Source organism: Bos mutus, chromosome 3, assembly GCF_027580195.1.
Source record: "Bos mutus isolate GX-2022 chromosome 3, NWIPB_WYAK_1.1, whole genome shotgun sequence".
NCBI lineage: Eukaryota > Metazoa > Chordata > Mammalia > Artiodactyla > Bovidae > Bos > Bos mutus.
In genome coordinates, this window is record NC_091619.1 from 52,356,707 (window position 1) to 52,417,654 (window position 60,948).

Consider the following 60,948-nt stretch of genomic DNA (forward strand, 5'->3'; position numbering starts at 1 on the left):
ACTAGTGAGAACCTACTGTAGAGCATAGGGAACTCTGCTCCATGCTCTGTGGTGACCTAAATGGCAAGGAAACCCCAAAAAAGGGAGATATATGTGTATGTATAGCTGATTTATATTGTTGTACTAGTAGAAACTAACACAACATTGTAAAGCAATACACTCCAACAAAAAATTTTTTAAAATGTACTGTTATCAGATTATCTGTAGTAAATATGAAACTCCAAGTACTGGCTGTTCTGTCCTTCCAGCCCCAAAGGGCTGGATTTGCAGTGAGCCTCTCAGCGAAGGGTGTGAAGGTTGTCACTGGTCTCCACTCTCTTCTTCTCTGGGCTCCTGCAAGAGAGTGAGGGGGCATCTGAGCATGGAGGAGGGTTCCAGGAAGCCTACATGACCCACCCAAACACAGTTTGGGCTCATTGGCTCAAAGCCTATCTAAGACATGGACTCCAAGGGTCATGTCCTTGAATTTGTCCTGGACAATTACATTTGTCTACAAAAATAATTCATATGGAAGGTATTCAGCTTTTTCAAAGGAAAATATCATTTTAGCCTTCCTGAGAAGTCATCAGTCACAGAAGAGCCTCCTTCCAGCTAAGTCAGTAAATTCAGAAGAAATATCACTTTACTATAGCAGTTCATCTGTAAGGAATATGACAGTTATTTTGGTTGAACTTTACTCAAAAGGATCCAGCTTAACCTTTGAAAAAGGCTTAGGTCGACAATTAGTCAGCACCTAGGTTCTGCCAAAAGTAGACTGAATTTTCCAAAGCTGGGTTGGGGTTACAAGGAGCCAATGGGAAAAAAGGAAGCAAGGGTCAGGCTGAGTTCAACTCGGGGTTTGGGGTGTGCTTTCTGAAACTCTGCCCTGCCAGGCTGCCCACGGATTAAGTGGGGCAAAATGGTTAACAAAACTGTGTACTGGGGACACAGTCAACCATTTCAAACATGCCCTGACTGACAAGAATGCATATCTCAGCCATGGGTCAAAGGAGAATAACCACACTTCACAGTGGATTCTTGACATGTTTTGCTTGTTTTCAGTGAAAGTCTCAGAAAGTTAATCATGGGGCTGAATAATTTATCTTAGTCCCTTCCTAGTTACCTGGAAATCCTTAGAGATAGAGACAATGGCTTACTTGTTTTAACTCCCTAACATGCAGCACAGTGCACAGCACATAGTAAAGGCTTAATTAATATTTGCTAAGTGATGGGATAATATCAGTAGACTGATTCAGGGGAGAAGCTTCATAATTTGGCTATGCTTGGGAGGCTCTCTCAGTGTGAAAGGATGTGCAGATGTAAATTCATTGTAAGGGTGGGGGTAAGCCTTCTCTAACTTATAGCCAGCCAGTCACCTTAGAAACCAAAGAATGTGGTGCTAGTGGTAAAGAACCTGCCTGCCAGTGCAGGAGACATAAGCGACACGGGTTCGATCCCTGGGTCAGGAAGATCCCCTGGAGGAGGGCATGGCAACCCACCCCAGTATTCTTGCCTGGAGAATTCCATGGACAGAGGAGCCTGGTGGGCTACAATCCATAGGGTCGCACAGAGTTGGACACAACTGAAGTGACTGAGCACATATGTTAGTTTATCAGACAAGGTTTCTATCACCTAGCATGGGATCCAAAGAAATGTCATTATTAGGAAGGAATGGAAATAGGCAGGAGAAGGGATGTCTGGGGCTTAAGGGTAGAGAAAAAAGAAAGAGGTACTTTAAAGGAAAATGGATTAGAAGAAGTCAGAAAGACAGTTCTACCCAAGCTGATGTTCAAACTTCTGGGCCTGCTAGACTATGAGAACAAGCATATTTGCTGGATTTATGGCAATCTAGGAAGCAGTAATTAGTTTTTAATCAAACATTTAGTAAGATGTGGGCAGCTTGCTGGTACCTCACTGGCATTAAGCAATAGGGACAGTGCGGGGGCAGGGAATGGGGGAATGAAACTCATAGACGGCACCCACATCTACTTAGTAGAACATCACTCCCCACACTCTTTCCCATTAGACTCTGATGAGGAAGCTCTCACCCTGAGTGATCCCACCCTTCTTTTCTAGCATTTCTGCTCTGTGGTCAGAGAAATGGGTTGAGATTGGAGTGGAGAGCAAAGAGGCGATGTATATCATACCTGGATGAGACACAAACAGACACAATTGGGGAAGGATGGGATTCTGTCTCATTCACCCTTTTGTTCTTCCCACCCCCTAGCTGGTGTAGGTCTTTGAGCATGACCCCACTCTGTAATTACGCAGTGTGAGGTGGTCACCACTGGGGGAACTGGGTGGTGGATCAGCTTCATTTAAACCCTCAAAAGAGCACATCTTTGCTTTCTGACAGGATTGGCTGTCCAGACCTCCCCTGGGCCCGTGTGGTCTTTTCAGGCTCTGTCCCAAGGCCTGTTGCAGCAACTCCTGCCTTGCTCTCCTTTGTCGAAAATGGGACAGTTCTTGCTCTCTGGGATCTTGCTTCCTCCCTGGCCCCCAGTCTTCAGGGACCCACTTGTCTTCTGGTTCATTTCCCCCCTCCCAGAGGAAGTCTTTTATCTGGGCTGAGGACAGTCCCTCTATTCTGCTACTTCTTGGAAGACTCTCAGCATGTAAATTCCTTTTTTGTTTTCATCTCCCCCACACTTTCTAAATCCTTCCGTGTTAGAATTTGTTAAATAAAACCTGGAAATTTTTGCTTTTGGCTTTGCTACAGACCTCTCTGAAGGCAATGAAGAGCCAGCACAGAGCCAGCTGCTTGTTTGAAAGAGGAAGAGGAAGGGAGAAAACATAGGGAAAGGGGCGGGGGGAGGAAGGGGGGGCAGAGAATTTCTCAAGGCTTAAAATATATATTTTCAACTATATTTCAAGTATATTCAAGTATTTGTAGGTGCTCTGATTCAAAATTCTCGCCATATTAATAACATAAAAAAAACAAACATGTCCAGTGATTTCCCTGGTGGTCCAGGGGTTAGATTCCATGCTTCCACTGCAAGAGACTGCAAGGGTTCGATCCCTGGTGGGGGAACTAAGATCCCGTAAGCCGGGTGGTGTGGCCAAAAGAAAGAAATACAGAAATAAACCTTGAAGGGGAGATATTTATAGACAAATAGGACTTCCGGGGCCTCTCAAATGCCACTATATATGCAGCTTTCCCCAAGTGAATATAAAACCTCCTGGAACACAATATCCTGGAATATTTGGTTTGCTGACTAATATTTCCTGCCATATCTCCAAAGCTGAAAGTTGATCTCTTTTTATTTTTGACTTCCTCTCTTTTTTGTTTTATTATTGTGTGTTAGTTGCTCAGCTGTGTCCAACGCTTTGCGACCCCATGGACTGTATGTGACCCACCAGGCTCCTCTGGCCATGGAATTCTCCAGACAAGAATACTGGAGTGAGTTGCCATTCCCTTCTCCAAGGGATCTTCCCAACCCAGGGATCGAACCTGGGTCTCTCTCATTGCAGGAAGATTCTTTACTGTCTGAGCCACCAGGGAAGTCCTACTAATAGTAAAATCTGATTTTCTTAAACTTTTCTTCTACCAAATTTGGCTTATTTGCCCTAAATCACTTCTAAGAAACTTATACAAACTTTACTAAAAGTTTGTAAATTTCTTATAAACTTGATTCTTTATAAAATTTATTTAAAATCTCCCCACCTCTCTTCCTGGCCTTCTCTCTCTGTCCTGTCAAGTCTTAGTGTTTCAGCACTTTCAGAAAAACTCCTCTGCTGCCCTCTTGTGGGCATCTGCAGATATCAGGCATGCTCCCCAAAGCTACTGAAACTGGCTGGATCACTGGTGTGGAAATGGGTGGGATAATCATCTAGCTCCAGCAACGAGCTCCTTGTAGGTTGCTTTCCTCTCTGGCAGAAGCCAGGACACTTACCCACAGTCACAGCTACACTCGTTTTTTGTGTTTTAATTTAATTGGATAGAGTCAGCAAATTTTCTATTATTGGCAGCTTATGAATAGTTTCCCCTATTTTTCTGTCTCAGTCCCAAGGTTTGGAGTCAGGGAAGAAAGCAAAGCATTTCAGCCTCCTTTGAACGAGCAGCCTGCCTCTCCCTGGACTGTTACAAACAGTGATCAGAATGGTCTTCTCAGGTGTCCAGATTGACCTTCATTCTGGGCACCAGGGGGTTACTGTGGCTACCTGTGCTGCTGCTTTTCTTTACCTCCAAGGTGGGACACATTTTTTTTTTTTTAAATAAAAGTAACATGTTCATTTGCACATTAGAAGAATCAGATAGTGAAAGAAGGACAGTAAAGGTCATCTGTAATGTCAACACACTGACAAGCTGTTGGCAGTTTGCATTGTCATCCCACATGTGTATATATCTCTCTGAAGAGCTGTGTCCCAGTATAGGAGTGGTTCTGTATCCCTCTTCTCACACACCGCATGCAATCCTTTTGCTGTGCTGTGCTGAGTAGTTTACATCATTCTTTTCATGCTGCATAGCCTCGGTGCCTTTGCACTCAGCTTTCCTTTAAGAGGATGGGAAGATTTAGGAGCTGCCAGCTCCTTGTTGCCTCAGCTCAAATACTGCCAACCCCATGTGGTCTTCCCTACCCTTCAACACAGGGAGCTTTCTCTGTCATTTGTCATTTCCTTCATGCAGCATGCCTTGTCTGTCCTATGAATTTTTTCATTTCTTTGTTTGCTTGTTTTAGGCTTTTCCTGAGAACCAAGGGTTTCTTTATCTTCCTCAGGGCTTAGGATAGTATGTGTTGCAAAGAATTTCCTTGGTCAATAATTGTTGACTGACAGAATTAGTTCTAAGGCTGTACCAAATGCGATCAAGTCATTTCTTTTTGCAGAGACTGTAGGTGGTACCCCGTGTTTTAATATTTTCAACAGCACTACAAGAATGTATAGATCAGTCTTATGGACTCTGTGGGAGAGGGAGAGGGTGGGGAGATTTGGGAGAATGGCATGGAAACATGTATAATATCATGTATGAAACGAGTCGCCAGTCCAGGTTCGATGCACGATACTGGATGCTTGGGGCTGGTGCACTCGGACGACCCAGAGGGAGGGTATGGGAAGGGAGGAGGGAGGAGGGTTCAGGATGGGGAACACAGGTATACCTGTGGTGGATTCATTTCGATATTTGGCAAAACTAATACAACATTGTAAAGTTTAAAAATAAAATAAAATAAAAAAAAGAATGACTTTGTGCACTTGAACCCTACTTTTTTCCCCTCCCAACATTAAATTGAAACATTTAAAATGTACAGAAAAGTAGAAAGGATAATGCAACAAACACCCATATATTTGTCATCAAGATTAAAAATTTGTTAATGCAACATTTTGCCACATTTACTTTCTCTCTCTCTCTGCATACCTTTATTGATGAATCTTTTAAAAGTTACAGACTTCACAATACTTTATCCCTGAACACTTGAGCATGCATCTCCCAAGAATAAGTATCTTCTCCCAAATAAACACATGATATTAGCACACCTAAAAAAGTTAATAATAATGAATTATTCTCCAGTAAAACCTGATAGTCATCCTATATTCAAATATCCTCAACTGTATCTAAAAATGCTTTAATAACTGTTTTATTTATTTATATTTTTGCATCAGAATAAACCAAGTTTAATGCCTTATAGTGGAGCAGGAAATAGCAACTCACTCCAGTATTCTTGCCTGGAGAATCCCAGGGATGGAGGAGCCTGGTGGGCTGCCGTCTATGGGGTTGCACATAGTTGGACATGACTGAAGTGATTTAGCAGGAGCAGCATGCCCTATAGTTATTTGTATGTTGTATCTGTCTAGGTCAATCTATTAGAAGTGTCATCTTATGATTTTTTATTATTCATTTTTTTGAAAATGACATTAGATTTTTTTTTTTTTTTTGATTTTTTTAATTTTGTTTTTAACTTTACAATATTGTATTGGTTTTGCAATATATCAACATGAATCTGCCACAGGTATACACCTGTTCCCCATCCTGAACCCTCTTCCCTCCTCCCTCCCCATACCATCCCTCTGGGTCATCCCAGTGTACCAGCCCCAAGCATCCAGTATTGTGCATCGAACCTGGACTGGTGACTGATTTCATATATTATATTATACATGTTTCAATGCCATTCTCCCGAATCATCCCACCCTCTCCCTCTCCCACAGAGTCCAAAAGACTGTTCTATACATCAGTGTTTCTTTTGCTGTCTCGTATGCAGGGTTATTGTTACCATCTTTCTAAATTCCATATATATGCGTTAGTATACTGTATTGGAGTTTTTCTTTTTTTTTTTTAATTTTATTTTATTTTTAAACTTTACAATATTGTATTGGTTTTGCCATATATCGAAATGAATCCTCCACAGGCATACATGTGTTCCCCATCCTGAACCCTCCTCCCTCCTCCCTCCCCATACCATCCCTCTGGGTCGTCCCAGTGCACCAGCCCCAAGCATCCAGTATCGTGCATCGAACCCGGACTGGCTACTCGTTTCATATATGATATTATACATATTTCAATGCCATTCTCCCAAATCATCTCACCCTCTCCCTCTCCCACAGAGTCCAAAAGACTGTTCTATACATCAGTGTCTCTTTAGCTGTCTCGTATACAGGGTTATTGTTACCATCTTTCTAAATTCCATATATATGCATTAGTATACTGTATTGGTGTTTTTCCTTCTGGCTTACTTCACTCTGTATAATAGGCTCCAGTTTCATCCACCTCATTAGAACTGATTCAAATGTATTCTTTTTAATGGCTGAGTAATAAATACTCCATTGTGTATATGTACCACAGCTTTCTTATCCATTCATCTGCTGATGGACATCTAGGTTGCTTCCATGTCCTGGCTATTATAAACAGTGCTGCGATGAACATTGGGGTACACATGTCTCTTTTAATTCTGGTTTCCTCAGTGTGTATGCCCAGCAGTGGGATTGCTGGGTCATGAGGCAGTTCTGTTTCCAGTTTTTAAAGGAATCTCCACACTGTTCTCTATAGTGGCTGTACTAGTTTACATTCCCACCAACAGTGTGAGAGGGTTCCCTTTTCTCCACACCCTCTCCAGCATTTATTGCTTGTAGACTTTTGGATTGCAGCCATTCTGACTGGCGTGAAATGGTACCTCATTGTGGTTTTGATTTGCATTTCTCTGATAATGAGTGATGTTGAGCATCTTTTCATGTGTTTGTTAGCCATCTGTATGTCATCTTTGGAGAAATGTCTATTTAGTTCTTTGGCCCATTTTTTGATTGGGTCATTTATTTTTCTGGAGTTGAGCTGCAGGAGTTGCTTGTATATTTTTGAGATTAGTTGTTTGTCAGTTGCTTCATTTGCTGTTATTTTCTCCCATTCTGAAGGCTGTCTTTTCACCTTGCTTATATTTTCCTTTGTTGTGCAGAAGCTTTTAAGTTTAATTAGGTCCCATTTGTTTATTTTTACTTTCATTTCCAATATTCTGGGAGGTGGGTCATAGAGGATCGTGCTGTGATGTATGTCGGAGAGTGTTTTGCCTATGTTCTCCTCTAGGAGTTTCATAGTTTCTGGTCTTACATTTAGATCTTTAATCCATTTTGAGTTTATTTTTATGTATGGTGTTAGAAAGTGTTCTAGTTTCATTCTTTTACAAGTGGTTGACCAGTTTTCCCAGCACCACTTGTTAAAGAGATTGTCTTTAATCCATTGTATATTCTTGCCTCCTTTGTCAAAGATAAGGTGTGCATAGGTGCGTGGATTTATCTCTGGGCTTTCTATTTTATTCCATTTATTTATATTTCTGTCTTCGTGCCAGTACCATACAGTCTTGATGACTGTGGCTTTGTAGTATAGTCTGAAGTCAGGCAGGTTGATTCCTCCAGTTCCATTCTTCTTTCTCAAGTTTGCTTTGGCTATTCGAGGTTTTTTGTATTTCCATACAAATTGTGAAATTATTTGTTCTAGCTCTGTGAAGAATACCATTGGTAGCTTGATAGGGATTGCATTGAATCTATAAATTGCTTTGGGTAGTATACTCATTTTCACTATATTGATTCTTCCAATCCATGAACATGGTATATTTCTCCATATATTAGTGTCCTCTTTGATTTCTTTCACCAGTGTTTTATAGTTTTCTATATATAGGTCTTTAGTTTCTTTAGGTAAATATATTCCTAAGTTACTAGAACTAATCAATGAATATAGTAAAGTTGCAGGATATAAAATCAACACACAGAAATCCCTTGCATTCCTATACACTAATAATGAGAAAATAGAGAAATTAAGGAAACAATTCCCTTTACCATTGCAACGAAAATAATAAAACACTTAGGAATATATCTACCTAAAGAGACATTAGATTTTTTAAAACAGTTTTTATTATTATTTATTTATGTATGTGTTTATTTGGCTGCTCTGGGTCTTCGTGGCTGCCCCAGTTTTTCTCTAGTTGTGGGAGCAGGGGCTGCTCTCTAGATATGGTGTGTGGGCTTCTTACTGTGGTGGCCTCCCTTATTGTGGAGCATGAGCTCTAGGGCACCTAGACGTCAGTATTTGTGGCTCCCAGGCTCTAGGCACAGGCTCAACAGTTGCGGTGCCTGGGCTCAGTTGTTCCTCGGCATGTAGGATCTTCCTGGACCAGGGATGGAACCTGTGTCTTCTGCGTTGGCAGGTGGACTCTTCACCACTGAGCCACCAGGGAAGCCCCTGACATTTAATTTTTAAAGAACTAGATTAGTTTTCTTATAGAAGACTCCAGATAATCTGCCTGTCCATTTTCTTGCAGTTTCATTTACTTTGTTTTTCTTCCCTCCATGTTTCCTATCACTGAAGTTAGATCAGGATACTGCCTTGGATTATATGATTATAATCACTCATAGTCATGATTCTTTTTGATAGTAAAATTGTCCCAAACTTGTCCATGAGGTGTCCCTTTGGCCAGCCTCCTTGTCCTTGATATAAACTCATTAATCTTTGAGTGTGCTTCTGCTGTTTGGCACAGAACTACGTCACAGCCACACCTTATGTTTTCTGCCTATGCCTGAAACCTCTGATTTCTCCAAGGAGTGCTATTTGCTGTTATTTTTTTAAAAAATGAACAAAAATTGTTTAAAAACAAAAATTTGGGTGCTGCATTTACTCAATATTATTAGAGTTCTATAGTTTCCAGGACCTTTCAGTGGGTCAAACTGTTATATACATACATAAAATTTTTTCAATTCAAATTTATATTATACAGATTTTTCTTAACTCCTTTTATTTTATATCTTTATTTTAAACACTCACTGATCAAAACTCACCAGGGAAAAAACTTTATTTTGCTGGTTGCAGTCAGGGAAAATGTACACAATAGGTAACTAGATGGCATCTCAAAATTGGGAAATTAGGAAGGGTTCAGGGGATGGGAGTTAAACACACGACAGTCTCTGCAGGAATTGTTTAGAATTTGTGAAGTCTGGGAGTTTTAGCTATTGTTTGCAGTTTTATCTTTAGAACACAGATGTCCCTATGAGTTATTGTTAAGAATGTGGACTCTTCTATAAAAGGACTGTGGGCTGAATTAACTGGCATTTGAGCTTAGATAATTTGTCTTGCATGTTGTGGTTTGGTATATTTTATATACTCTGTGAGCCATGGTACCATTATGTAAATTGCGGTGTTTGTTTCAATTACCAGTTCCCCCCTCTTGACCTAGCTGTCCTCAGGGTAATTTTTTTTAAAGACAGTTTTATTGAGGTAGAGTTGATATACAAAAACTGTACATATGTAATGTCTACAGATGGTAAATTTGGACATATGCATACAGTCATGCAACCATCACCACAGGCAAGGTAATGCTTCATTGTCTCTAAAAGTTTTGTGCCTCTTTTTTGGGGGGAGTTCTGAATCCTTAACCAGAGATTTCCCCTCTCAACAAAATTTTAAGTGCATGATGCCATATTATTGACTATAGGTTCTATGTTGTCCAGTAGTCTCTGGAACTTACTTATCTTTCATAACTGAAATTTTAAACCCATTGAACAACCAGTCTCCATTGCCTCCTCCCCATTCCCCCTCCCCCACAACCACTTGATTCACTGATTCTGTGAGTTTGACTATTATAGGTTTTGTGTATAAGTGGAATCAGGCATTATTTGTCCTTCTATGACTGGCTTACTTCACTTACACAACATCTTCCAAGTTTATCCATGTTGTCACAAATAGCAGGATTTCTGTCCTTTTTAAAGCTTAGTCATATTCCACTGTATGAATACACCACGTTAACCTATTCAGCCAGTTGGATGTTACTGTTGTTGACTTTGTCTGCCTTGCAGTTCTTTCGTTCCTCTCTTCCTGTCTTCTTTTGTGCTTTGCTGATTTCTGTTGTGGTGGTGGTACTGTTGCTGAAACTTTGCCTCTGTTCATTGGTGCTGAATAGAAATGAGGAGACAGTTTTGGATAAGTAGAAAAGTGTAGCTTTCATTGCTTTGCAAGGGAAAGGGGGCCACAGCAGGCTAATTCCCTCAAGACTGTGTGACCCACCCCAGAGGAGGGCAGTGAGGATGTTTATAGTGCTCAGGAAGCAGAGCGTGATCAGCTTGGGGACCATGCTTGGATTGATTGGCATCAAAGTCAAGTTTCAAGCATCATCAACTTTCTGGTTTCAACCAGTCTAAGGTCTATGTTCTTTCAGTTGGCAGTTTTTATCTGGTCAGGGGTCTGCTTCCTATAGAACACAGATGTCCCTATGAGTTATTGTTAAGAATGTGGACTCTTCTATAAAAGGACTATGGGCTGAATTAACTGGCGTTTGAGCTTAGATAATCTGTCTTGCAAGTTATGGTTTGGTATATTTCCTGTAGAAACTGTGTCAGGCCTCTATCTATATTTTTAAGGGAACTGGGAATCTGGTGATTCTGCTATGTGGCAGAATTATATTCTAAATTGTTACCAGCTCCCCAGCCCAACAGTTACCCTTTGTTTCTACAGCTTCACAATCCCCAGTCACTAACTCTTGAGTCAGCATTTTACTTCAAAAGACAAGAACTCAGGATCTTGTACAGTTTCAATATTCTTTGTTTTCTCTTTCTCTTTTTAAAAAAAGTTTGTTGTTGTTCTCTAGAAGCTCACTGAGCTTCTTTAAGATGATTATTTTGAAATCTCAAATTCATTAGGATAAGTTACTGGAGATTTACTTTGTGTCATATTTTGCTGATACTTATGTTCCCTGTATCTTTGCATTGGCTTCTGTGATTTGAAAAAGTAACTCCCCTTGTAGCTTTAATGAACTGGCTATGGCAGGAGAAGCTTTCAGCAATTGGCCTGGCTAGAAGTTCTGGGAGCTCTCAAACATTTTCTATGGATGTGCACATTCCATGACTCATCTTCCTCCTGGGAGAGAAGTTTCAGGGCTGTGTGTCTTCCCCCAGACTTGCAGAGCTGTGCTACCACCCACCATGAGCTGCTGTCCCCCACCCCCCCACCCCCACCCGTTACCTAGGGCAGATGTTAGATTCATGCCCTATTCCTCTCTCCCCCATCTGAGGGAGAAGTCTCAAGGTTATGCTCCTTCTCTCAAACTCACAGAGCTGTGTGACTTCTATAGGCCACCTGTCCCTTTTCCTAGGGCAGTGCTTTGAAAAGCCTGGCCACTGAGTGTGCACGTCTCTTCTCTCCCTCCCTCCTGAAGAGGAAGTCCCAGAATTGTGTGTCATGTCCTAATCTTGCAGAGCTATGCCAATGGCTAAGAGAGACTCACTTTTTGCTGCCCTCATGCTTATTTATCATTTGAAATAAGGGAGCCTTTAAAATTTTCTTTATGCTAGTTAGTCATCGATAGAGGTGTTACAGCTATCAGCTTTGTTCTTGCCACATTTGTACATTTTGACATATTGTGTTGAATTCACATTTTTATTTATTTCAAAGTATTTCTAATTTCTCTTGTGACGTTTTCTTTGACACAGTCATTATTTAGGAACGTGTTATTTAATTTCCACATATTTGTAAATCCCCAAATTTCCCTCTGTTATTGATTTCTAATTTAAATTCCATTGTGTTCAGGGAATATACTTTACATGATTTCAATCCTTTAAAACTTGTTGAGGTGTGTTTTGTGGCCTTGTGTATGGTCTGTCTTAAAAGAATGTTTCAGGTGTGTTTTAGAAGAGCATGTGCTGTGTTGCTGTTGGGAAAACTACTCTACAGTTGTCTGGTAGGTCTAGTGGTTTGATAGTGATGCTGAGTCCTTTATATCCTTGGTGATTTTATATTTAGTTGTTCTACCACCTAGTTTAAAGCTTTTGTGGTTATGCAGTTTTACCATGTTGCGTCTATATAGATATTTTTGGAAGTTACTTTCTTTGATTAATTGGTCTTGAATTTGTGGTTTGGTTTTCTTTCAATATTTCTAGAGAATAATTATCCACCAATATTTCTTCTTTAAAATATTAAAACCTGATGTATAGTTGAAGTAAAATATTATATTAGCTTCAGGTGTACAACATAGTGACTCAACATTTACATATATTACAGGTTAATCACTTTGTTAAGTCTGTTAATCATTCATCACTATGTAAAGTGATTACAATATTGTTGTCTATATTCACTGTGCTGTATCTTACATTTCCATGACATATTTATTATATAAATGTAAGTTTATACCTGTTAATCCCCTTCACCTATTTGGCCCAACCCATCCTCCCCTTCCCTCTAGTGACCATCAGTTTGTCCTCTGTATCTATAAGTCATTTCAGTTTTGTTTTGTGTGCTTTTTGTTTTTTTAAATTTTAAATTCTACATATACGTGAAATCACACAGTATTTGTCTTTCTTCATCTGTTTTGTTTCAGGAGTGTAATAGGCTCTAGGTCCATCCATATTGTCTCAAATGACAAGTTTTTATCCCTTGTTAATGGCTGGGAAATATTCCATTGTATGTGTATACCACATCTTCTTTGTACATTCATCTATTGGCAGACACTTACGTTGCTTCCATATCTTGGCCACTGTAAATAATGTTGCAGTGAACCTAGGGGTGCATGTATCTTTTCAAATTAGTGTTTTTGTCTTATTTGGATAGATACCCTGAAGTAGATTTTCTGAATTGTATGGTAGTTCTATTCTTAATTTTTTTGCAGATAGCTCCATTTTGTTTTCCATAGTGGCTGCACCAATTTACATTCCCACCAACAGTACATGAATGTTTCCTTTTCTCCACATCCTCACCAACACTTGTTATTTGTGTGTCTTCTTGACAGTGACTATGAATAGCCACTCTGACAGTTGTGAGATAATATTGTTTTGATTTGCATCTCCCTGATGGTTAGTGATGTTGAGCATCTTCTCATGTGTCTGTATGTCATCTCTGTGTCTTCCTATGAAACATGTATTTAGTCCTCTGCTCGTTTTTCAACTGGACTGTTTATTTTTTTTGTTATTGAGTTGTAATGAATTCTCTATATGTTTTTATATTAGCCAATTATTGAGTATATGGTTTGCAAATATCTTCTCTCATTCAGAAGATTGCTTTTTCCTTTCTTGATGGTTTCGTTTGCTGTACAAAGCTTTTCAGTTTGATGTAGTTCTACTTTTTTGCTTTTGCTTCCCTCACCTGAGAAGATAGACTCCCAAAATATCTCTAAGACCAGTGTCAAAGAGCATACTCCTGATGTTTTCTTCTAAGAGTTTTATGCTTTCAGGTTTACATTTAAGTGTCTAATCCACTTTGAGTTTATTTTTATATATTGTAAAAGAAAGTATTCTAGTTTGATTCTTTCACATGCAGCTATTCAATTTTCCCAACAGCATTTATTGAAGAGACTGTCTTTTCCTCCCTGGATATTCTAGGTTCACTGGTTGTAAATCAGTTGGCCATATAAGTGTAGGTTTATTTCTGGGCTCTCTATTCTGTTCCATTGATCTATATGTCTGTTTTTGTGCCAGTACTATACAGTTTTGATTACTATATTTTGGTAGCGTAGTTTGATAACAGGGTATGTAGTATTTCAGTTTTGCTCTTTCTCAAGATTGCTTTGCAATAAAGATTTGCTATATAGCACAGGGGACAATCGTCAATATCTTGTAATAACCTATAATGGAAAATAATCTGAAAAATAATACATGTGTATATGTATAACTGAATAACCTCATTGTGCACCTGAAACATTGTAAGTCAACTATACTTCAATAATATAAATATATATTTTAAGAAAAAAAATGATTGCTTTGGCTAATTGAGATCTTTCATGGTTCCATAGAAATTTTAGGACTATTTGTTTCAGATTCATAAAAAATGCTACAGGTGCTTGGATAAGGATTGCATTCAATTTATAGATTGCTTTGGGTAGTATAGATATTTCAACAATATTAATTCTTCCAATCCATGACCCTGGTATATCTTTCCATTTATTTATATTGTCTTCAACTTCTTTCATCAATATCTTTTGGGTTTCAGAGTATAGATCTTTTACCTCCTTAATTAGATTTATTCTTCAGTGTATTCATTCTAAAGCAATTGTAAACTGGGTTGTATTTCTTAATTCCTTTTTGTCAGTTTATTTTTAGTGTATAGAAACACAAGAGGTTTCTGTATAGTATGTTTAATCCTGCAACTTTACTGAGTTCATTTGTCAATTCAAATAATTTTTTGTGGAGTCTGAATTTTTCTATACATAGTATCATGTAATATTATTTCCTTCCTTCTACTAACTTTGGGATTTGTTTTTATCTACTTTTTTAGTTCCTTTAGGTGTAAAGTTAGATAATTTATTTGATATTTTCCTTGTTTCCTGAGATGGACTTGTATCATTATAAACTTTTCTCTTAGAACTGCTTTTGCCAAAACCCATAGATTTGGGAATGTTGTGCTTTCATTTTCATTTGTCTCAAGGCATTTTTTAAATTTCCTCTTTGATTTTTTTTTGTTGATCCATTGAGTTCACAAGCATGCTGTTTAGTTTCCATGTGTTTGTGTTTTTATCCAGTTCTCTTTTTTAAATTGATTTCTAGTCTCATACCATTGTGGTTATAAAAGATACTTGATACAATTTCAACCTCCTTAAATTTATTGAGATTTGTTTCATGGCCTAAACTTGTGATATGTCCTGAAGAATGTTCCATGCACACTTGAAAAGAATATGTATTCTGCTGTTTTGGGGTAGAATGTTCTATGTACATCTGGTCTAAAGTGTTTAAGGCCAATGTTTCCTTATTGTTTTTCTGTTTGAATGATCTATCCATTGTAAGTGAGGTATTAAAGTACCTCACTGTTCCTTGTATTGTTGTCAATATCTCCTTTAATATCTGGTAATATTTATGTATATATGTGCTCTGATGTTTGGTGCATGTATGTGTGCATGCCAAGTTGCTCCAGTTGTGTTTGACTCCTTGTGACTCTATGGACTGTAGCCTGCCAGGCTCCTTTGTCCATGGGATTCTCCAGGAAAAAATACTGAAGTGGGATGCCATGCCCCGCTCCAGGGGATCTCCACTCAGGGATCAAACTTGCATCTCTACATCTCTTGCATTGGCAGGCAGGTTTCTGTATTCATGGAATTATCATCACAGTAATTCTAGCTAACATCTATTGCCACACATAGTTATAATATTTTTTTTTCTAATGATGAGAACTTTTTTATTTTGGATGATGAAGAATTCAATATTTATTAAATAGAGGAAAACAATAGAATGGGAAGACTAGAGATATCTTCAAGAAAATTAAAGATATAAAGGGAACATTTCATGCAAAGATGTGTACAATAAAGGACAGAAATGGTATGGACCTAACAGAAGGAGAAGAAATTAAGAAGAAGTGGCAAGAATACACAGAAGAACTATATAGAAAAGATCTTCATGACCCAGATAACCAGGATGGTATGATCACTAACCTAGAGCCAGACATCCTGGAGTGTGAGGGTAAGTGGACCTTAAGAAGCATCCCTACAAACAAAGCTAGTAGAGATGTTGCAATTCCAGCTGAGCTATTTCAAATCCTAAAAGAGGATGCTGTTAAAGTGTTGCACTCTTTAACAGTATGCCAGCAAATTTGGAAAACTCAGAGTGGCCACAGGACTAGAAAAGATCAGTTTTCATTCCAATCCCAAAGAAAGGCAATGCCAAAGAATGTTCAAACTACTGCACAATTGCACTCATCTCACATGCTAGCAAGGGCTTCCCTGATAGCTCAGTTGGTAAAGAAGCTGTCTGCAATGCAAGAGACCCCTGGTTTGATTCCTGAGTTGGGAAGATCCACTGGAGAAGGGATAGGCTACCCACTCCAGTACTCTTAGGCTTCCCTTGTGGCTCAGCTGGTAAAGAATCCATCTGCAAAGCAGGAGACCTGGGTTCAATCCCTGGGTTGGGAAGATCCCCTGGAAAAGAGAAAGGCTACCCATGCCAATATTCTGGCCTGGAGAATACCATGGACTGTATAGTCCTTGGGGTTGCAAAGAGTCGTACACAACTGAGTAACTTTCACTTCACTTCACATGCTAGCAAAGTAATGCTCAAAATTCTCCAAGCCAAGCTTCAACAGTACTTGAACCAAGAACTTTCAGATTTTCAAGCTCAATTTAGAAAAGGCAGAGGAACCAGAGATCAAATTGCCATCATCAAAAAAGCAGAGAGTTTCAGAAAAACATCTACTTCTGCTTTATTGACTATGCCAAAGCCTTTGACTGTGTGGATCACAACAAACTTTGAAAAATTTTTAAAGAGATGGGAATACCAGACCACCTGACCTGCCTCCTGAGAAATCTGTATGCAAGTCAAGAAGCAACAGTTAGAACTGGACATGGAACAATGGACTGGTTCCAAATAGGGAAAGGAGTATGGCAAGTCTGTATATTGTTACCCTGCTTATTTAACTTCTATGCAGAGTACATCATGCAAAATGCTGGGCTGGATGAAGCACAAACTGGAATCAAGATTGCTGGGAGAAATATCAATAACCTCAGTTACACAGATGACACCACCTTTATGGCAGAATGTGAAGAAGAACTAAAGAGCCTCTTGATGAAAGTGAAAGAGGAGAATGAAAAAGTTGGTTAAAAACTCAACATTCAAAAAACGAAGATCATGGCATCTGGTCCCATCACTTCATGGCAAATAGATGGGGAAACAATGGAAACAGTGAGAGACTTTATTTTCTTGGGCTCCAAAATCACTGCAGTTGGTGACTGCAGCCTTGAGGTTAAAAGATGCTTGCTCCAGCTTCCCTAACCAGGAAACCTTGACAAGCCATTCGTCCAACTGCATCCACAGGGAGGAACTTCCACAATAAAGAAGAACCACAAACTTCCAGCATACAGCAAGGCCACCCCAAACACAGCAATCTAAACAAAATGAAAAGGCAGAGAAATATTCAGCAGGTAAAGGAACATGATAAATGCCCACCAAACCAAACAAAAGAGGAGGAGATAGGGAGTCTACCTGAAAAAGAATTTAGAATGATGATAGTAAAGATGATCCAAAATCTTGAAAGCAAAATGGAGTTACAGATGAATAGATTGGAGACAAGGATTGAGAGATGCAAGAAATGTTTAACAAGGACCTAGAAGAAATAAAAAAGAGTTAATCAGTAATGACTAATGCAATAACTGAGATCAAAAGCACTGTGGAGGGAACCAACAGTGGAATAACTGAGGCAGAAGATAGGGTAAGTGAGGTGAAAGATAGAATGGTGGAAATAATTGAAGCAGAGAGGGAAAAAAGAAAAAAGAATTAAAAGAAATGAGGATAACCTCAGAGACCTCTGGGACAGTGTTAAATGCCCCAACATTTGAATCATAGGAGTCCCAGAAGAAGACAAAAAGAAAGGCCATGAGAAAATACTTGAGGAGATAATAGTTGAAAATTTCCCTAAAATGGGGAAGGAAATAGTTACCCAAGTCCAAGAAACCCAGAGAGTCCCAAACAGGATAAACCCAAGGTGAAACACCCCAAGACACATATTAATCAAATTAATGAAGATCGAAACACAAAGAACAAATTAAATGCAGCAAGGGAAAAACAACAAATAACACACAAAGGGATTCCCATAAGGATAACAGCTGATCTTTCAATAGAAACTCTTCAGGCCAGAAGGGAATGGCAGGACATACTTAAAGTGATGAAAGAGAAAAACCTACAACCCAGAGTACTGTACTCAGCAAGGATCTCATTCAAGTATGAAGGAGAAATCAAAAGCTTTACAGATAAGCAAAAGCTGACAGAATTCAGCACCACCAAACCAGCTCTTCACCAAATGCTAAAGGATCTTCTCTAGACAGGAAACACAGAAAAGGTTTATAAACTCGAACCCAAAACAATAAAGTAAATGGCAATGGGATCATACTTATCAATAATTACCTTAAATGTAAATGGGTTGAGTGCTCTAACCAAAAGACAAAACCTGGCTGAATGGATACAAAAACAAGACAGCTATATATGCTGTCTACAAGAGACCCACCTCAAAACAAGGGACACATACAGACTGAAAGTGAAGGGCTGGAAAAAGATATTTCACACAAATGGAGACCAAAAGAAAGCAGGAGTAGCAATACTCATCTCAGATAAAATAGACTTTGAAATAAAGGCCATGAAAAGAGACAAAGAAGGACACTACATAATGATCAAAGGATCAATCCAAGAAGAAGATATAATAATTATAAATATATATGCACCCAACATAGGATCACCACAATATGTAAAGCAAATACTAACAAGTATGAAAGGGGAAATGAACAGTAACACAATAATAGTGAGAGACTTTAATACCCCACTCACACCTATGGATAGATCAACTAGATAGAAAATTAGCAAGGAAAGACAAACTTTAAATAATGCAATGGACCAGTTATACCTAATTGATATCTATAGGACATTTCACCCCAAAACAATGAATTTCACCTTTTTCTCAAGTGCACATGGAACCTTCTCCCAGATAGATCACATCTTGGGCCATAAATCTAGCCTTGGTAAATTAAAAAAAATTGAAATCATTTCAAGCATCTTTTCTGATCACAATGTGGTAATACAAACATATGGAGGCTAAACAATATTCTTCTGAATAACCAAGAAATCACAGAAGAAATCAAAAAAGAAATCAAAATATGCATAGAAATGAATGAAATGAAAACACAACAACCCAAACCCTATGGGATTCAGTAAAGCAGTGCTAAGGGGAAGGTTCATAGCAATACAAGTTTACCTCAAGAAATAAGAGAAAATCAAATAAATAACCTAACTTTACACCTAAAGCACCTAGAAAAAGAAGAAATGAAGAACCCCAGGATTAGTAGAAGGAAAGAAATCTAAAAATTAGGGCAGAAATAAATGAAAAAGAAACAAAGGAGACCAAAGCAAAAACAAAACAAAGCTAAAAGCTGGTTCTTTGAGACGATAAATAAAATAGACAAACCATTAGCCAGACTCATCAAGAAAAAAAGGGAGAAGAATCAAATCAACAAAATTAGACATTAAAATGGAGAAATCACAACAGACAACACAGAAATACAAAGGATCATAAGAGACTACTATCAGCAACTATACGCCAATAAAGTGGACAAATTGGAAAAATGGGACAAATTCTTAGAAAAGTATAACCTTCCAAAACTGAACCAGGAAGAAACAGAAAATCTTAACACACCCATCACAAGCATGGAAATTGAAACTGTAATAAAAAATCTTCCAGAAAACAAAAGCCCAGGACCAAATGGCTTCACAGGTGAATTCTACCAAAAATTTAGAGAAGAGCTAACACCTATCCTACTCAAACTCTTCCAGAAAATTGAAGAGGAAAGTAATCTTTCAAACTCATTCTATGAGGCCACCATCACCCTAACATCAAAACTAGACAAAGATGCCACAAAAAAAGAAAACTACAGGCCAATATCACTGATGAACATAGATGCAAAAATCCTTAACAAAATTCTAGCAAACAGAATCCAACAACATATTAAAAAGATCATACATCATGACCAAGTGGGCTTTATCTCAGGGATGCAAAGATTCTTCAATATTTACAAATCAATCAATGTGATACACCCCATTAATAAATTGAAAGATAAAAACCATATGATTATCTCAATAGATGGAGAGAAAGTATTTGACAAAATTCAACATCCATTTATGATAAAAACCCTCCAGAAAGCAGGTATAGAAGGAATATACCTCAACATAATAAAATCCATATATGATAAACCCACAGCAAACATTATCCTCAATGGTGAAAAATTGAAAGCATTTCCCCTAAAGTCTGGAACAAGACAAGGGTGCCCATTCTCACCACTACTATTCAACATAGTTTTGGAAGTTTTAGCCACAGCAATGAGAGAAGAAAAAGAAATAAAAGGAATCCAGATTGGAAAATAAGAAGTAAAACTCTCACTGTTCACAGAGGACATGATCCTCTACATAGAAAACCCTGAAGATTCCACCAGAAAATTACTAGAGCTAATCAATGAATATAATAAAGTTGCAAGATATAAAATTAACACACAGAAATCCCTTGCATTCCTATACACTAACAAGGAGAAAACAGAGAAATTAAGAAAACAATTCCATTCACCATCGCAATGAAAAGAATAAAATACTTAGGAATAAATCTACCTAAAGAAACAAAAGAGCTATATATAGAAAACTATAAAACACTAGTGAAAGAAATCAAAGATGACACAAAGAGATGGAGAAATATTCCATGTTCATGGATCAGAAGAATCAATACAGTGAAAATGAGTATACTACCCAAAGCAATCTATAGATTCAATGCAAACCCTATCAAGCTACCAACGGTATTTTTCAGAGAACCAGAACAAATAACTTCATAATTTGTATGGAAATACAAAAAACCTTGAATAGCCATAGCAATCTTGAGAAAGAAGAATGGAACTGGAGGAATCAACCTGCCTGACTTCAGACTATACTACAAAGCTACCATAATCAAGACAGTATGGTACTGGTACAAAGACAGAAATATAGATCAATGGGACAAAATAGAAAGCCCAGAGATAAATCCACGCACCTATGGACACCTTATCTTTGACAAAGGAGGCAAGAATATACAATGGAGAAAACATCTCTTTAATAAGTGGTGCTGGGAAAACTGGTCAACCACTTGTAAAAGAATGAAACTAGAACACTTTCTAACACCATACACAAAAATAAACTCAAAGTGGATTAAAAATCTAAATGTAAGAGCAGAAACTATAAAACTCCTAGAGGAAAACTTAGGCAAAACACTCTCTGACATAAATCACAGCAGGATCCTCTATGACCCACTTCTCAGAGTAATGGAAATAAAAGCAAAAATAAAAAAATGGAATCTAATTAAACTTAGAAGCATTTTCACAAGGAAGGAAACTCTAAGCCAGGTGAAAAGACAGCCTTCAGAATGGGAGAAAATAATAGCAAATGAAGCAACTGACAAAGAATTAATCTCAAAAATATACAAGCAACTCCTGCAGCTTAATTCGAGAAAAATAAATGACCCAATCAAAAAATGGGCCAAAGAACTAAACAGACATTTCTTCAAAGAAGACATACAGATGGCTAACAACCACATGAAAAGATGCTCAACATTACTCATTATCAGAGAAATGCAAATCAAAATCACAATGAGGTACCACCTCACGCCAGTCAGAATCAGTTCATTTCAGTTCAGTTGCTCAGTTGTGTCTGACTCTTTGAGACCCCATGAATCACAGCACGCCAGGCCTCCCTGTCTATCACCAACTTCTGGAGTTCACTCAGACTCACATCCATCGAGTCAGTGATGCCATCCAGCCATCTCATCCTCTGTCGTCCCCTTCTCCTCCTGCCCCCAATCCCTCCCAGCATCAGAGTCTTTTCCAATGAGTCAACTCTTCGCATGAGGTGGCCAAAGTATTGGAGTTTCAGCTTTAGCATCATTCCTTCCAAAGAAATCCCAGGGCTGATCTCCTTCAGAATGGACTGGCTGGATCTCCTTGCAGTCCAAGGGACTCTCAAGAGTCTTCTCCAACACCACAGTTCAAAAGCATCAATTCTTTGGTGCTCAGCTTTCTTCACAGTCCAACTCTCACTTCCATACATGACCACAGGAAAAACCATAGCCTTGACTAGACGGACCTTTGTTGGAATAGCTGCTATCAAAAAGTCTACAAACAATAAATGCTGGAGAGGGTGTGGAGAAAAGGGAACCCTCTTACACTATTAGTGGGAATGCAAACTAGTACAGCCACTATGGAGAACAGTGTGGAGATTCCTTAAAAAACTGGAAATAGAACTACCATATGACCCAGCAATCCCACTGTTGGGCATACACACCAAGGGAACTAGAATTGAAAGAGACAAGTGTACCCCCATGTTCACTGCAGTATTGTTTATAATAGCTAGGACATGGAAGCAACCTAGATGTCCATCAGCAGATGAATGGATAAGAAAGCTGTGGTACATATACACAATGGAATATTACTCAACTATTAAAAAGAATGCATTTGAATCAGTTCTAATGAGGTGGATGAAACTGGACCCTATTATACAGAGTGAAGTAAGTCAGAAAGAAAAACACCAATACAGTATACTAATGCATATATATGGAATTTAGAAAGATGGTAATAATGATGACCCTATGCTGGGGACCAGCCCCAGCTGATCCAGGGTATTCGAAGGAGAGACGGCCTAGGCGACTATTTATATGCTAATTAGAGATATAGAGAACAATAGAATGAGGATAGCTCAGTAGGAAAATTCAGTGGAGAAAAGAAGCTGAGTAGCTTGGTTTACGCGGGAGACCAATAAAACTTCAAGACAAGAAGTTTGCACCACTTACGTAGGCCGCAGGCGCCCTCTCGAATAGTGGAAGGTGCCTCACCCTAGACACCTTCTCGAGTGGGTCTTAGAAGCCCAGGCATAATTAGTAAGCGTGGTGGGTTCCGCGCTCCAGATGGAGACTCAGCTGGAAGTTAAAGGGAAGAATGACATGGGGAGACCAAGCGCTGGTGAACAAGGCCCATAGCTTTATTTTCAACAGGGGCTTTTATACCCTAAGTTACACATAGAGGATAATAGGGGATGCAAAGTCAGCAGTCTTTGATTCTTATCAAAAACCCAAGGTTTCTTTCCTGCAAATTTATCGTATACAAATGGTTTAGGTGATTTACATCATCTTCTGGCCAGAAGGCCTACTAACATTTTATGACTCTTGACAAGGACTTATCAACAAAGACTTATTTTCTCTAAGAGTAATTATTTTAAGGTTTGGCACCATCTTCCAAAGATAAAATTGCATTCCTATAGGGCGGATGTGTAATGGGTTTACAACAAAGAAAGAATTTATTACCTTAAGGGTCTAAAGTTACTAACACCAAGGCCACTACTTATTTTTTTTCTATATACCAACTATTAATTAATACATTCAAGGATACAATTCAGGGATGTGAAAACTTGGCAACAAGCATTGACTCATCAATGAAATCCTTTACTAGTTTATTCTGACAGTTTTTAACTCTCTGATTTGAGGCTCTGGAGGCTAGGAGACTGTAAACAATCGTATGCATAGCTGCAGGAGTCCGGGTAAACTTGTCAGGTGAGTTAGAGAGCCATCTGAGGGTTTGGATTTAAACACTCCTAATTGCCCAGGAACTTTATTAATTGGAGCTGTAAGTTAACTCTTTGACAGAGAGAGAGAGATGGTGGTAGGGGACAGTCCCCAGTAAAGTCAGAGGTGAGAGCACAAAGCAATAAAGTAGGCAGACTCTGGTTTTTTGGGGGAAAATGCTCGAGAATATCCGGGGGGACTCCTGAGGCTCGATCCCGCCTTTGCGTATGCCGAGCCTCCTTCCTCATGACCTTTGTCATGAGCAGAATGCCTCACCGGCTCCCCGCAACCCTATATGTGAGACAGCAAAAGAGACACAGATGTAAAGAACAGACTTTTGGACTCTGGGAGAAGGCAAAGGTGGGATGATTTGAAAGAATAACATTGAAACATGTATATTACCATATGTGAAATGGATTGTCAGTCCAGGTTCGATGCAAGAGATGGGGTGCTCAGGCCTGGTGCCCTGGGATGATCCTGAGGGATGGGATGGGGAGGGAGGTGGGAGGGGGGTTCAGGATGGGGAACACGTGACACCTATGGCTGATTCATGTCAATGTATGGCAAAACCAATACGATATTGTAAAGTAATTTGCCTCCAATTAAAATAAATTAATTAATTAAAAAACAGATACTTGCCTCTTGGAAGAAAGCTTTGACAAACCTAGACAGCATATTAAAAAACAGAGAAAGCACTTTGCCGACAAAGGTCCATCTAGTCAAAGGTATGGTTTTTCCAGTAGTCATGTATGGATGTGAGAATTGGACTATAAAGAAAGCTGAGGACTGAATAATTGATGCTTTTGAACTGTGGTGTTGGAGAAGACTCTTGAGAATCTGTTGGACTACAAGGAGATCCAACCAGTCAATCTTAAAGGAAATTAGTCCTGAATATTCATTGGAAGGACTGATGTTGAAGCTGAAACTCCAAAACTTTGGCCCCTCGATGCAAAGAACTGATTCATTGAAAAAGACCCTGATGCTGGGAAAGATTGAAGGCAGGAGAAAGGGATGACAGAAGATGAAATGTTTGGATGGCATCACTGACTTGATGGACATGAGTTTGAGTAAACTCTGGGAGTTGGTGATGGACAGGGAAGCCTGGTGTGCTGCAGTCCATAGGGTCGCAAAGAATCAGACACAACTGAGTGACTGAACTGAACTGATTGTGTGTATCATGGTAAACAACAGTGATTTCAGACTTTGAGGAAATAGTCTAGGAGAGAGGAGAGATAGAAAATGTTATAACATTATAGAAGTATTGAATTGTTAACTCCTAAGATATACGTAAAAGAAGTAAGCTTCAAACCCATGTATTAATATATGCCCTCCCTAATAGTATTAGCTTTATTTTTACAGTTACAACTACATACACATTGGCTGTTATAAAGTGCCTGTGGGAATTTAAGCCTAGACTTTTTTTTTATGTAGTATCTTTGTATCAGGATGATGGTGACCTCATAGGATGACTTTGGATGTGTTTCCTCTTCAATCCTTTGGAAGAGTTTAAGAAGGACTGTTGTAAGTTGTTCTTTGTATGTTTGGTATAATTTCCCAGTGATGTCATTAGGTTCTGGCCTTTTGTTTGCTATGAGTTGTTTTTTTTTTTTTTTTAGTATAGATTATATTCACTTAATGAGAACTTTTAACATCTACTCTCTTAGCAACTTTCAAACATACAGTAGAATGCTGTTAACTCTGGTCACCATGGCAACTGTAGTATATTACATCCCCATAGACTCTTTGGACAAGTTCTGGCTTTTGAACTCTGGCCCCTTATCTCATAATGCCTTCAAAACCGATGGTACATTCCCTTGTTTGGCAAATGTTATTGGGAAAAAGCAGCTTCCGTGCTCCACCCAACGCTCACTTTCCTGTGAAATTTGACCTAATGATGTCATTCATTACTAACTTGCAAAAATTTTATTGCTTTTAAAAAGATACATTTTAAATGCAGAATTTTAACTTGTTTTCAGTACAAGGCTTTGTTTGAAAAGATTATTCAGATCAGGCCACTGTATTTTGCAATTCCTGCTGCTGCTGCTGCTAAGTCGCTTCAGTCGTGTCTGACTCTGTGCGACCCCATAGATGGCAGCCCACCAGGCTCCCTTGTCCCTGGGATTCTCCAGTAATTTCCAGTACTTACTATCTGCTCCTTCTGCCTCTTGCCTCCGTTGTCAAACCCACTGCACTTATGGTACCAGTTAGCATACTTCTATGTCCTACTTGAGTGTCTTATCCATCCTTTCTCAGGCCTTTTTTCAAGCTATGAAAGGCAGCTCATTTTACACAAGCACAGCCTAGAAGTTTAGAGGGGTTAAAGACCTCTAAGGTAACTCTCAATTGAAGGGAAACATTGTTGGAAAAATCCTCACGTTGTTCTTCAAAGGGTCACTTCAGAAACGCATTCAGTGTAGTTCTTCAGAATATCCATCTTGAGATTGATTTGCAGTTTCCCACAGGGTAACAAGCTCAATAATTCACCTTTTTGACTTTTTCCATTTTCCCTTTCTTACTTTCGCTATCCTCCTTCACCCTTCTTCTGGCTTCTTGTCACTGCTTCTCAAATAAACTGTGTGCATCCATGTCTCTTTTCTGGGAGGGAGAACCCAAGAATAAACATTCTTTCCAAAGGAGCTTAAGACCTTACTACTTCTCTCTTCATTTCAATTAACCTTTAGAGAACTTACAGGGGCTTCCCAGGTGGCTCAAGGGTAAAGAATCCAGTGCAGGAGATGTGGGTTCGATCCCTGGGTTGGGAAGGTCCCCTGGAGAAGGAAATGGCAAACCCACTCCAGTATTCTTGCCTGAGAAATCCCATGGACAGAGGAGCCTGGCGGGCTGCAGTTCATGGGATCACAAAAGAATCGCAGCACGCCAGGCCTCCCTGTCCATCACCAACTCCCGGAGTTCACTGAGACTCACGTCCATCGAGTCAGTGCTGCCATCTAGCCATCTCATCCTCTGTAGTCCCCTTCTCCTCTCCTCCTCCTCCTGCCCCCAATCCCTCCCAGCATCAGAGTCTTTTCCAATGAGTCAGCTCTTCGCATGAGGTGGCCAAAGTACTGGAGTTTAGCCAGTGTTTATGTTAAGAAACTTATGGAATCAAAATGATCATTGCATGCATGTAATATATTTGTATATGTGGATTCACACTTTTTAATAGTTGAATTTCTATAGATTCTATATTGAATTTATATTGAATTCAACAAAGATCTTGTCGCAGCAAAATTCATATATTACTGGAGGTAGATCATGATTTTGAGTTGCCACATGGTGGCAGTGTCGGCAAATCTTTATAGCTTAGGTTTGGCCTTGTGCTGCTTCCATGGAAACCGTGTACTTTAACCTGTGCTTGAAATGAGCAGTCCAGCAAATGCAGGCAGGAAAGTCTGGATGTATTTCAGTAAAGCACAGCTTACTCAGGCTGGAGGAAGTCACCTTGACATGTACCCAGATGTTAGGTTTCCTCACTCAAAGAGGATGGTAGACCCGCAACAGGAGTCCCACAACCAAACCAGCCTCTTCCCCGTTACCACTGACTATCTGCCATCACCCTTGTTCCTTTTCGGCCTCTGTAGGAGATACTGGCAGTGCTATATTGTTGGGAGTTGGACAGTTAGTTGTGTAGACATGTGGATGCTTGGCTGAAGGACCCAGGCAGGAACTCACTTGGATGATGCTCAGACAGATGGACAGAAAGCGTATTCCTTTTCTGTCTCTCTGCTCCAAAATAATAAGGATACTTAGACCCAAATTGCCATAGAAGTAGACACTCAGACTGAGACCTTGGACTTAGGCCATTCCATTTATCCTGTAAGACAACGATACATGAGAAGGTGACAACCCCTAGCATGTAGTAGCAGCAGCACACTTAACTAAACCAGGGGTGGACAAACTATGGCCATAGGCCAAATCTGTTTCATTGCCTACTTTTGTAAATAAAGTCTTATGGGAACATAGCCACACCCATTTGTTTATCTTTGTCCATGTATGCTTCTGCTGAATAGTTGTGACAGAGACCTATGTCCTGCAAATCCTAAAGTGTTTACTATCTGGCCTTTTCTGGAAAAGTTTCCATAGATAAGGAGAATGGTGAGGACAATGGAGACCAGGCAAATGGAGCCTCACGGCCTGACTTCCTTGGGCATCTTCCTACCAAACCTCTGTTTTTCTCTTTACATGGCTCCTTTGTCTTCCTCACTAACAAACATGTACACCCAATCATTTTCTTACCTGATCAAATAAACCCCTTTGAAACTGGTCCAATTGGCTAAATTTCTGTAGAAAGGGGGTGGTACCTATGTTAGTTGAGGGTCCATGTTTTGGGGAACTATGAAAATGTCCAGCCAGTAGTGAGCACCTTGGATAATACCATGAAGGATTACTCATTTTCATCTTTACTTATCTTTTTATTTTAAAAGATACTTGTTTCATTAAATATATGTATTAAGGAACAGATTTAAAATGTTTAAGAGTTCTTCATTAACACAGTACCCAGGAATCCTTGCTGAGAAAAAAAAATGCTTGAAATATACTTGGTTTACACAGCTCAATTTCACTCACTTCAAGCAATCTTATGCCCAGGAGAGAAGAGAGGCCATGGAAGCCTTTAAAGTGGCTGAAATTCCACCATAGAAAAGTGGTGTTTTTCTGCACATTCTGCAATCCTAATTCAGTCATTCTGGACTGGCTTTTTCTAATTTCCTCTCACTCTGCTCCACACACCCATATTTGTGCTGTAGTCAAAGAATCTGGCATGACTCTGCTACCTCAGAAAGAGCATGAATTACTTTCAATTTCAGTTTAAACACATCACTATACTGGAAGAGAAGACTGACTTGCTCAGTCTTCTTTAGCTTTGATAAAGGAGAGACAAAGGGGTGGAAGGAGCAAGTAAGCAAAGGGTGAGAGGCAACTGGAACCATTCTTGGACTCCTGGTGTGTGGAACAGGTATGTCCATCTTTTATGTGCTATCTAAGATTGATTTTTGATTCAGTGTGACAATTGAAGGGCAGATGGCTTGTTGTCTGGAGTGCAGAGGTCTACAGTTGGCTTTATTTTGGGGAGCTACAGCTTCTCTGTTTGGATCAGTAGGGCTGCGAGGTGACAGGCACACTGTGTCTTCCTGGATGTGCTGCTTCTAGAAGGAGCCCTTATGGGATTTTGCCTGTCTTGCTTTGTCAAGCTCTGTGGCTGGCATTTGAATTCAGAGAACAAGATATTTCCTGCCAAGGCGGTTACAGGCAATTATAACTTAAAGAGACCATTTCTTTTCATCTTTATATCAGTCATACTTAAGAAAGCTTCACAGAGAGAGCTCTGAAAATTTGTCTATGTACATTAAATTTAGTACCCACATAGCTGATATTTAATAATTAAAGGTTTAAAATCTCATCAAAACTCTTTCGTTCTCTTCTCCTTTTCTCTCTCTCTCTCTTCTCTCCCATCTGTTGTGTTTGTTGGTTTGCTTTTCATGGTTATGAAGTTGGAGCCGTTTGTAGCATTTAAAAAATCTATACCATCTGGGTTTAACAATCCCTTTGGATAATTCTTCTGTAGATCAAATTTAGAAAACCAATCCTGAGTAGGACTGAACAGCTGCACTTTGTTAATTTGAAGTTCAGAATTTTGTAGCCCATTCACAGTAAGAAATCAGAGATCTACAGATCTGTGGGTTTTTCTTTGTTTGTTTGCTTTTTTGTTTTTTGAGCAAAGAGAACAAAGAAGTAGTTTACTGAGGCAAAAGCAAAAAGACACACTCAGGGGAGAGTGTGGGGGCATCCCTGTAGGATTTTTTGATTTCATCTTTTTTCTTATTTTTATCATTGAATGAATGGGGTATTTTTGGTTAGAGGTAGAATATTCATTGAGGGAGGTGTGTGTGGGGGGCTTCCTAAGTGGCTCAGTGGTAAAGAATCTGCCTTTTAAGCAAGAGATGCAGGAGATGTGGGTTTAATCACTGGGTTGGGAAGATCCCTGGAGGAGGAAATGGCAACCCACTCCAGTATTCTTGCCTGGGAAATCCCATGGACAGAGGAGTCTGGCAGTCTACAGTCCACGGAGTTGCAAAAGAGACACAATGGACAATGCATGGATGAATGATTTATTGAGAGGAAGACAGAACTGGTTTTTATAAAGTTGTTTGCAGTGGTTCATCTCACATCTTCCTACAGCTTCCTGTAATCTTCCCTTTAAGGAAGGAACTGGACAATTCTAGAAATTATAATGTAGCTGTTAGAGGCTCCTGTTTTCCTTTGTATTCTTGATTCCCACACTGAAGAACTAGACAAAAGCAAATGGTGCAGGAGCAATGTATGAAATTGCTTGCTGCTTTTCTCTGATAAAAATTTTTTATTTGTAGACCTTATTTCTTAGTAACCTAGAGTCCACAGATTGTGTTCAAATGCAGAACCCAAAGGACCAATCTGTTCAGTGCAATTTTTGTGGATAAGTCTTCATCTAATTCAACAAACATGTTCTGAAATTCTATTTTGTGCTGTGTGCTATGCTTAGATACAAGCTTATAGTATCTAATTTTATTATTAAAACATCCACCATACTGGATCTATAATTTTTCTCACATTACCCCTATAATTATCTTTAAAAACTTAAGTTTAACTAGGTGGGGCTCCTTGTTTAAGACTACATGAGTAGTAACTGATAGAGTGATTTTTTTGTTTGTCTGTTTGGTTTTTGAAGTATCTTTTGATAGTATTAAATGTATCTAGAATGTTTGACCTGTAAATATAAAACAATATTTTAGATAATTGAATATAATATCATGCTTATACATTCTGATAATGAAACATGCATAGATATTATAGGAAACTTTTAACATAATAGCAACCAAAAATATGCCAAGAGATCCACGGTATAATAGTGCTTTTAATATTTAATTTTTCAAATCAAACTTTGCCTTGGAAAACAGTTACAAAGAAATCCCATCTCCTTTTCATCTAGATTTACCTAGTGGTCATCTTTTGCTTGGAGAAGGCAATGGCACCCCACTCCAGTACTCTTGCCTGGAAAATCCCATGGGTGGAGGAGCCTGGTAGGCTGAAGTCCATGGGGTTGCTAAGAGTCGAACATCACTTTTCACTTTCATGCATTGGAGAAGGAAATGGCAACCCACTCCAGTGTTCTTGCCTGGAGAATCTCAGGGACTGGGGAGCCTGGTAGGCTGCCGTCTGTGGGGTCGCACAGAGTCGGACACGACTGAAGCGACTTAGCAGCAGCAGTAGCAGCATCTTTTGCTACATTTACTTTATCTCTCTAAATATATTGGGTTGGTTAAAAAGTTGGTTCAGGTTTTTCTGTAAGATTCTAAAAAAAATAAATGGCCAATACGAAGGGCTATTGTTAAAAAAAAAAAACCCAAACATAAATAACAAATATTGGAGATTTGCAGTTCTCTAGTAATTAGTGATGTTGGGCATTTATAAAATCAGTCACATTTTGAATTCTTTGTATACCAGTTTTGTTCCAAGGAAATCTTTCACTAAATTTGTCCTTGGTTTTGAGGTTTGGGATTAAGCTAAAGAGAAACAATAAAGTCTTTTTAGGCTTTTCTTTTATGCATCTTCCCTGGGTCTGTGTGTGCCTTTTCAAATTTCCCATATACGTGCTGCTTTAAAATATCTTAATTTTCCAGACAGTCTCTCCTCAGGGCTTCTGATCATCTATTGTTCGCCTTTACCCTGAAAAGGAAAAATTCAGCTTCTCCTCTCAAATTTCTATCCTCCATGTATCACTTCTGGTCATCACTTACATGGGCATATAATCATACTAAGCAATTTCGACACAGTAATTTCTCAGAGTTAGTCCATACTCCACAGTCCACAGGTTAAGGGTTGAGTGCCTCAATTAAGACACAAATTGCAAGTCTAGATTGTCACTTGGGCTTCTAACTGGCTATACAGTGAAGGTTCCCACAATCTTCTCCTCAGGTTCAATAATTTGCTAGGATGGTTTACAGAAATCAGGAAAAATTGTTTACTTGCTAGGTTATTGATTTATTAAAAAAAAAAAAAAAAAGGATACAATCCAGGAAGAGCAAGAGAGAAGAAATGCATGAAAGTAAGAAAGGGGTAGGAGAAGGAAATGGCAACTCATTCCAGTGTTCTTGCCTGGAGAATCCCAGGGACAGAGGAGCCTGGTGGGCTGCCGTCTGTTGGGTTGCACAGAGTCAGACACGAATGAAGTGACTTAGCAGCAGCAGCAGCAGCAAGAAAGGGGTATGGAGTTTCCATGTTCCCTCTGGACATGCTATCCTTTGGAAACCTCCATGTTTATCAAGCCAGAAGCTCTCTGAACCATTTTAGTTAGCTTTTTTTTTTCTAGTTTTTTAAATAGAACCCTCATTCAATAGCTATGGTTGATTAAATAATTGGTCACTAATGATTACTCAACTTTCAGCTCTTCTGTGATCCCCAGAGGTTGGGGAATGAGGCTGAATGTTCCAAGTCTTGAATAGCATGGTTGCTTCTTTCAAATATGAACTTAGCTGGGTTTGTGCTTTATGTGGGCTTCCCAGGTGGCTCAGTGGTACAGAATTGGCCTGCCAATACAGAAGGTGCAGGAGACAGGGGGTTCAATCTCTGGGTTGGGAAGATCCCCTGGAGTAGCAAATGGCAATGTGTTCCAGTATTCTTGCCTGGAAAATTTCATGGACAGAGGAACCTGGTGGTCTACAGTTCATGGGGTCACAAAGAGTCAGACATGACTGAGCTACTGAACAGCATCACACATGTATTTTATGTATCATTGTTCATTGTTCTATCGGTAGGTCATGTCTTACTCTTTGGAACCCCATGGAATGCAGCATGCCAGGCTTCCTTGTCCTTCACCATCTCCCAGAGTTTGCTCAAACTCATATCCATTGAATCGGTGATGCCATCCAACCATCTCATCCTTTGTCATCCCCTTCTCCACCTGCCTTCAGTCTTTCCCAGGATCAGGGTCTTTTGCAATGAGTCAGCTCTTTGCATCAAGTGGCCAAAGTACTGGATCTTCAGCTTCAGCATTGGTCCTTCCAATGTATATTCAGGATTGATTTCCTTTAGGATTGGGGCTTAGTATGTTGTAGGCCTTCAGTGCATGGTAACAATAACTTGAATTTTATTATTATTATTCTTGAAGTAAAATTATAGATAGTGATAATAGTTTGTGTTTTATTAAAAACATCATAGAGATTTGAGGAAATGATGGAGGAAAACCTCTGTAGTATGCTAATTCTAGGTTACCTGTTGTCTCATGGAAAGTACAGAAGTCTTACTGAATTTGAAGTTGACAGATGCCTTGTATTACTCTGCCTGTAATCTTATTTCTACTAGAAAGCTCTTGTATAACTCTGCTTGTAATCTTATTTCTACTAGAAAGCTCTTCTAGGTTACCATGACATCTGGACCCAACATGATGAACCCCATTTGTCTGGTGGAAAATGACAATGAGATTCTGTCAGTAAACCAGAAAGCTCTACAGATTCTTGAGAAGATTTCTCAGCCAGTGGTGGTGGTGGGTATTGTAGGACTCTATCGTACAGGCAAATCCTACTTGATGAACCGTCTTGCAGGACAGAACCATGGTGAGTGTTGTACTTGGTTAGAGTCCAGTTGTTTGATTCTAGCTGACATCTTAGTTTCTTAGTTTTCTTCCTTGATCATGTGAAGGGAGAAACAAATTCCTCTGAATAAGCCAATCTTCCACTTCTAATTCTTACCACTAAATCACTACCTTATTGTGATCTATTATCATGTTCTCTGTTTTATTCCTGTAATGCAAAATCTCTTCAACATATGCAAAAATCCTACCTTATCCGACCTGATTAAATACTGTGCTCTTGCAGTTGTCTTCTCACTTTCAAAACATTTTTTTTTTTTTATTGAATATTCTCAAGAACATATAAAGATATTTCATTATCTATCATCTTAAAAATTCTTCCTGGATTTCATATCCTATTGTGGCTAAAACCTCTCAAACTCTCCCACTTTTTTAAAAATGATTTTTTTCTGGAAAAAATACAATCTCAATTTCTTTTTTTTTTACTTTTTTTCCATGTCCATATCTCACTGTAATACACTTCTCCACTTTTGAAACTCACCATTCTTTCAAAATGCTCTTGTTACAGTTAGCCATAACCTCTGTTTTATCTGACTCATGGATACTTCTTTGTCTCCATGCTGAACCCTTGCTTGGTATCATTATCGCAATTATCTCCTTGAAACAGAGAACACACAAAGTAGGGCATTCTTGTTGAGGTAGAGACAGCACCATCATATGTACTAAGGTACTTGCATTCTAGTAAGTCTGACTTTGTAACCCCTTGGTGGCTTAGATTATCTGCTGTGATTGAATATTGCTTTCTCCCCTCCCTTTGCAGGTTTCCCTCTGGGCTCCACAGTGCAGTCTGAAACCAAGGGCATCTGGATGTGGTGTGTGCCCCACCCCTCCAAAGAGAACCACACCCTGGTCCTTCTGGACACCGAGGGCTTGGGGGATGTGGAAAAGGTGAGGTGGAAGGTCACAGATAAATCCTTTTTATTCTGGGTTTTCTCCTTATTGCTTGATGATCGTAGAACTTTAGCTGCTTTAGTCTATTTGTAAAATCCAGACGTAAACTATAGTAAATGAGGCAAACTATGGTTTGTTTGAATCCCACTTCTAGGAAAAGTTATTAGACATATATTAAATAAAATATTTTATTTCTTGGCACTGCATGGATGACTTGATTTCTTTTAATAAATAGTTATTGAACAGCTGAATTCTAGGCCTTTGGACTTAAGAAGGTAGATTGTGTTGGTGGTTTAGTTGCTAAGCTGTATCTGACTCTTGTGACCCCACAGACTGTAGCCCACCAGGCTCCTCTGTCCGTGGGATTTCCCAGGCAAGAATACTGGAGCGCATTGCCATTTCCTTCTCCAGGGGATCTTCCCTGACCCAGGGATTAAACCCGAGTCTCCCGCATTACAGGTGGATTCGTTACCAACTGAGCCACCAGGGAGGCCCAAATAAGGTAGATATCAGTGACCAAAGTAAAGGTCTTGTTCTCAAAGACCACACATGTGCAGTCAGCTTTAATAAAGGGTGATTGGTAAAGAAGAAGGTTAGAGAGAGGAGGAAGCTGAACTACATTGCAATCACCAACCCCTGTCAATTCCCTGGGAGCTCTGGGCAAGAATGGTCCTTTTGAGTTGCTCTGACTTGGAACAATGGTGCTAGTAAATTATTGAAAAGTTACTTTGGGAGCCTTTCTAATTAATAGGGCTAACACCTAAAGACTCTTTCACTGGCACTCCCAACAGCTAGGGGAATAAGTCCTTCAGTCTTAAAAGGTGATCCAGGCAGGACTTGACAGTTTCCATCACTTACAGTTAAGTTATAAAGGTGTGTTGGTAAAAAAGAGGAGAAACATCAACCTGGGAGAGAGGAAGGATTTTTGATTCATCTTCTTAGCTATCAGATGAAGAGTGTATTTAACGGTTGGAGTTAAGAGATGGGTTTACATTTTCTATGATGAAATTCATCAACTGTTCACAGAACATTTTAGAAAGCTGTGAGATACCTCTAGATGTGGTGGTTCTATAAGACATATGTTTGTCCTACAAGAAACATTTTAAGATGGATTTTTTGATATTTTAGCTTTCTACTAATGGGTGAAAGAAGTTACATTTCTTTGTTTCATTAACTTTAGAGTTATTTGGAAATAGTACCTAAATTTCTATAGCTTTTTATATTTCTCCCCAAAGGAGAATTAGAAATTCTGTTTTTATCTTGAAAGTCATATATCAAAATGATATAGTCTTGTTGTTGAAATAATTGATTGTTTTCCATAAATGCCACTTCTTCTTCTAATTGATTATTTTCTAAGACTGAGTTTTGGGGAAATAAAGTAATGAATAGACTATTTCCCCCCAAATTCCCATATAGAATTGTCTTGACATAAATCAGTTTTTCCATTTGCTCTAGGCAGCAGCTTTACACACTCTTTACAGCAGAAATAATATATAGATTTATGCTACTATTTAGAAAATGCTATGATTTATACAAACAAATTAGTCTGGCCTTTAAGGCCCTTCATCAGGTTGCACTAGAGCTTCAAATTCACTTCTCCACTCACCTTCTGCTCCAGTCAAATGAAATAACTCTGTTTTAATTATAAGACCCCAGTATTCTCCCATCTCTAATTTTGCCTCTGTGAGTGCTTCTGTCTATGGGATCACCTTCATTTCTTGAAGTCCACATTTTGCCAATTCTTTAATACTCAGTTCAAGACTTCGAGGAAGCTTTCATGTCACGTTCTTTCTCCAACTTTCATAGCTTGGTTCTTCCTTTACAGACATAAATTTTAATTTAATGTTATAGCTATAAGTTTCTCTGCTTATATACATTACTAAGATGTCAGCTTTCTATAGGTACTGTCATCTTTGCTGCATTTATTGTTATGGATGTTTGTCACTTATTTGAAATAGGCGTCCTGAAAGGAATAATTGTCATTTTTAACATTGCTTTTTGAAATCTAAGAACAGTGGGAGAGTATTAACTTTTGTAGATATTTATTGATTTAATATAATTTAAAAGCCCAATTATGCCAACTCTGGTCTATTTTATATGAGCTATGATGAATAAATACATGTGGAATGAAGAAGTACTAACACTCATCATTGAATACATAGTTACGTACCAAGTACTGTACTAGTTTTTATGTATATGTTATTTTCCTTCATCCACTGAGGGAAAAGAAAGTCTTATAAAGATTAGAATCACTTTATATATGAAAAAATCACAAACATAAAAAATGTCTTTGTAATTGTCAAAGCTGATATCTGTATTTGCGTCTGTCTTCAAATAGTGTCTATGAGTGTGTTAACTGAAATAATACATGAAAGCCTGATAGAATCAATGGATGAATGAATTTTTAATTTAGGAGTAAAATCCTAAACCTCTTGTTTAAATGTGATTTCTAGGGTGACCCTAAGAATGACTCGTGGATCTTTGCCCTGGCTGTGCTTCTATGTAGCACCTTTGTCTACAATAGCACTAGCACCATCAACCACCAGGCCCTGGAACAGCTGTAGTATCCTTCCAGAAACTGAACCTCCAAGTTTCACCGAGTTTGATGAAAATGATAGAGTCATTTCTCCTTCCCTATCATTTAGTTGCCTTTGGTGGAGCAGAGGGGACCCAGGGCCAAAGACAGTGATGATAATACTTTTTAATTAGGGAAATGTAGGACTTGTGTGGAGGCTGTTACTTTTCTTTAACCAAATCTTAGCTATGTGACAGAGCTCACAGAACTTATCCAGGCCAAGTCCTCTCCAAGACCTGATGGAGTAGAAGATTCCACAGAGTTTGTGAGTTTCTTTCCAGACTTTATCTGGGCTGTTCGGGATTTCACCTTGGAGCTGAAGTTAAACGGTCACCCTATCACAGAAGATCAGTACCTGGAGAATGCCTTGAAGCTGATTCCAGGTATTAGAGCATGACCCGGGCAGTGGATGGTCTAATGGAGGGTGGGATTTACTAAATACTGCCTATCATCTCTGGGGTTGTGTTGCCCTAATGGTCCGGGAGCGAGCAACAAGAATGAAGACAGAACACGAAATCTGGTGCAATGGGTCAGGGGACGTGCAGCCTGTATGGGACTGAGGTGCAGAGTCCACTCTGAGTCCAGCTTTTATTCCTAATTGCAGACTACAAGACTATTTTTTATGTTATCTTTCCCAAGACACTACGCTTACATAGTCCAGATCTCCTTGTTTTTACGCCAGGTCATTCCCTTTTGGGCTTGTCTCAACAATCAGCAAGTGTATAGGCAGTGTTCATGCTTGACACGGACCTGGTGTTCCAAGGTCCATGCTTTCATGATCCCAGTCATACTCCCTTCTGGGTCTGGCCTTGGGGTTTGTAACAAGGAGATTATTCTTAAGAAAAACATGAAAGATAATCATTAACACAGTTTCTTAATATATGCTTTTTTTCCAGGTGCTATTTCTGTGGAATTTCTCAAGGCTGTGAAAGTACATTATAGGAATTCCCACTACATGTCCCACTTTTTGTTTTTGCAGGAGTAGATATGCTGTCCGAGCAACTGCCTTTCTCATCAGTTCTTGGATGGTTTTTCTCATGCATCTGAGGACTAGACACAAAACAGTTAAAAATTTACATCCTGATATTATTGTACCAAGCAATCCTCCTCCTAAAGTTTTAATCCACATCATGGGGTTAAGTTAATGTAAGCTTTCCTCAATTTCTTCAAAAAAATCAGTTTCTGGGAGTAATTGTAAGTGATCATTCTGCATATTAGAAATAGTAGCCTGTAACTGGGAAATATCTAAGGAGAGATTATTATGAATGTGTCCTCTCAAATGTTCAGATAATCGGTCCCAAGTATATGCACTTTGATTATACTTATGAGGTATGACACAAAATGAAGAGATACTCCGATCACACTTAAGATGAGTTTGTAACTTAAAATTTTGTACTTTGTCCCCTAGTAGGAGAGCTGCATTTTCTAAAGCCATCAGTTGTTCATTAATTTCTTGGTCTATGTGGGTTTGACTTCCCCAGGCAGAACTTGCATTTTGGTGCCACTGCTGTACAAACGTAGTCGTTTATATAGTTTGATGCAGTGCCAGCCCGGCTATTACTGCTGTCATGGCTATGGTGATAATTCCCATAATAGCTGCCATAAGGAGTCTGATAAACATTTTGGAATGCTGTAGTACTTTCTTTATAACTTTTAAAAGATGATGTCTTTCAGAAGAGCCTCCCCAAGGTCTGGTTTGATTTACTGGAAGCCATATTCCTCATCTCCTTCTTCATATAACAAATGAGTGATTAGAATTATAAAGTGAAGAATTTAAGCAAGTATATAATTTTCAATCCTGGCAAGAAAATTCTTGTACACTTTCATTGATAGAAATTGTTTTTTTCAAGAGTACATAAGGATCTCTCACACAAGCCTGAATGTAAAATGTCCAGTTTGGACTGGTATTAAATGTCAAGAAATAACATCCATCCCAAATTTGGAATTTTTTAAGACTTAAAGCCAATTTCCAAATTTCTCCTTGCCCTATTCCTTGATCCAATTGTGGGAAGAGGGGTGACATGCCACTACCATGCCATATAATTGGATGATCTAAATGAGTGGTAATATTAGTATGGTGAAAGACTTCATGCAGCTTCCAACACAGCCTTTTGTGAGAATTGCAGGACTGATTTTGATGAGAGCAATTAGAGACTGCCTACCCCTTAGGGGACCAGTCCCATCAATTCCATAGGAACCATTAATCAAAATTACTCCCTCAGTTCCACAACAATTATCCCACTGAATACGATCTTGTTTTTCAGTCCATAGCTTGAGATGCTCTCATAAAGGTCTGTCTGATTTGGTGTAATTGTCAGGTTCTGAGTTGTTATAAGCAAAACTCAGACCAGAGAGAAGATGTAGCTAAATCTTAGTATAGTTGCTATTTAAAGAATTGGTGGGCAGCCAGGCTTGCACAGATAGTTTAAGACATCCTGTAGCTGGTCCTACACAAATTGTCCAGGATTCATATCCATAAACAACACTGAAGGGAGTCCCTTCCTCTTGTTTAAAAAAGAGGAAGATGTGTATCTTCAGGTCCTGGTATCCAGGAAGAATCATTAACATAAATGGGGATCATAGAATCCCCCCAATCAACAGGTTTTTGTAATGGGGGGTTAGGTATACATGCCCAATAAGTATAATTTTTAGATTCAGCTGTTGCTAGGGGTATGTATACTCACTGAGGTGGTGATAAGAGCAAACATGGAAATGCCCGGGTTGTTAGGAGTGACAGCTTTCCCTTCATTTTCTAAGATCTCCTTTGATTTCTGTGTTCATCTTTTAATTTGTCCCCACGTGGGAATCTTGTTCTAATGTGTCGACAGGAGGGGAATCGTTATCTTTGTTTGTTTCAGACTTATGCTTTTTAAACTCATTACTGGGGTCTCTACATCCCATGTGAAGCATCTCTTCTGTGGGAGTTTGCTCATGATACGGTTTCAGATGACGCGACGGAATCCAAATGGGTGTTTCTGAATCACTAGTGAAACACAAGCGAAACCCCTTCCCCAGGTTATCAGATTCACCCTATGCCATGAGTGTGTTTGTGGATCATACCACCAAACAGGTGGTTTGGGGTGAATTTCTTTTTGTTCCTTTATAAAATGCTGTTCTGCTGCGGTGAAATCATTATCTTGATGCAAAAAATTTTAAGTAAATAATACTTTATATAATTTTTGCTGTGGTGGAAGTGACATTCCATCTCCCCCTTTCTGTTTTTGTAACATTTCTTTAAGAATCTGTTAGCTTGTTCTACAATAGTTTGTCCGTGGGGATTATAGGGAATTCCTGTATGATGTTTTCATAGACCAAGCCTTTAAAAAATCCCTAAAAGCAGAACTGGTGTAAGCTGGGCCATTGTCTGTTTTTATATTTTGTGGGAGGCCCATAGTAGCAAAGCAGCTACGCAAATGTGAAATAACGTGTCTTGTAGATTCTCCAGAGCAAGCAGTTGCCCATATAAATTTAGAGTTAATATCAACTGTGACATGTACATAAGCAAGCTTTCCAAAGGATGGAAGGTGAGTTACGTCCATCTGCCAGATCTGATTTGGCCTCAGGCCACGAGGATTAATTCCCCCAGTTTCTGTTAGAGACATGGTTATTGCAACCATCTGACATGTAGGACAAGTGCTCACAATCTGTTTAGCTTAAGCCCAAGTGATGTGAAACTTGGTTTTTAAATATTTTGAATTACAATGTGTCAGGTCATGAAAGGCTGATGCCTCTGTAAAGGCTGGAAATAAAAGGGCATCGGCTTGAGTATTTCCTTCTGTTAAAGGCCCTGGTAAAATAGTATGAGCCTGAATATGAGTAATGTAGAATGGAAACCATCAGTGTCTAATCACCTGTTGTAAATTTGTAAAAAGTGTATATAATGTGGATGGGATAGTATCCTTAATAGTTGCTGTTTATATATGTTTAGTGACATGTACAGAATATTGAGAATCAGATAAGATATTAATTGCTTGGGGAATATTTTGTGATATGTGTATAGTAGGTAGAATTTTTGCTTGTTGTGCAGAATATCCAGGTGTTTCAATTACTGGCATAAATGTGCCTGTATATCCTGCTTTCCCTCAGCTACTGCCATCTGTAAAATTGAGAGGAGCGGAGGGAATGGGGTTGATACTGCTAATTCTAGGCAAAATCCATCTTGTTTGTTTTAAAAACTACAAGATATAGGCAAATCAGGATAGTGGTTGCCAATATGTCCAACATATTGGACAACTAAAAGTTTGTTGCCAAGATAATGAATAATGAATTTTGAAGAGAATGTTTTAATTCCTTGGAAGTTGGTGTAGTCCAAACAAGGCAGGGATCATGTCCAGTAAGCTGTTGAACACACTCTCTTCCTTTTAGAATTATATTGGCTACCATATCTAAGTAAAGGGTAATAGATTTTGTTTGTGAATTAGCTAAGAATAGCCATTAAACTATTAAAGGAGTTTGCATAATCAACCCAGTAGGGGAATGAGGGGTGGGGAAGACAAACAACTGAAGAGGCTCTAAAGGGTCTATTTTGTCTACTTGGCAGTTTTGTACAGCTTGTTCTATAATTGCTAGTTTTTTCTCAGCCTCAGGAAATTTTTGTTGGGAGCTATTAAGCTCTGGATTTTCTCTTAATAGAATAAATGGGATAAAGAATAAGTTGGAATCCCTAGTTTAGGCTGAATCCAGTTCATTTAAAGTTTTAATTGAGTCTCTGCGTATCTGCATCTTTTGGTTTGATTGCAGTATGGGTGACTTATTTCCTGAGTACTGAAAAGGTTCAGTGTATTGTGATTTATCAGGAGCTATATACAAGCCAGTACATTCCAAGCATTCCTTTAGCTTTAAAAACATTCCTATAGGCTATCAATTTCAGGTAGGCACATAGTATATCATCCATATAATGAATGATATATGCATGAGGGAATTGCTGTCGCATTGGATGTAAAGCCTTGGCTACAAAATTTTGACAAATAGTGGGACTGTTAAGCATACCTTGAAGTAATACAGTCCATTGAAGTCTTTTATGTGGCTCTTTTAAATTAATGGAGGGAACTGAAAAGGCAAATCTAGGTTTATCATCAGGATATAAAGGAATAGTGAAAAAACAATCTCTGAGATCAATAGCAAACAAATGCAAATTTCTTGGAATCATACTAGGATTAGGTAGACCAGGCTGCAAAGCACCCATTGAAACAATAACAGCATTAACAGCTCTCAGATCAGTAAGCATTCTCTGTTAACCAGATTTCTTTTGTATAACGAACACTGGAGAATTCCAAGGGCTAAGATCAGATCAGATCAGATCAGATCAGTCGCTCAGTCGTGTCCGACTCTTTGCAACCCCATGAATCCCAGCACGCCAGGCCTCCCTGTCCATCACCAACTCCCGGAGTTCACTCAGACTCACGTCCATCGAGTCAGTGATGCCATCCAGCCATCTCATCCTCTGTCGTCCCCTTCTTCTCTTGCCCCTAATCCCTCCCAGCATCAGAGTCTTTTGCAATGAGTCAACTCTTCGCATGAGGTGGCCAAAGTACTGGAGTTTCAGCTTTAGCATCATTCCTTCCAAAGAAATCCCAGGGCTGATCTCCTTCAGAATGGACTGGTTGGATCTCCTTGCAGTTCAAGGGACTCTCAAGAGTCTTCTCCAACACCACAGTTCAAAAGCATCAATTCTTTGGTGCTCAGCCTTCTTCACAGTCCAACTCTCACATCCGTACATGACCACAGGAAAAACCATAGCCTTGACTGGACGGACCTTTGTTGGCAAAGTAATGTCTCTGCTTTTCAATATGCTATCTAGGTTGGTCATAACTTTCCTTCCAAGGAGTAAGTGTCTTTTAATTTCATGGTTGTAGTCACCATCTGCAGTGATTTTGGAGCCCCAAAAATGAAGTCTGACACTGTTTCCACTGTTTTCCCATCTATTTCCCATGAAGTGATGGGACCAGATGCCATGATCTTCGTTTTCTGAATGTTGAGCTTTAAGCCAACTTTTTCACTCTTCTCTTTCACTTTCACCAAGAGGCTTTTTGTTCCTCTTCACTTTCTGCCATAAGGGTAGTGTCATCTGCATATCTGAGGTTATTGATATTTCTCCTGGCAATCTTGATTCCAGCTTGTGTTTCTTCCAGTCCAGCGTTTCTCATGATGTACTCTGCGTATAAGTTAAATAAACAGGGTGACAATATACAGCCTTGATGAACTCCTTTTCCTATTTGGAACCAGTCTGTTGTTCCATGTCTAGTTCTAACTGTTGCTTCCTGACCTGCATACAAATTTCTAAGAGTTTTTTCCCACCTGGGAATACCAGGTGGTCTGGTATTCCCATCTCTTTCAGAATTTTCCACAGTTTATTGTGATCCACACAGTCAAAGGCTTTGGCATAGTCAATAAAGCAGAAATAGATGATTTTCTGGAAGTCTCTTGCTTTTTCCATGATCCAGAGGATGTTGGCAATTTGATCTCTGGTTCCTCTGCCTTTTCTAAAACCAGCTGGAACATCAGGAAGTTCATGGTCCACATATTGCTGAAGCCTGGCTTGGAGAATTTTGAGCATTACTTTACTAGCATGTGAGATGAGTGCAAAGGACTCAATAATATGTCCCTTGTTAAGTTTTTCATTAACTAATTCATGTAAAGCCTCAATTTTTTTTTTTTTTTTTTTTTTTGGTTTAGGGGGCACTGCTCTATCCACATAGGTTGATCTGTTTTCCGATTAAGGGGTATGGGTGTGGGTGGAGGAAGATTAATAGGAGCAGTGGCCACTAGTGAAAAGAGGGCGGTTTGAAATCTTGAGTAGTCAAAGGATAAATACTTCCTTGTTGATTTTTGCCCAGTCCCAATCCTGGTATATAACCTTGATTGAACATAATTTGGCGACTGCCCTTGCTATATTGATTTGGAGGACAAGGGGGAGGAGACGGAGGAAAAAATCCCTCATCATCTTCCTCAGGAGCTGAAGGAGCAGGTTTTGCAGATGGCTGCCCCTTTCCCTCAGACTCCACATACTCTGAACTTTGAGGTTATTCAAGAGAATTATCATCATTTTCTTCAAAAGAATCAGAAATCTGCAAAGGTTCCAGTACGGAGTTAATTAATGCCCACATACTCCAAATAGAAATAGGGAGTGGAGTTCCTTTTGCATGTTCCTTTTTAAACTTGGCTCCAACCTTTTCCCAGACTTTTAAATCCAAGGCCCCTATTGATGGGAACAAGCAGCAATATTTATCTATTGCTTGCAACAATTCTAATAATCCCCCTTCACTAATAGAAGCTCCTCTCCCTTTCAAGAGTTGTCTTAATAAACAAATATGTGGGTGATAGTGTTCTACAGTCTCAACATTTCCCATTTTCAGTTTGTTCAGTCACTTAGTCATGTTCGACTCTTTGCGACCCCATGGACTGCAACACACCAGGCCTCCCTGTCTATCACCAACTCCCAGAGTTTACTCAAACTCATGTCCATTGAGTCTGTGATGCCATCCAACCATCTCATCCTCTGTTGTCACCTTCTCCTCCTGCCCTCAATCTTTCCCAGCATCAGAGTCTTTTCAAATGAGTCAGGTCTTCACATCAGGTGGCAAAAGTATTGGAGTTTCAGCTTTAATATCAGTCCTACCAATGAATATTCAGGACTGATTTCCTTTAGGATGGACTGGTTGGATCTCCTTGCAGTCCAAGGGACTCTCAAGAGTCTTCTCCAATACCACAGTTCAAAAGCATCAATTCTTCTGTGCTCAGCTTTCTTTATAGTCCAACTCTCACATCCATACATGGCTATTGGAAAAACCATAGCCTTGACTAGACAGACCTTTGTGTTGGCAAAGTAATGTCTCTGCTTTTTAATATGCTGTCTAGATTGGTCATAGTTTTTCTTCCAAGGAGTAAGTCTTTTAATTTCCCGGGTGCAGTCAACATCTGCAGTGATTTTCTTCTACTTCTAAGTCACTTCAGTCGTGTCCGACTCTGTGCGACCCCACAGATGGCAACCCACCAGGCTCCCCCATCCCTGGGATTCTCCAGGCAAGAACACTGGAGTGTGTTGCCATTTCCTTTTCCAATGCATGAAAGTGAAAAGTGAAAGGGAAGTCGCTCAGTCATGTCCAACTCTTTGCGACCCCGTGGACTGCTCCTCCATCCATGGGATTTGCCAGGCAAGAGTACTGGAGTGGGGTGCCATCGCCTTCTCCGCAGTGACTTTGGAGCTCCCCACATAAAGTCTGTCACTGTTTCCACTGTTTCTCCATTTGCCATGAAGTGATGGGACCAGATGCCATGATCTTAGTTTTCTGAATGTTGAGTTTTAAGCCAAATTTTTCACTGTCTTCTTCCACTTTCATCAAGAGGCTCTTTAGTTCTTCTTCACTTTCTGCCATAAGAGTGGTGTCATCTGCATATCTGAGATTATTGATATTTCTCCCAGCAATCTTGATTCCAGCTTGTGCTTCCTCCAGCCCAGCGTTTCTCGTGATGTACTCTGTATGTAAGTTAAATAAGCAGGGTGACAATATACAGCCTTGATGTAGTCCTTTCCCTATTTGGAACCAGCCTGTTGTTCCATGTCCAGTTCTGACTGTTGCTTCCTGACCTGCATACAGGTTTCTCAAGAGGCAGGTCAGGTGGTCTGGTAGTCTCTTGAAGAATTTTCCACAGTTTGTTGTGATCCACACAAAGGCCTGGCATAGTCAATAAAGCAGAAATAGATGTTTTTCTGGAACTCTCTTGCTTTTTTGATGATCCAGCAGATGTTGGCAATTTGACTTCTTGTTCCTCTGCCTTTTCTAAAACCAGTCTGAACATCTGGAAGTTCAGGGTTCATGTATCATTGAAGCCTGGCTTGGAGAATTTTGAGCATTACTTTACTAGCGTGTGAAACGAGTGGAATTGTGCGGTAGTTTGAGCGTTCTTTAGCATTGCCTTTCTTTGGGATTGGAATGAAAACTGACCTTTTCCAGTCCTGTGGCCACTGCTGAGTTTTACCATTTTAACCCTGTAAATGCTTGAAGACTTACCAGCAGGAATTTTCAGAGGCCTCTCAACTATCCCAGGTTCTGTGTTGCTGTAATTTCACTTTTGCTCCTAGTGGTCTTTTGCTCTGGCCCTATGTTTGGTGCCAATTGTTGCCCTAATGGTCTAGGAGTGAGCAACAAGAATGAAGACAGAACACAAAATCTGGTGCAATGGGTCAGGGTACATATAGCCTCTATTGGACTGAGGTGAGGGTCCACTCTGAGTCCAGCTTTTATTTTTAATTGCAGACTACAAGACTATTTTTGATCTTATATTTCCCAAGGCACTACACTGACATAGTCCAGATCTCCTTGTTTTTACTCCAAGAAGTTTCCTTTTGGGCTTGTGTTGGGAACAATCAGCAAGTGGGTAGGCAGCATTTATGCCTGACGCTGAGCCAGTGTTCCAAGGTCCATGCTTTCATAATCCCAGTCATACTCCCTTCTGGGTCTGGCCTTAGGGTTTGTAACAAGGAGATTATTCTTAAGAAAAACATGAAAGATAATCATTAACACAGTTTCTTAATATATGCTGTTTTTCCAGGTGCTATTTCTATGGAATTTCTCAAGGCTGTGAAAGTACATTATTAAGAATTCCCTCTACAGGGTTGCATTTGTACTTGAGACTAGATCAAAATCTGTAGGAATCATGGCTGGAAAGTGGGTTGCAAAGCTCTAGCCACTGGAGTTGATGTTCACTTAAGAAAAGTAAAGTGTAAGGTGAAGTGAAATTATTCAAAATCAATTTGTTTTTTATACCATTTGTAAATTAGCATCCAGATTACAATGGGTGCTAAAGCCTTCTAAAGACCAGATGCCTGTGTTCCCTATTTTGGCTTCTGCTTTTCTTTGTTGAGGAAAACAACTGACCAGGTACTTGTTGGCATGAAATTATAATGAAAAGTCTATCTAATTAAAAAAAAACCAACAACTGCATTTCACATAGGTAGATTTTATTCTCAAAGAGGGATCTTTCTAATCCTGTATAGTTATGTGCTAGGCTAAGTCGTTTCGTCATGTCTGACTCTGCGACTCTATGGACTGTAGCCCTCCAGATTCCTCTGCCCTTGGGATTCTCCAGGGAAGAATTCTGGATTGGGTTGCCATGTCCTCCTCCAAGGGATCTTCCTGACCCAGGGATCGAACCCACATCTCTTACGTCTCCTGCATTGGCAGGCAGGTTCTTTACTGCTAGTACCACCTGGGAATATCATGTAAAAAATGACTTAATGTTCTAAATAAACCTGATGAAGTGTGTGTCTTTTCAATCTATGCTTTTTCAATATTTCTGATAATTTTTAGAACATTCATTTTACCTTCTTCATCCCAGCTTTCTCCTGATTCTCACATATTTACCTGTGTTTTAATTACAAATTAATGAATTATTTTAATGGGTTACATTTACACTGGGTATATCTGATGAAATCTTGAGAGAGATATCAATTCTGATTTACTCATTCTTGCTTTTTCTATTTATGCTTTCTCAAAATATCTATTGAGAAATTGTCTGGTCAGAAGAGGACAACTGTCAGATCAAATATAATAGTTTTTGTCAGAGTTGATTGATTAGTGGTGACATCTTAAAATTGAATTTTAGTTACGTTTATCCTTCAGAGGTTTTTGCTAAAAATTAGCTAACTCTGTACCAAGTATTTTTTAGCATCAAAATCATTTTCTCTAAATAATTAGGGTGTCATTCCCAATATTTCAAGTATTGTCCCTTAACCCTTGTTTATGGCTCTTCTTCTCGGCCTCACGGCTCAATTCCTACATGAGACTAACTAGAGCTAAAATTTACATTTGAACTTTCATCCTTTTACCCATTAGTTCAGTAAATATCTAAGAGACAACTGCTCTATAGTGTGCAGGTCTGCAGATATCAGTTTTAGGTTTCTTTTATTGAATCAGATGTCTCCCAAAACTTCTCTCCAGAGTAATATCAATGGTGTAAGTTTTATGTGCAAGGAAGTGCTGAGTGTTTATGTTAAGTAAGTTATTAGCATAGAAGACAGCAAAGAAACACAAATCCCTGTCCTGAACACCATGAGCTCCATTGTTTCAAAAGTCTTCCCTCTCTAATCTGTTTTTCTGTCTTTCAGGCAGGAATCCCAAAGCCAAAACATCCAATCTACCCAGAGAGTGTATCAGGCATTTCTTTCCAACACGGAAGTGTTTTGTGTTTGATTGGCCAACAAATGACAAAGAACTCCTACACAATATTGAGAATGTGTCTGAAGACCAACTGGATCCTAAATTCCTGAAACAAACAAACAATTTCTGCTCTTACATCTTCACCAATGCAAAAATCAAGACCCTCAAAGAGGGGATCATGGTCACTGGGAATCGTGAGTCTCTTTTTCCTGATTCCATGGGGGTTGATGTGTGCTGAATATTGTGTATAATATGTTTTTCAGTATTTTTGTTTGATTCTTTATGGAATTTGGGTTTTACAGACACTCATACTCCATAAAGAAATATGTATGCTTCATAATTATCTTACTTTGGGGAATTTACAAATCCCTTCCTTAAATGGCAAGTTTTGTCACTGAAATCTGTGGCTTCTACTTATCTGGAAAATTCCTCTACTGAGAAAAAACTCACTATCAGGGTATAAAAACAGAATCTTCCATTTTCTGAAGTCCTATATAGTAAGTGTTCTTTGCAAGTAGAATATGAAAGATATTTTGGAAGATTCAGCTCAGTTCAGTCACTCAGTCATGTCTGACACTTTGTGACCCCATGCACTGCAGCACGTCAGGCTTCCCTGTCCATCACCAACTCCTGGAACTTGCTCAACCTCATGTCCATCGAGTCAGTAATGCCATCCAACCATCTCATTCTCTGTCATCCCCTTCTCTTCCTGCCTTCTATTTTTCCCAGCATCAGGGCCTTTTCAAATGAGTCAGTTCTTTCCATCAGGTGGCCAAAATATTGGAGCTTCAGCCTCAGTATCAGTCTTTCCAATGAACATTCAGGACTGATTTCCTTTAGGATTGACTGGTTTGATCTCCTTGAGATCCAAGGGACTCCCAAGAGTCTTCTTCAACACCCAGTTCAAAAGCATCAATTCTTTGGCACTCTGTTTTCTTCATGGTCCAACTCTCACATTCATATACAACTATTGGGAAAACCATAGCTTTGACTAGACAAACCTTTGTTGGCAAAGTAACATCTCTGCTTTTTAATACGCTATCTAGGTTGGTCATAGCTTTTCTTCCAAGGAGCAAGCATCTTTTAATTTTAAGTGTCTTTTAATTTTTTTGAAGATTAGAGTGGACCAAAAATAAATACTAGTCCATAAATCACTGAAAAATCCATTCAAAGCCTCAGAATTGTGAGTAAATATAATCTTATATACCCTGTCTCATCTTAATACCTATGCAATCTATTTTGCTTTTAATATTTCAGATGCCTCCTAGTTTATTACATAGAGGTAGATTTTCAATTTTTTCTGCCCTGTGGGCTGGAAAAACATAAAAATAAAGAGTCAATAAGAAAATGAAGGTAGTGATAGTAGAAGGGGGAACGGTGTGTGTGTGTGTGCATGTGTGTCTTTAAAAATGTAGTCTGAGAATCTTGGTGCCTATTGATTGATAACTTAATATTTATCCCTTAAATGTCCTGACTTATTTAGGACTGAGGACTCTGGTTGTGACCTATGTGGATACTATCAATACCGGAGCTGTACCTTGCTTGGAGAATGCAGTGACAACTCTGGCCCAGCTGGAAAACTCAGCAGCTGTGCAGAAGGCAGCTGACCACTACAGTGAGCAAATGACCCAGCGACTGAGCCTCCCCACAGAGACGTTCCAGGAACTGCTGGAGGTGCACGCAGCCTGTGAGAGGGAAGCCATTGCCATCTTCATGGAGAGCTCCTTCAAGGACAAAGATCAGGAATTCCAGATGGGTCTTCTGGTAATTTGTCTTTGTATTTACCATTTTTCCCCCTCCCCTTGAATAATGAAGCCTAGCAGTGCCCTTATGGTCCCCATGGTTCATCCCTCATTCAAGGATGAAGTAGTCTGTGTTCACATGAGGGATAGAGGTTCAAAGGACTGCGTTGTCTTCTTTTTTTCTACCAAATCTTGGGAAGTTTATCTGGAAATGTCTCTCATCTCTGCTGTAAAACCAGTATAGATATCCTTTGGAAGTAAATATTTCTGCAGATTCCAGTGCTGTCCAGGGCACACACACAAGTCATTCTTAAGTTGATTTCTTTTTCTTTGAACACATTCTTTTGATCAGGAACTAAAATGTTTCTAATCAGACTGTTATTCCAAGCCATTTTCAACTTAGGTTGCTCCTTGCTATATCATTGAAAATAGAATCACTGAGCATTGCAACTGCAAAGAACCACAGAGAAGAGATAATGCAACTCCAACATTTCAGATAAGAACCTGAAGGGAAGCTGAGAAAATTTCCTGTGCTCTATCAGAGAGTTTTCAGAGTTGTGATAGATCAGGTCTTGTGATTGCTTTTTTATTTGATTAAAAAAAATACTTTTCTCATGAGGACAGCAGTTAGACCAATCCTTCTACTACGTTCTTTGAAATTTTAACTCCTCTTTTTCATTTTCCTGGTGACATCTCTCTATATTTCCCTTGCAGGGAGTCATAAAGAATAAGAAGGAGGGTTTCATGCTGCAGAATGAAGAGGCATCTATCAAATACTGCCAGGCTAAACTTGATGAGCTTTCCAAGGCCCTAATGCAAAGTATATCAGCAGGTGCTTTCTCTGTTCCTGGAGGGCACAAACTCTACAGGAAAGCAATGGAAAGATTACAACAGGACTATTGCCAAGTGCCCAGGAAAGGAGTAAAGGTGAGGAACAAGGGGAGCATGGGGAGCCTACAGAATAGAGTCCAGAGGGTCTCTTGAAAATCTGAGAGCAAAACACCAAGTGTGGGTAATAAGAGGACATGGGGAAATCATGAAAGTTTTAGGTCTTAAGATTCACTGTATGAAATTCATTAATAACTACATTTGTACCTATTTATTAGACTCCACATATAAGTGATATCATATGATATTTGCTTTCTGTGTCTAACTTACTTCACACAATTTGATAGTCTCTAGGTCCATCCATATTGCTGCAAATGACATTACTTTGTTCTTTTTTATGGCTGAGTGATATTCCATTTATGTATATCTTTTTAATCTATTCCTCTGTTAATGGACATTTAGGTTGCCTCCATGCCTGGTTATTGTAAATAGTGCTGCAATGAAAATTGGGATACATGTGTCTTTCTAAATTTTGGTTTTCCTGGAATATATGCCCAGGGATGGGATTCCTGGATCTTTCCTTAGACCCTTTAATCCTTCAAATGACATTAAGATGCATCTACACTTATTGTCATCATCTTAAAGATCTGAACTGAGAGGATTAGCAGGTTAAACAAAGTTGCCTTAAGTTTTAGCCATCAAGTGAAGAAGCACAAGCTGGAATCAAGATTGCCGGGAGAAATATCAATAACCTCAGATATGCAGATGACATCACCCTTATGGCAGAAAGTGAAGAGGAACTAAAAAGCCTCTTGATGAAGGTGAAAGAGGAGAGTGAAAAAGTTGGCTTAAAACTCAACATTCAGAAAATGAAGAGCATGGCATCTGGTCCCATCACTTCATGGGAAATAGATGGGGAAACAGTGGAAACAGTGTTAGACTTTATTTTTCTGGGCTCCAAAATCACTGCAGATGGTGACTGCAGCCATGAAATTAAAAGATGCTTACTCCTTGGAAGAAAAGTTATGACGAACCTAGATAGCATATTGAAAAGCAGAGACATTACTTCGCCAAAAAAGGTCCGTCTAGTCAAGGCTATGGTTTTTCCTGTGGTCATGTATGGATGTGAGAGTTGGGCTGTGAAGAAAGCTGAGAGCCGAAGAATTGATGCTTTTGAACTGTGGTGTTGGAGAAGACTCTTGAGAGTCCCTTGGACTGCAAGGAGATCCAACCAGTCCATTCTGAAGGAGATCAGCCCTGGGATTTCTTTGGAAGGAATGATGCTAAAGCTGAAACTCCAGTACATTGGCCACCTCATGCGAAGAGTTGACTCATTGGAAAAGACTCTGATGCTGGGAGGGATTGGGGGCAGGAGGAGAAGGGGGCGACAGAGGATGAGATGGCTGGATGGCATCACTGACTCGATGGATGTGAGTTTGAGTGAACTCCAGGAATTGGTGATGGACACAGAGGCCTGGCGTGCTGGGATTCATGAGGTCGCAAAGAGTCAGACACGACTGAGCAACTGAACTGAACTAAACTGAGCAGAGGAAAACAGCAGCACAGTTTAGAGGCAATATTTCACACTGGGAAGACAAATATATAAAAGTACTGGAGATCTTGGGTTTGTAGAACTGAAGATAGTTCTGACTGGCTGGAGTCTAGAGTGGCTAGAAGGAAGTAGCACTGAGAGGGAGATGGGAGGAAGACAGGTCACTCTAAGGAGCTTAGACTTGTAGGGGACTACTGTGGAATTTTAAACATGAAGAAAAATTATGTAGATGTGACTGTTTTTGCACTTATCTCCCCAATGGAAATCTAAGTTCTGTGTTCCTTCTTGGTTCCTCAGGAAAATGAAGTCCTCCAGAGCTTTCTGCAGTCACAGGTGGTAGTCGAGAAATCCATCCTGCAGGCAGATAAAGCCCTCACTGATGGGGAGAAGGCTGTAGCAGGTACGGGGTAGGGTTTGGCTCACAGGGAATGGGTAGACTTGGGCAGTGCCCTCTGACAGGTGTGAGACTAAAACCCTGGTACAAAGAGATTCCTCTCCATCTGTGGAACAACTCTGCTACATCTGAAAACAGTAAAAGGAATTGTGCAATCACAACAGGGTTAGACATCAGCCAGACTCCCATCACATTCTGGAATGTGCTCTTGGTGATGTGGACAAAGCAAGGAATTCAGAGATTTCCCACCTCGCTTTCCAACTTTATTTTAATCTCTGAGGTCAGGAGGGTAGAGATCAGTCCTTACCTTATTTTCTTCCCTCTCTAAAACCTTCCTGGGGCAGAGGAGCGGGCCAGGAATGAGACAGCTGAGAAGGAACTGGAGCTGCTAAGACAGAAACTGCAAGAGCAGCAGCAGGAGATGGAGGCGCAACAGAGGAGTCTCCAGGAAAACATAGCCCAGCTGACAGAGAAGCTGGAGAGGGAAAGAGAAAACATACTGAGAGAGCAGACTATGATGTTGGAGCATAAGCTGAAGGTAAGTCAGGCTGTGGCCTTAGTCGTGCTCGATGGTCATTACCCTGGGACCTCAGGAAGGGATGGGTAAAGGTTACAGCAAGACCATGGAGGGAAGCACCATTGACATTAACTGCTTGTGATTCATTAAAACCCCAAAGCCTTTGAATCCTTCCAAAGTCTTTGAGTGCTATTCTGTTAGTAGACTCTGGAGACTTCAAGAGGCATAGGGCCTCTGCAAGCCATCAGAGAGTATGAACACGGTTTGTATTTATAAACCCTGTTATAAAATTTGGGGAGTTTTAAAATGATCTCATGAGGCTTGGTTAAATGGATATTCTAACCACGTGTATTTAACTGGTTTGCTTTAGAGCATCACTGCCAGTTACCCTGCGACCACCCAAAGGCCCTATCTATGCTGACATAGAACTATCAGCAATGCCCAGACTTAAAAAACACAGGGCAGGGACAGCTTCTAAATGTGCTGCATTGTCTCCAGGAGTGGATACCCAAGCTATCGTGAGGCAAAAGGGAAACTCTCTCACTGTCCATCTGGGTGTGTTTAGAACAGATGTCTATGATTTGGATGACTATACCATCCTGAGTGGGGCTGAGACTTAGTGCAATCACACCTGGCATCTTTTGCCTAGAACATGTATTTGTCCTCATGTCAGGCTTAGCTTCACGGGCTAAATCCAATGGTGTATGAGTAGTAGTAAGACTGTAAATTACAATTTCTCTTAATGTTCAGGTCAAAACTGGTAGATATTCTGTTTACAAAATTCTCCTTCCATGATTGAGTAAGAGAGAACAATGTTAGGAATAAAATAGACAGTTTGATGAGGTTTTAAAATTTGAGAAAATGTAATCCTTGAGAAAAAAAGGGAATTAAAAATTTTTACTTTTCTCACTTTTTTTTTTTTTTTTTAGGCCCAGGAAGCTCTGCTTAAAGAAGGATTTAGACAGAAATCTGAGAATATGAGTGCAGAGATAAATCATTTGAGAAATATGATTGATAATACTAATGATGGTAATGCTTCCTGGATTGCACTAGTCTTGGACAGATTTGGCAAAGAGATTGCTTCAGTATTGTGTGCTCCAGGCAAACTTCTTGGTCATATTGTGAGAGGCATGGGCTCCCTATTTAAAAAGTAGATCTCCTTTTAAAAAATTAAAGATATATTATATATGTATATGCTCTGGCCTATGTTTGGTGTGAATGCTTTTCACTTTCATTTAGCAAGGCTTTAAATATAAAAAGTGGTTACTAAAAATATCAATGCCTGGCCCACATTAGACAGAATAAATGCCTAGACATTTTGATACAGCATCTCCACTTTTAAGAAATATATGTGTGCAAAATCACACACACACACACACACACAGCATATACACACATATACACATATATAGCTTCCCTCTAGCTCAGACGGTAAAGAATTTGCTCTCAATGCAGGAAACCCAGGTTCAATCCTTGGGTCAGGAAGATTCTCTGGAGAAGGGCATGGCAACCCACTCCAGTATTCTTGCCTGGAAAATCCCATGGACAGAGGGGCCTGGCGGCCTGTAGTCCATGGGGTCTCAAAGAACTGGACATGATCAAGCGATTAACACCACTACTGCTTTATACACATATATATACAAGAGGTCCATTGAGGCATCTCTTTTAATGGCAAAAGACTGAAAACTACTTAACTGTCTATCTATATAGTTGGTATTAATAATGTATATTTTGCATGTACATATACTGGAATACTATGTAGCCAGTAAATAAATCAACAATGGAAGTCTATCCACATAAATATGCTATGCTATGCTAAGTCACTTCAGTCGTGTCCGACTCTGTGCGACCCCATAGACTGCAGCCCACCAGGCTCCCCCATCCCTGGGATTCTCCAGGTAAGAACATTGGAGTGGGTTGCCATTTCCTTCTCCAATGCATGAAAGTGAAAAGTGAAAGGGAAGTCACTCAGTCGTGTCCAACTCTTAGCGACCCCGTGGATTGCAGCCTAACAGGCTCCTCCGTCCATGGGATTTTCCAAGCAAGAGTACTGGAGTGGGGTGCCATTGCCTTCTCTGCCGCATAAATATAGAAAAAGCTTAAAGATATATTGTAGAATGAAAAAAAACTGAGGTAGAAAACAGTTTGCATTATCTGTTCACCATAAAAACTGCAGTTATTATGTGCACTCATTTATATGGAGCATCTCTTGAAAAACTGATATCATTGATTTCTTCTGGGGAGGGACAGCTTGGTATTAAGGGTGTTTAAAAAAAACACGTGTTTTTCATTATATCGTTGTCATTTCTCAAATAACAAAGAAAGCATGAAGTGTTATACTAAAAATGATAATAAATGGAATTTGAAATTGACTGTTAGATGATAAAATTGTTCATTGTTTCTAGAAATATTAGCCTGTTCAATGAGTTGGAGCAAAACACTAGAAGGCATCAGATTTGCATCCTAGTTTTGTTTTCCTCTTGGTTTGGTTTTTAATCCCTTACATTTGCTTCAAATATAAGGTATAAACTTTCCTGTTACCCCTTGATTTCTCAGCTAGAGGAACCATTAGTGGTAGTGGTTTAGTCACCAAGTTGTGTCCGACTCTGCCTTTACTTCCTATGAAGTACACTTGTAAGATGCTGGAAGAAAATTACTAAACATTAGGAATATTCCTGGTGAGAGGAATCCCATCTTGCTTGAAAGTTCACTGGTGGCTCTCTGCTGCAGGCAAGAGTAGAAGGAGGAATGTACCATGAAGAACTGGATGTCCTGACAGTACTGGGGCTGATAGACGCTGATACATGGAGGCCATGTGTTGGCATTTAAACATCAAAAGTCGAGTACCCACAATGATAGTGGTGAGAATCAGGGTTTGTCTTAGCTCAGGCTCTATAACAAATTAACACAGACTGGATGGCTTAGACTACAAATGCTTATGTCTCCCAGTTATGGAGGCTGTAAGTCCAAAAGTGTGTATCAGCACTGCTGGGTTGTTTGTAAGTGTCCTCTTGCAGCTTCACAGATGGCAACTTTCCTATTGTGTCCTCATAGTTTTGGAAGAGTGAGAGAAGGAATACCTCATATTTCTTTGTTATGAGGGCGTTAATCAGACTCATAAAGGCCCCACACTCATTACCAAATAATTTCCTCCCCAAAGCCCCACTTCCAAGTACATTGGGACATTGGGAGTTAGGGTTTCCGCAAATGAATTTTGGAGAACACAAGCATTCAGTCCATAAAATGGTTGGAGTGGAAGCCAGCAGGACCTGGCCAGAGAAAATTCTGAATATGGCAAATAGAATAGGATGACCATAGAGTCAAAATGGATGTGGAAGAAGCAATCAAATGGAATCAAGGATGTTTATCAGGAGGCTGAGAGGTAGCCTCGATGAAAAGAAAGTCTGTAGCCTTGATCTAAACCAATTTCAGATAATGAACTTATCACCTGGAGAGGAAAGGAGGATCGCAAGAGAAATGACCCTTCAACTCTAGAACAGGGTTATATGATAATGATTTTCCCATTCCCCTTCTAGGGGACCTCTGGAAATTTACTTGGTACCTGTGTGCTGGAGAATGGGGATGCCTGCATGTTCTGAGGACTCTTGGAATCAGGATCCACATTTGCAGTGATACCCAGATCCTGAAAAGAATTTACAGCGTCCCTGTTAAAGTAGAGGCACACGGGATCTGGTGATAAATCCAGTCCTGGCCCGGGTGCAATGCAACAAATTTTGTCTAGTGTTTGTTTTCAAATGAAAGTAAAGTTCATCTGAGGACAAAAACCATGACCTACTTTTCTGCGCATCTTCATGGAGTATGTTTAGGCACAGAGTATACTGCATAAGACTCTGCTGGAAACACAAAATACTGATACATGCATGATGGTTATCAATTGCCAGAGTTCCATGAACACTCCAAAGGCCTGAAGGAATAGATAATTTGGATTTCACACACTAGATTAAGATCTCTAAGTTGATTTAAATGCTAGCAGAATAAAAGAAACTTTTCTGGCACAGTCTCCTCCTCTGTGACCTCCTCTGTGTATCACAATCTCTGTGCCTCTGCAAGGATGTTAACACATCTCCACTGGAGATTTTAAATGACTTTATCAATTATAACTGTGTCTTCAAGTGTTCAGAAGGAAGAATGACTTTGCCTTTTAAGTAAGAAACTGTTTAGTAAAGAGTATGTGGCCAGTAAATGATAGGGTTTAGTGGAAAAGCAAATTATTCTATAGAAAACCTGTATATCTTTTCCCATCGAGAACTTGAATTAAGCAGATGTTCTAGTCCCTTAGACCAGAGACATCCCGAATTGAAGAACATAAAGAAGTCTTGACGTTTTTAGATTTGACATATAAGTGACATTACACAGTACGTGTCTTTCTTAGTCTGACATCTCACTTAGTATAATGTGCTTAAGGTCCATCTGTATTGCCGCAAATGGCAGAATATCCTCTTGCCTCATGGCTGAATAACATTCTGTTGTGTATATGTATCACTTCTTTTTTGTTCATTCATCTATTGATTGGTGTTTAGGTTGTTTTTATATCTTGGCTGATGTGATTAATAGTGCAATAAACATGAGAGTACAGATATCTCTGTGAAATAGTGTTTTCATTTCCTTTCAATAAAAAATAACCAATACAGTATACTAACGCGTATATATGAAATTTAGAAAGATGGTAATGACAACCCTGTATGCGAGACAGCAAAAGAGACACAGATGTACAGAACAATCTTTTGGACTCTGTGGGAGAGGGAGTGGGGGATGATTTGGGATAATGGCATTAAAACATGTATAATATCATATAAGAAATGAATCGCCAGTCCAGGTTTCATGCAGGATACAGGAAGCTTGGGGCTGGTGCACTGGGATGACCCAGAGGGATGGTATGGGGAGGGAAGTGGGAGGGGGGTTCAGGATGGGGAACACGTGTACACCCGTGGCAGATTCATGTTGATGTATGGCAAAACCAATACAATATTGTAAAGTAAAAAAAAAAAACCCAAAACCAAAAAAACCAACTTTATTGATCATTTAAAAAAGAAAAAAAACTTTCAAAAGTAGTTAACAATTTATTCATACACCTGTTCTAATACTTATTAAGGAATATTTAGTTCTAATTATTTACACTGTTTGCTAAATTCTTATGCCCTACCTGCTATTGTCCTGGATTATCTGAAGAGAGAAAAGTAAAAATATTGTTTTCATGCAGATTACACCCTGTATGGACCATACATAATATTATGGCAATATTTAGGTAGTAATAAATGTTGTCTATGTGTATATATATATATATATATAACCTGGATAGTGATTAAGACTCAAAGTAGAAACCAAATACTCATTCTTTAAGTGTGATTTCAATCTAGTCTTTCTTGTCTAGGCATATAATTGTGCATTACTGAATCCTAAGGACCAAATAAGACAGCATCAAAGCATAATAAAACCCAGAATACATGATGATTGAAAGAATGAGTAAATAGATGAATGGTTGGCTGAATAAATAAGTGTAACATTTCATTATCATTTCAATATGATCAATATGAAATTCAATATGGTCAATATCCATTATTGACCATTACCCATAGTCAAAATAGTAAAGGTGTTTGCTGAGAATGTTGTGTTTTTCCATCTGATGGAAAGAACATACAGACAAGATCTCAAGTAGAAGGATTATGTTAATGGATTGAAGCGAAGGTCTTGATAGGAAAAATGTGCAAGCTCTCTCACAGAGCAAGTTTTGAGCTTTATAGCTCTGAACTGTTAACTCTGGAGTCCCAGAGTGAGGCTAGGACAAAGGTTTCTGACCTTAAGTAGATATTCAAAGTGGTTTTCCATCTCAGGTCTGAGTGATGGAACATTTAACACAGCTAAATTGAGCTCATGAGTCTTTTCCAGCTCTTTTTAAAATAATAAAATCTCTTTATCTCTCTAACACCAGTGTCCGGAGAAATTATCATTGCTGGTCTTGGACTATTTGCTCTAAGGTCTGTTCTGTTCCTTTCCTGCTGCTCTCCACTGCTGTGGAAATTTCAGCTCAGCACTACACACATTCCTCCTTCCCCCTGCCTGCCTACTAGCTTCAGCCAAGATATGAGGCACTGGATGAAAACTGTGAGTGAGGAGGAAGGGACAGTTTGAGGTCTCTGCATCCTGTGTTCTTCAGGTAGTGTCTGGGAGGAGGTACATCTCTGTGGCTCCAACTCCCTTAACAGAGGCCTGTGAGGCATCACTTTCTGCTTGAGGCCCAGGCCTCTGGACTTCAGTATCAGCATCTTTATCAGTTTCAGCATTAGTATCAGTCTCTAGTTTCTGAAGCCTAGGATGTTGTTTCTTACTGCAACTACTTAGCCCCCAGGGTTATTGCATGAGCCCCTGTCTCTGTTCCTGTGTCACTTGTACAAATTTATTATGTTTAAACTGAAGTGGTTTCTGTTTCTATGACTGACTGCAACTGGTATATCAGCTCTACAGTGTTTTTCCTAGTATCTCTTTCCTTGGAAAGGTGCCTTCCCTACTCAGCATTGTTATTTGAATGGAATTCTTTTACTTCAGCAATATGATCCTATTTCCCTGACCACCGTTTTTATGCCCAGTAGTCTCACGTTGCACTGAATATGGTGCTCACTCTTGGCCCAGTTGACTGATGCAGGGACTGATTCCAGTCCCTGATCAAATGCAAATTAATGAATTCCTCTCTGATATATTTGCACTAGGAGAGGTCCCAATGTCTCTCTGTCCCTGCTGACTGTCCACTAATACATAAAATGCAGAAACTATCAAGTCTATTTCCTTCCACTTAAAATATTTAATTTTTTTCATTGTCGTGAAATATATACAACATAATGTTTGCATTTTATCTATTTTTAGAGTACAATTCAGTGGAATTAAGTACATGCACATAGTTGTTGCAAGCTTCACTGCTGTCTCTTAGTCTTTTTCATTTTTCTAAACTGAAACTTTGTATCTAATAAACAAGTCTCCATTTCCTTCTCACCAATTTCCTGGTAATCACTAGTAAACTTTCTATGAACTTTACTCTGAATACCTCATATAAATGGTGTTATACAGTATTTTATGTGATAGGTTTATTTCACTTAGCATAATGTTTTCGGGTTCATGTGTGTTGTAATGTGTCAGGATTTCCTTCCTTTTTAAGGCTAAATATTATTCCATGGCAAAAATATACTGCATTTTATTTTTATTTAAAAATTAAAAAAATTTATACAACTTTTAAGGTTACAATTAATTTACAGTTATTACAAATTAATGGCTATATTCTCTGGGTTGTAGCTTATTTTCCATCCAATATTTTGTACCTTCCCTGCCCCCACCCTTCTATTGTCCCTCCCTGCTCCCACAGTAACCACCAGTTTGTTCTCTATGTCTGTGTCTGCTTCTCTCTTATTATATTCACTAGCTTGTTGTATTTTTTAGATTTCACATGTCACTGATATCATGTAGTATATTTCTCTGGCTTATTTTATTTAGCGTAATGCCATCCAGTTCCATCCATATTGCTGCAAATAGAAAATTTTCATTCCTTTTTATAAGTGAGTAGTAGTCCATGGTGCATATATGCCTTACCTTCCTTATCCATTCACATTTGTTAGTGGACACCCAGCTTGCTTCCATACTTCGGCCATTGCAAATAATGTTCCTATGAACACTGGGATGCATGCATCTTTTCAAATTAGTGTTTCTTCTCTCATTCTTTTTTTTTTTTTAAATATATTCCTGGGAGTGGAATTGCTGAGTCATATGATAGCTCTGCTTTTAGATTTTTGAGTCACCCCCATGCTCTTCCACTATGGCTGCACAGATTTATATTTCCACCAAGAGTGTACCCAGGATTCCCTTTTTCTCCACATTGTCTACAGCATTGGTTACTTGTGGGTTTTTTTTGATGATAACCATTCTGACCAGCGTGAGGTGATAGGTAACACATTTTATTTACCCATTCATAAAGTTGGTGGATAATTGGGTTAGTTCTGCTTTTTGGTTACACAATCTTTCCAAGTTCACATGTAACATTCACCAAGATAGATGGAAACAGTGACAGACTTTATTTTCTTGGGTTCCAAAATCACTGCAGATGGTGACTGCAGCCATGAAATTAAAAGATGTTTCTCCTGGGAAGAAAAGCTATGACAAACCTAGACAGAATATTAAAAAGCAGAGACATTACTTTGCCA

The 60,948-nt window shown here is 39.3% G+C and overlaps 1 protein-coding gene across 1 annotated transcript; it reads left to right on the top strand.

The window, feature by feature from the left end:
• Window positions 1-28,263: 28,263 nt before the first annotated feature.
• Window positions 28,264-57,331, top strand: LOC102281619 (guanylate-binding protein 6). Its single transcript, XM_005893681.3, has 11 exons — window positions 28,264-28,418; window positions 32,843-33,051; window positions 33,847-33,974; window positions 36,431-36,540; window positions 36,739-36,935; window positions 47,660-47,905; window positions 49,195-49,475; window positions 50,168-50,380; window positions 52,131-52,233; window positions 52,572-52,765; window positions 53,674-57,331. The coding sequence occupies exons 2-11, from the start codon at window positions 32,862-32,864 to the stop codon at window positions 53,896-53,898; spliced, it is 1,887 nt and encodes a 628-aa protein (XP_005893743.2). The 5' UTR covers window positions 28,264-28,418; window positions 32,843-32,861; the 3' UTR covers window positions 53,899-57,331.
• The last annotated feature ends 3,617 nt before the right edge of the window (window positions 57,332-60,948 follow it).

Bases quoted from the DNA above. Each gene is read 5' to 3' on its own strand.
- LOC102281619 (XM_005893681.3), top strand. From the start codon at position 32,862: ATGACATCTGGACCCAACATGATGAACCCCATTTGTCTGGTGGAAAAT. The intron at 47,906-49,194 runs GTGAGTCTCTTT...TGACTTATTTAG, and splicing joins GATCATGGTCACTGGGAATC to GACTGAGGACTCTGGTTGTG. The intron at 52,234-52,571 runs GTACGGGGTAGG...TTCCTGGGGCAG, and splicing joins TGGGGAGAAGGCTGTAGCAG to AGGAGCGGGCCAGGAATGAG.